This window comes from Ictalurus furcatus, chromosome 1 (genome assembly GCF_023375685.1).
Source record: "Ictalurus furcatus strain D&B chromosome 1, Billie_1.0, whole genome shotgun sequence".
Taxonomy (NCBI): Eukaryota; Metazoa; Chordata; class Actinopteri; order Siluriformes; family Ictaluridae; genus Ictalurus; species Ictalurus furcatus.
Window position 1 is genome coordinate 17,075,330 of NC_071255.1, and position 72,089 is coordinate 17,147,418.

The 72,089-nt window shown below is 37.9% G+C and overlaps 3 protein-coding genes across 7 annotated transcripts in view; 2 read left to right on the forward strand and 1 right to left on the reverse strand.

The window, feature by feature from the left end:
* Positions 1 to 24,658: 24,658 nt before the first annotated feature.
* Positions 24,659 to 29,865, reverse strand: uts2r3 (urotensin-2 receptor 3). Its single transcript, XM_053633765.1, has 2 exons — positions 28,895 to 29,865; positions 24,659 to 27,145 (listed from the first exon to the last, which is right to left on the reverse strand). The coding sequence occupies exon 2, from the start codon at positions 27,016 to 27,018 to the stop codon at positions 25,855 to 25,857; it is 1,164 nt and encodes a 387-aa protein (XP_053489740.1). The 5' UTR covers positions 27,019 to 27,145; positions 28,895 to 29,865; the 3' UTR covers positions 24,659 to 25,854.
* A 23,401-nt stretch (positions 29,866 to 53,266) lies between these two features.
* Positions 53,267 to 57,080, forward strand: kcnj14 (potassium inwardly rectifying channel subfamily J member 14). The gene is made up of 3 exons (XM_053629907.1): positions 53,267 to 54,304; positions 55,174 to 55,491; positions 55,704 to 57,080. Exons 1-3 carry the CDS (start codon positions 53,267 to 53,269, stop codon positions 56,007 to 56,009), a joined length of 1,662 nt encoding a protein of 553 aa, XP_053485882.1. The 3' UTR covers positions 56,010 to 57,080.
* Positions 57,081 to 59,858: 2,778 nt separating this feature from the next.
* The window catches only part of myh14 (myosin, heavy chain 14, non-muscle), a 39,975-nt gene continuing 27,744 nt past the window's right edge, over positions 59,859 to 72,089 (forward strand). For all 5 annotated transcript variants that reach the window (XM_053629900.1, XM_053629866.1, XM_053629875.1 and 2 more), the window contains exons 1-5: positions 59,859 to 60,505; positions 67,202 to 67,370; positions 68,745 to 68,951; positions 70,909 to 71,065; positions 71,559 to 71,586. In XM_053629900.1, the coding sequence (XP_053485875.1) occupies positions 67,212 to 67,370; positions 68,745 to 68,951; positions 70,909 to 71,065; positions 71,559 to 71,586 (551 nt within the window). In that variant the 5' untranslated portion in view covers positions 59,859 to 60,505; positions 67,202 to 67,211. The remainder of the gene's footprint in view (positions 60,506 to 67,201; positions 67,371 to 68,744; positions 68,952 to 70,908; positions 71,066 to 71,558; positions 71,587 to 72,089) is intronic.

Consider the following 72,089-nt stretch of genomic DNA (forward strand, 5'->3'; position numbering starts at 1 on the left):
TACTGTTTTCTTCAACATTAAATAGTGTTACTCAAACTATACTTTTAGGCCCTCAGTTCATTAAGAGTCCAACCCACCACCCCAACTTCAGGACCCTATTCAGGACTTGGCTGATTTTTTAAGTAACTGCTTAGGAACTGTAGTCTTGACTTGAGACTCAATTTGGACGTGAGGCTGAGTGACTTGACTACAACAGTCAGAGAACTCACTCATGACTCACTTGGGATGTTTCATATATATTCAAGAATAGTACAAATTTCCTGAAAATAAGATCTAGGATTTTAAAAATGTAACTATTGATGGGACATTCAGGAGTAACTTGTTAGTGAACCATTATAATAGTGTACAACTACAAAATGAAAAGATTAATCATGCATTTGTTGTGGTTGATGACTGGTAAATTTAATAAAGCATTAATAAAACACAACATCTGTCAACAGTCATCATTAATCTTTCATTAGACATTCACTTTGTATTACCTCGCAGCAGAGGTACTGACAGAGTTGATGTAAGGAGGAGTGACTAATAACATGTAAGCTAACAAGCAGCCCCAAACTGCTTAGTCATCAGAGTATTTTGTTTCTGGCATGGTTCAAAAGCAAAATAGTTTTAATGATGAAAAGCCATTCCTGCCAGAAGTGTTTACTCTGTCTTTAGCCAAGACATGAACAATGGCATTGATTTGTTTCAGCCATGGCCATTCCAATCAAGCCAAAAATTTACAACTGTACTTCTTGCATGTCATGAATACATCACACTGATTAAACATCTCAGCATCAAAGAGGAAAAGCATGAAATGGGATGGGATGGCATCTCAAACAAGTATATGTATACACTGTAAATATAATGATTATGAGTTACTATATCCTTCCTGGATCTGGCCATTTTCCTCTGACCTTTCTCATCAACAAGGCATTTCCACCCACAGAACTGTAGGTGTACAGGTGTTCCGAATAATTGGGTGGACGGTGAGTGTATATCACATTTTTGTTGAATTGTTGTGTGTGTGTGTGTGTGTGTGTGTGTGTGTGTGTGTGTTGGGGGAGGGGTTTTAACTGAAGCTTTTATTTAAAAAAATACAAAAAAAAAGGTTAGAGTTAGGTGTAGGCATAACATCATTAGTTGCTTTAATTAATTGTTACGTTAATGAAATTTGCACACAAGGGTAGTAAGTCAAGTGTGTGTGTGTGTGTGTGTGTGTGTGTGTGTGTGTGTGTGTGTGTGTGTGTGTCTTTTCCCTACACTTTTTTTGCTCTTGTTTCAGAATCTTGTGCATAGATTCTCAAGTGACTGGTACACATGATTATATTCTAATGTTAGAAGCCTAATCCATTTCCCTCCTGACCTCAGGTAGTGCTTTATTTTCTCTTGCTGATGAGGCCCCTGTCGGCTGTCGTCCCCTGCACCTGCTCCCATGCCGTGAGAAACACCTGACTCAAAATTCCTCTTCATGGCAGCCCATGGAGGCATCAGTTGCCTGACAGCAGGCATCAGAATGCATTATGTCTGAATTCACAATGATTGGGAGAAGGGGAGGAGGACCTTCTGTTTTCTGCCCAGTGCTGTCAGGATAAAGAGGGATTTCTGCAACTCTTCCAGTTTGAGATGTATTTAAGTATCAAAACTCAGCCATAACTCCTCTTTGTGCCCTAATGTTCTCCCTCTTCCTCATAATTTCCTAATAAAAAATGTAAGTTTAAACAACAATAATATATATATATATATATATATATATATATATATATATATATATATATATATATATATGATCAGAAGAATACGTCATAATACATGTAAATATGTAACTGAACTCTAACCTATGGCTTTCAGAGCAATTTGGTGAATAATTACGGGAACAATGTCACATTTTGAAAAAATAATTTACGTTTTTGTACTTTTTGTCAGGATTTAATCACTATTTGTGACTATTTGTGAATTTTCTGCAAGAGTTGCAATGAAATTGACTAACATCTAAAGACAAGAGACCGACACCTCAGCATGTCATCAGCAGTGCTTTTTTAGGGACGTAAATGACTGAATAGCACTTAATTTTCATTTTGGTAATATACAGGAATTTGTAAAGTTGTTCTGAGGCATTCTATAATTAGGATTATATTTGGCATTTGCAAAAAAAAAAAGTCAATATTTGCAAACCGAATGCATATATGCTCTCACACAGCACTTCTAAAATTTAATATACTGACTATTTGCCAAGCTCAATGAATAATAATTTTGGATATTTGACAAGAGATATGTTCGCTGCCTTGTAAGCTATGTTATGAACATAAAGAGTCATTTTTCAAAGAAAAGTTGCCATTCTTATAGGTTATGTATCCATTTATCAACACTAATGATAGTGTAGTAATTACTATTTGTATTAAAACTTTTTGTAGTTATACTGTTTTTACTATTAGAGTAGCATGCAACGGTCATCACAACTGAAGAACAATGGTCTATCAAGCATAAGATCAGATGAAAATAATTAATTTTCTCATTTAGGATTTTAATATTCTTTTAAGGTTAATGAACTACATCTTGTGCACTGTGTTTATCTAAAACCATTGTATCAGTGATGTGAATTGTGTGCGTGTGTGTAGCAAAACAAATCCACATGCTCTGCAGTCGTGTCTAAAATATTTAGAAACTTCAATCAGCTGTAATGCAAAAAATACTGATAAATCAATAAAGAACTGATGCATAGGTCAGTGTCAGAATCTTGCTAGAGCCATTGTCTTGGAACAAAATGAATTCCTCACTTGGAATATAAAAAAGGAACCGGTTATAATTTTGCTTATTACCGTGGGTGTTATAATCACTCATCAATACAAAATAATAATAAAAAAAAACAACAACTGTGAACTGTTCAATTACATATTAAAGCTGAGTCTCTTTAAATCAATACTTCTCAGCTAGACAGCTGCAAAATGAAATTCTGTCTCCATCAACACACACTCCCCAACATCCCTTAACACAATTTTCATTTCCTCCTTACAGGCCCTGTCTCACTTTCCATCCCTCACAGTCTGATTACATATAGACTTGTCTCTTCTGTCATATAAATGAATTTATTAAGACGTATAAGTGTAAATGCAAACAGTAAGTACTATGGTTCACACTACTGCACAAAAATGCCAATTTGAGTTTACCCATTATAGTAAATATACAGTACATTTCATTTAAAAACTGAACATTTCTCACACACAAGAAAACCCAACAATAGGATAGACATTCATTATTTTTCAAAGTGAGATGTTGTCTAGAAGTAGGCTGACTTTTAAACCCAGCTTTACTGTTCTGCATAGAAAAATATAACACCTGTGCATGGTTCCAATACCTGCATTTTATATATATATATATATATATAAAATTTTTAGGCAAGTCCTTTCATTATTGTTATGGTGGTCTATATAAGTCTATAGATAGATTCCATGGTTTCATTATAACATCCCATCTCATATTTATTCCCATTCAACTTTATATTTCAGCTACTGATCAAGATCAGTTCAATATCAGCTATTTGTCATGTGTGTGAAGAGTATAGAAAACTACATTACGTAATGCAATGGGTCAGGACTGTATTCAAAAAAAATTCTGCATGATCCAAAATGACTTGAAAGCATCAGATGTTTTTACTTAACTCTATCTTCTTTATATGAAATTGTAAGAACCGGTGATCTGTACCAAGTGGCTTTTACCCTAACATATTTGACAGCCAACCACTAGTTCATGTTTTAAACATTTTGCGTCTGCTCATTCCAGATAGTAATTTGAAACTAGCTACCTCATGTCATCTTGGGAATAAAAATTGCAGGATGTTTTATTCAACATTTATTATCTAATTCTAATGTACAATATTAATTGAAAAAAAACACATTACCTTTACAAACAAAGTAGTTTGCAGTAGTAGAATTATTTTTTACAGTTTTATAGTCATAGACTGAATTCACACCCCATTTTGCAGCAATGAAAAGCATTGTACATGCTGAATAATATATTAAGGTATATACTATTCTAATACATTACAATAATAATGTAAAAGATAGTGTTATTTTGGGAAAAAATTGATTGATAGACATATTTCCTTGCATATGGACCTATGCTCTTTAAATTGTTATGGTGTGTCTCTGGGATGGTTTGAAAATCATGTCTTAAGCATCATGGCTTAATGTATGTAATTCAAGTGCTTTGTCAAGGGAGAAATTGACTTGTAAATAAGCAGGTAATGGACAAGAGAACCTTGATAGGCTCTAGGTCTTATACAACTAGCTGACTCAATCTAGCTGCAACCCTGTAGTTATATAATCCTCATGACAACAATAGCTGAGTCCACTTGTCCGGATGTCCATTTGCCTTGTCCAGCCCAAGAGGAATAAGTGCATTACATTTTCAGAATGGCTCACAACCCCATAAAGTCCTAAGCTGGTATTTGTTTAGTTTATTCGTATTCTTTGGCTGCACAGACATCATGTCTGGCTGATCTCCCATCAAGATTTTAGTAGGCCACAAACCACTGAATATTTGGATGTAAACAGACCATAAACTGAAAGGAAACACATTGCTCCAGACACAAGCTGAGCAGCTGCTATTATAAAAAATGATTGCGTACACAATTCTTCAAAATTGCAGTAGCTAATCGAGCTTGTCCATGTTTTCAGCTCTGCTTTGTCTTCTGTGTTGCCTGTCTAAAATGAACCGACTGATGGCAAAAGAATTCATTTTTCTAAACATGTGAAACTTTGAATATTCAGCTCAGCACTCAGGCCTGGGGTCTAAACCATGTAGACTGAAATATTGGTCATCTCTTTAAATTTCATGGTTCCTGATTTAGCTTGTCTCTGATAGAGTCTTGTGTCTAATTGATATGTAGTGCAGAGGTTGAATACATCTGAATGTAAAGCCAAATATATAAACTGATACTGCTGCATTATGTATAAAAGCTGATGTTGCTGGGGAGTCTGTATGGGGTCAGTAGAGAGTTATGCTATGGTTAGCATGCCCAGTATGGCAGGCATGTCTGGTGTGTGGCACACCCCCCATTCGGACCTGGGACTTGGGGGCTGGGATTGGTTTGATCCAGTTCATACTGGTGCCATTCAGCTATTTACTCATCACTTTTAACACTTTCACCAAGAGCCACACACCTGCCTCTGCCTATCTATCGCATACACACAAGTGCACACTCTGTTTATCTGACTCCATTTTGGCGGTGTTCCCTGCCTGCTTGTCCCAGCCTGCACACCATGCACCTGTCCTTAGCCATAATAAAGTATCCCATCCCTTATTAGCCTGACAAGCATAGCCCAAGCACTGAACACACACAGAAAACACTGCCTCCCTATAGCCCACAAAACTAATTAGCCTCTTAATCACACCCAAACCCTATGACCAGTTTATAGCCATCTGTAGAGGAAAATAAACAGCACCAGAGCAGAGGTACTGCACTGTAAAGGTCTGAATTTACAAACTTACACTATTCATGCTTTGGTGCTTCAGCACTCCACACACTGCTTTCACACATGATGAGGTTTAGCTCCTGATGCCTGCCAGTGTTTGTTTATTCTCTATCCTGCTCCCATTAATGTGTGAATAGTGAGGTGGGTGTAAATAACAGAGCAATCTGAAGCAATGAAAGCTGACACACTGATTTTTTTTTTCCATCATGTGCTTTTAATGGCTGTGTGCACAATGCGGAGCACACAGGGCTGGACTACTGCTGATGTTGTGAGGAATCCTGTATTTACAGATGAAAATAGCTTATAAAGGTCTTTTTTATTTAGTGTAATATAAACCTATGGTTTATGTGTGAACTAAAATCCAATTGAAAATGTAGGTGTCAACCTTAAACTTCAAATTTCCACTCGTTATGAGTTTGAATCCGAGTGCTAACTTGTACCATACCATGCTGTACTGTAGTTAAGTGGTTCAGGAAATGTAAAGTTGGGATTTTTGTTTCTCTTCTACTGTTTCAGATTTATTTATAAAGCTATAATGGGGCAGCTTCCTTCCAGCATTTTTACTGTTTTCACAATCTCGCCAAAACAACATTCTTTGCCCTTGGGGGCTTAAAATATTCACTGTTAAAAAAGTGACAACAGTAACTAGAAAACTGTCATTTTCCTTCTGCATAGTAGCATGGCAATATATATATATATATATATATATATATATATATATATATATAAAATACTCATTGAATAGAACATATTATAATCTGCTTATAAACGTTTATTGATGCCGTCGAATCAGTTTTAACACCCTGCAGACTGGCACATTTAAATTCCATTTAATGATCTTCAAACATTAAAATAAAAGTAATTAACCAGCACCTGTCACCTTATGAAACTTAGCTTGTATTATAATCAGTGGAGAACTGTTTAAAAGTATCAGTGCTTGTCTAATCTAATATGTATCTCTGTATGCAGTGTGCAGTTATTTTGATTGAATCATTTGCTGAATTTATTGTTTTAAAGAAAGAAAAAATGTCATGGAGTTTGAGAAGCTGAAAGAAAGACATCTATACAAGTTCCTCCTCGTGCTGCCAAGACTAACAGTATGTGTTCATTCCTCATGCCACATCTCCAATACTGGAAAAGCACTGTTTTTATGTGTTTTGTTTTCATCCACAGGCCCTTTAAATGCTATGGCTGCAATTTAAATGCCATACTAAATCCTGCAAAGAGATTTTAATGATCTTTCAGCAGTGACACACACATAAACACACACACACACACACACACACACACACACACACAAATCTAATTGAGTGCTTTTACCTGTCTTTGAATAACCTCACAGTCTCTCTCTATTTCACAAGCAGTAATGACACCCACTTCGCTAAACTAAACCACCTCAACCTTCATTAAACTCTTCTGTTTACTCCTGCCTGAAGCGGGCACCTCATTTTGCTAACTTCACTTTCTAAGCCGCCCCGATATTGCTGACACGACACTTCAGTTTCCTGTACATGTCTCACGTTGACATTCAATTAGTCCCATGTAACTACAGCACCTCCCTCTACCTAATGGCTCAGAACCTTTCTTTTCCACAGGAATAATTTATTTTCTTCCATTTAATATGCTCCTCTCAAAATGGAGTGCAGGAAAATGGCCTTTGGATCATTACAGTTGGAATGAGAAGATGGAAATGATAGATTCATCAGAGACTGCTCTTTTTAGTCTTTATTCAAATGAAACCCTATTACCTTTGATTATTAAGAAAGGGGGCTGATAAAAGAAAAGTATGTTTGAAAATGCATTCAACAGTATTGTAATTTAATCCACCTAGTGAAGTGCACCTGATATCTAGCAAATTGCTCTAGATGGACTGCTGAGGGTGGCAGAAAACCAGCAAGGTTCTTCAACATCTTCAGAGTCTAAAATGTGTCTTGTCTTAGTTATGGTATCAAAGGCAAAATTATAACCATACAATTTTTTCAGTTTTCCATGAGGCTGGAGATGATTAAGTCGTTTTACTACCAGCAAGGTTATTTAAAAATATATATATATTTTGAAATATAGACTAGCATGTATTAATTAACAAAAATGCAATAATAATAATAATAATAATAATAAATAGTTGTTAGAAAATAATTCCTAAAATTAATCAACATTACATGCTGGTATTGAATTTTTAACCCCTACTAGGAATAGTGCCTTTTGATTAGGACAAGCTGGATACTAAATGGTAGTACTAGTGAAAGATATGTGTCTCCATCTAGTGTTCATGTTTATCGATGGTTGTACATGGAGCTTGGTGGTACAGAGTGGTGTGTCAATACCATGCACAGATTTAGGTGGTGTACAACTGATAATAATTTAAAAATAAATGGACAGTTTTATATTATAATGGTCTCCTTCACAAATCATCATGTTGTAAATCATTACCATTTTAGAATTCATATCAAAGAAGTAACATTTCTTCTGTGTGTGTTGCTTTGGATAAAAGCACCTGCCAAATGTAAATCTAAATCAAGGCTGAAACAAGTTATTGTAGAATGTGAAACCTTTTCCTACTAACATACACAAGCATCTCGATGTTACTGTAGGTTGAGAAATGGTTGTCATCGTCATATGATCTTCATTCCCATCTATTTTCAAATCTCCCATAATTTTGACCCATCACTCTCGGACATGATAAGAGGTTTCTATATCTTATAAAACCTCTTATTAAAAAGTTTGATCAGTGATATAATCGGGCAAAAATCCCAGAGCAATCTGACCACCAACACATGTAAAATCACCAGAGCATTCAACTCCCCCACTATTCCACCTGAAGTGATTACTAGCAAATGGACACTTTTCAATAAAATTTAACTTCACACATAAGCTCATGAGGAACTCCAGTGGAGAAGTTCCCCCACCAGGCTCCTAGGGGACTGTGGTGAAGACTCTTGGGTGCCTCACCCCCTTTTAAAAGGCACTAGTAAGCTTATGGAATTCTAGAGAGATGCTATTCACTATGCTACAATAGCTGCCTTTAGGGTAGATCTGGACTTTATCTGCATTTAGTAGTGCTTGGAGGAAGGTCAATATCCAAGGAATCAGATAATGCACATGGTTCGGTCAGTAAGGTGAGTAGCATTCATAGAACAGGAAGAAGCCATGTAGCTGTTTTGACAACTACTGAAAACAGAAGTGGGAGCCTAGGTCTTGCCCATCATCTTGGGCCCACAAGCAGCGCAGTCCCAACAGAAGTTGATCTAAGTTAGGGCAGTTGTATGTAGGCTTACATGAAGAGCTTCAGTTCAAGGAGAAGAGAACTTGTGCCACTTTGATGTAGTTGACCATCACAATATTGCCTTAGTGGAGCAGAACATCTTAGAACCAGCAAGATGAATGTCTGGCCCAGATGGATTGCCCTCACCTGTGTCTGGTCTTACACCGGGGACCCAGATGCCCCCAGTACACCTGTGGCACCTCACTGCCCCACTGCTCACAAGCTGTACTGAAAGCATCCATGGTGATTTTTTCCTTGTGTTCCACTCTCAACCACGCTTCCTGTACTAAGGACACCCTGTTACACTAATGAGCCAAATGCTTGGGTACCTTTCACTGTGATATGTTGAGTGTTTAGGTTCCATTTGCAGACTGCTAATTCACAGCTGGGATGTATGTGTTTATATCAAGCCTAGGCAGGTCACTGATGTGGCTGCCATAATTAGTCCAATCATTCTCAAAAGACAATGATATCACACATGGCAACCTGGCTGAATCTAATTGGCAAGTGAAATAATATTCTCAACACGTTGGGATGATGGGGTGACTAGCATTCTCACTAAATCTAGCTCCATACTGATGAACTATGGGGCTGCTGTAGTGTTCAGGAGCTCTTCTCTTAGATCACTGTGAATCCAAATGACGCTATATGAGAGCGAATGTGCTCTGGATTTCCTGCTCCATTTGTCCAAATATGGCATTATACTGATGCCAGTCACCATAAGAGAAGACAGGGCCACCTATATAAATCTTGAAAACCCCCATGGTACTAGGAGAGACCAAAGGTCACTCTGTCACATATAGCTTACAAAAAAACAAAGGTTTTCAGGATCAGTTCAACCTTCTCAGATGTAAAAGTCATTTTTATAAAAGGTAGAAACTGTTGTCGTTTTTTTTTTAACAAGAAAATAGAAACCCTTGTTTGGAACTGCAGGCTCTACTTTTTCTGTCACCCTCTGTTCAAAACGGAACAAATTTCTTGGGAGAGAACGACAACTTTATTGTAGTACTGCTACAGGGCCTTGAGCCCTGAAGAAGCTGGCAATTGTTTGTGTCCCTGACACTCTGTCATCAGGACTCACTACTCTGATATAGTCGCTGTCCAATCAGCAATGTTTTTACTGTAAAACGCCCCATCATCATCCACTACAGTTCAGCGGAATAGTTTGTGAGATTCTTTAGTGGTTGGGGGGCTGCTATTTAGGGCCTGCCATGTGGGTTACATGACAGGAACTCAAGCACTTGCCAGAAGTCTGAGTGGACATGCTTGTACACATGCACAAGTTGGTGAGGGGAGTGCAATATGATTTTCAAATAATAACATAATATGTGGTATATTACTGTGATAACCATATTCTGTAACAGTAGGAAAAATGCAGTTAAAAATATTTCATAAGGTATTTATTCTACAGTGTAGCCAGACAACTTGTGTCGCTAGTTTATCCTTAGTTTCAGCAGTGAGCCTACTCTGCCATTGCTGTTCCCTGTTATACTTCATGAGCACAATTCTTACATGCTTACCAGGGTACTACAGTAAGCTTCTTGTCAAGGCACACTTTGGTGAAACAGGAGCACTCAGAAACATCTACAAGCACAAAAACATTACTATTGTTCTTTCTTTTCTTTCTTTTTTTTTTTTTTAAATATTCATTCATTCACTTTAGTAAATGCTTTATCCTGCTCAGAGTCAATCCAGAGATCCAGCCTATCCCAGGAACACTGTCAGGACACACCCTGGTTGAGACATTTGCATTACATTACATTTATGGCATTTTGGAATGCACCCTTATCCAGAGCGACTTACATTTATCTCATTTATACAACTGAACAGTTGAGGATTGAGGGCCTTGCTCAAGGGCCTTTTTCCTACTGTTACAGAATATGTTTATCACAAACATATACCACATATTATGTTATTATTTGAAAATCATATTGCACACCCCCCACCAACTTGTGCATGTGTGCAAGCATGTACTCTCATGTAACCCACATGACAGGCCCTAAATAGCAGCCCCCCAACCACTAAAGAATTTCACACTAAAGAAACCTTGCTCAAGGGCCCAGTGGTAGACACTTGGCAGTGCTGGGATTTGAACTTACAACCTTCTGAGCAGTAATCTAACATCTTGACCACTGAACTACCGCACAGGTTTGCCTTTTATTTTCTTGAAACAACTTGTCTGTGATGTTGTATTAGGAGTGGTAATTTATAAATTATTTCCATCTACTAGCACTTAGCATTCTGGACTGTCTTTCAGACAGAATTCATTAACCTGTTAATTAGACAGAGAGCCATCTACCACGTGAAATTATTCTTATCAATATAGATTTTAGTTTTTAAATAAATAATATTCAGCAAGATTGGGTTAAAATATCTCAACACTTCTATGTGTGGGAGGGGTTCAGTGACTTTTCGTGTCACCACCTTCAAGCTGCTATAGTCCAGGCAGAGCCAAAGGCTTCTGTCTTTTCTTCTGTCAAGAACTATATAAGTAACCCATGGAATATCATTCTTTTGAATGATACTATTTTGCAGTACTCATATAGCAGTTCTCATACTTCTGTTCTGTTCTTGTACTAATAAAGTCTTGAGGGGAAAGCATGACAATCATGCACAGCCTCACCAGTTGGTATAACATAGAATTTTATCAGTCTTTCCATCAACCTTCATATGCCTGGGGAACATGTCTGTCTTTTTACTCCTTTTTTATTACACTATTGTTCTCAGTTCCTGATTTTGCAATGTTTATTTGCTACATGTTCATTGTGTTACCCTGATGACTGTTTTGAGATGAGTGTGTCTTTTGAAAACTGGGAACTCAAAATTTGTTGAAATATGAGATGCACATATTGAAATGTGTTCAGCAGTTACGAATGTCTGTAATTACCGTGCAGGTTTTTGTGATGATACCACAATAAATCTTGTCAGATCTTTTTCAACCTTTAATGTGATATAGCACCCAACAAAACAATGAGAAAAAAAAACTCATCATAAAAGCTTTTAGGGGGAAAAACTTACAATAGCCTGGCTGCACAAATGTGCACCCCCCTTTATAATGGAGAATGTGACTTTGCTCAGAATGAACCAATCACATTCAAACTCATGTTCATCAATGAAGTGATTCTGATTAACCCCAACTACAGATCAGCAGTTTCTGTAGGATTTTCATGACATCATCTTGGTTTCATCCGACTGCTGAAGCCATAGTCCACAAAGAGCTTAAAAAGCATGTACAGGATCTGCTGAATGGTATCATTCAGGAGAGGGGTATAAAAGAATTTCAAAGCAGTAGATGTACATTAGAACTCAGTGAAGGCCATCATTAACAAGTGGAGAAAATGGGGCACCACAGTGACACTAGCAAGAACATGGCATCTATCTTAAATACTGTAGACAAAAGGACAAGAAGAAAACTAATCAGAGAGTCTGCCAAGAGACTTATGGCAACATTAAAGGAGCTCAGGGCTGAAGTGGGACTGTTTTTCAGCCTGAGAATGTTATCTGAGCATCCCACACACTCACTTGGGATGCCCACAATGACAAATTCACTGTTTTGTCACTATATATTTTAACTAGATACTGCAAAGTAGGCACCAACTACAACACAAATTAAATAAATGTAGGCAAACCAAAACATTAACTACAGTAAATATAAAGGGCTGTAGCAAATTTCAGATGAACTGATAATCAACATTATATTTTGACTGAGACAATTCTAACTTAAATCTTTTATGCTTAAACAAGCACTCTTTATTTCCACCCTATTTGCTTTCAAGTGAACTGTTTTGAAATTTCACACTTTATTGATAAACATACACAGTAGGCCACTAGTAATGCAATTATGAATAAGGCTTCTCAGAGACTATCAACTATATTTCCACTTAGATGGCCACATAATCATTTTGAAGTTAACAAATCAGTCATTCATGAATATCTTAGCAATGCTTTGAAATGTTCTTGACACTAAAATGAATAAATACTAAACTGAAAGTAACTTTAACATAAAGGAAAGATGGGCTACCTAGAAATTATAGCTTGTCAAGCTATGAGCTTCTCATGATTTACAGCAGTCAAGTATCTACAGTGACTTTACCTATGTAGGTCATTTGCATTTATATTATTTGCACTGGGATGATCACACAACAATCATTGGTAGAGCAGTGTGTATTATGCAATGTAACACTGTGGTTGCCACTGATACCTGTCTCAGCAGCTGCATCGCTATCTTATGGGTTTGTTGCTGTTGCAAACAAGTCTGTACATTTGGTGAATTTACTTGCGTCTTCCTCTAATTCCTTTGTCTTCTTTAATCTGGCATTTTCCACCCAATTTTCTTTTTTGCTGTCTATATTGATGAAAGAAAAGAGGGCTCTCTGGTCAAATTGTACACCTGTACTTTTGTCATGTGACCAGCCTGGAACCAGTCGACCAATTAAGGATCTCAATGAGCCTCTCTCATTGTCTCCTGTATTGCCTCCTGTATGGGGAGTCAGGGGCATGATTGATGAGCTACCAGTAATGTGTGGCTCAGAGCGCAGCTGCCTGCAGCCTATGCTACAACAGGTAGATCTAAGTTATAACACTAACATTAAATTTAGTGTGTCACCAACCCACGGCCCACCATAAATTCTCCAGGTTCTCTCTATTATCCACTCTGACTTTGAAGTAGTTGCAGGAATTTCTGGCAAATACTGGACACTCCCTGCATGTGACAACAATCTCTTGTGTTGTTTACATCTGGGATATGGGGTAGGGTGGCTAGACAGAAGCCCTTCATCACAAAAATAATAAAAATGTAAAGAATCCTGCTACAATTTTGCTAAAGCATGTGGCAAATTTTATTGTGGTCTGATGAGAGCAAGGTAGAACCTTTTGGATATAATACTTAAAGATATGTTTGGCACAAAAAGAAGACAACTTGTCACCCAAAGAACACCATACCTACAGCAAAGCATGGTGGTGGCAGCATCATGCTATGGGGCCACTTCCCTTTTACTGGGACTGAGGCTCTCATCCAGATAGAGGGAATCATGGATAGCTCCAAATACTAATCAAAACCTGCAGTCCTCTGTTAGACAGCTTCATCGTCCAGCAAGATAATGACACAAAGCACAAATCCAAGTCAAAAAAAAAAGAATGGCTTCAGAAGAAGAAGATGATCAAAGTTTTGGAATGGCCTAGTCAGATCCCAGGTCTAAATCCTATTGCAAATCTATGGAATGGCTGTGGTTTTCACAAGAGATCCCCTTGGCAATGTAATAAATCTAGAGCACTTTTTTGCAAGGAAGAGTGGAATACACTTAACAAATCAGAATCCTCTCAAATCAAGTAAACAGTTTTTTTCCCTCACCCAGTATTTGGCTGTGTTTCTGATTGATCTTAATGGTTGTTTGCTTTACTGGTATTGGCAGTTACTTGGTCCTTATGCTCACACACAGTGAACAGATGCTACAATCAAGAATTTGTGTTAGATCTCTTATGCATGAACAATGCATAGCTTACTAAAGAACTGTACAACCAAATTATTTAACACCTCCTGAAGTGCATAAAAACACTGTAATTGCTATACTGTTTCCCCAGTGTAGTGTCACCACAAATGAAAGCTCACATTATGAATTTTAACCTCAAGGTCATTATTTATGCTAGAGCACAGAACCAAACTGGCAAGAATTCTATTGAGTGACTTTCAAGCTGTAATGTATTAGTCATCCAAGTTATGTCTGCTGTAGTTAACACTGAATTCTTATATAATTTAGTCAAGGACATTTCCTGGAAAATATTCTAGTACTCTAGCACTTGGTAATTTGATCTGATTGATTAAGGTGCTATTGCATCTATAGACAGGGCCTTTGCAATTTACAGGCACATTACACAGCAGGCTTGTAGTTTATTAGCTCAAATTAGCTGCAAACACAGAACAATGAATTATCGCAGAACATAATTAGCTGCCATTGTTTCAAGTAAACAAGGACTTCATGGAACCGAGTAATTCTTAACAACAAAGAGGACAAGGAAAAGAACTTCCTGTATTTAGCACCTATCTCTAATTCTGCTTACTGCTGCACTGATGCTACCCATAACATTATTGCACTGTACAACTGTACAATTGTGGTTGCTCTATTGATCACAGCTACTCTGCTACACATCTGTTATTCCATACTTGCTGTTTTGCACCTTTTGCACTATACATTACACTATTGATTCATCTTCCCTGGGATTAATACTCCAGTATTTGCACTGACACATTTCACGTTTACTCAGAAGACTGTATATAAAGCTATACTCACTCTATATCCAATATTACATTTTATATTATTTTGCTGAATATGCTTATATTTATTTTTATTACTCTGAATACTCTTGCTTGCTTAGACTCTACTTTTTAGATTGCTGCTGTAATCTTAGAATTTCCCACTGGGAATTTTAACATAAACTTTCTAAGGTATCTATCTATCAATTTAATAATATCGATAGGGAATGATAAAGTGATCTATCTATCTATCTTTCCATCTATCTATCTATCTAGCTAGCTAGCTATCTCAACACTTTTGGCTTTGAATGAAAGCCCAAGAGAGAAGTGATTTTCCACCATGCCTGTCTTCACCGTCAATCATGATGTTCTCAAAGCGGTTCCATCATTTTAGTATCTGGGCAGCATCTTAACTGTGGGCTGCAACACTGACCTTGAAATCCAACACCGGCTCAAACAAGCATCAGTCACTTTTGGGAGACTTTGACGCTGGGTCTTTCAGAACATAAATGATCTCTGGCACACTATTGTTGTCTGTGAGGCTGTCTGTGTCCCTACCACTGCTATAAAATCAAGCTTGGTCTGACCAGCTACCATCTGCCCAAACACAGGCTGAGCTGGTCAAGCTGGTAGACATCCTTGGCAGCTGGTAAGTGCTGGTAGAAAGGAAACAGCAATACAGCTGCTAATGCTATTGTAGACAGGTTATAAAAAGTAAAAAAGTTGGAAAAAAAAAACAAACTCATACGTGGAAGAACGGTCACCTTTACCATAACAGAACATGCAGCATCTTTTTTTAATGTCATGACTGACAAAGCTAAAATTTATGTAAGCTGAATACATGTGAGAATGTAAGATGCTGTCAGCCAGTAATTACTGCAAACAGCAGGCTTGGTTTGGTTTAAAAAGGAAATACTAATGCTCAAACCTAGTATTTAACTACACTGCATATCTAGCATAGTTGGCTACAGCTTATAAACATTCCTGTCCATATTTAGGATTGAAAGCTGTATTTACTATCCATCCATCCATCCATCTTCTACCACTTACTCCTTTTCAGGGTCACGGGGAACCTGGAGCCTATCCCAGGGAACATCGGGCACAAGGCAGGGTACACCCTGGACAGGGTGCCAATCCATCGCAGGGCACAATCACATACATACTCACACACCCATTGCTGTATTTACTAATGACAGTGAAATGTAAAACCAATGGAACTGTGCACTGTATGGATCAGTAAACAAATGTTGTGTCCCAAATGGTCATTTTTTAAAAATTCATTCACATCCCTTGAGGACTTAGGCAGAAGGTATCTTTCACGAAGTGTGGATTTGGAGGAGGACTGCAGGGTTTAAGGCATCATTTAGGATAGTGCCAGAGTCAGCTCTCATCTCATCTCAGCCTACTAAGCCTGTAACCATAGTGACAAGCTCAGAGAAATACTTAAAGGTATTCTTTGCCCTCTGTGACCTTTTCAAAAATAGAATAAATCCTTCATAGCCTATCTGGGTTCCATGCTATTCTCTTCATACTGATACCTTGATCCCAAAAATGATCAAAAAAAGAAACTTGTTCACTGAGTGTCTGGTACTATATTAAATAACTACAAGTGGGTGAGGGTGAGCGACCTCATGCATGGCTGTCCAGTCATTTAAGCACAGTCATATGCAACCTTACAATTAAGACAATTGTTTAAGTAATATTTCAAGCTCAAATCCACCCACTTTGAGCACATGTTTAGATGCTTTAGCAAAATGAAATGCAATGAAATTCCACTATGAGTCTTTTCTGTATAATCTGAGTGTATTACTACATTAATTATTGTCCCCTGGTGAGACTTCTTTACAGTATGAATTTGTTGATGACCAAGGCTGCGTCTGAAATCGTGTACTACTCTACTATATAGTAGGCGAAAAGCAGTATGCCAGAGGGGTAGTATGTCCGAATTCTCAGTAGGCGAGAAACAGTAGGCGAGAAATACCCAGATAGCGTACTGCTTACTGATTTTGCAGCATGTAACCGATGGACATTACGCAAGTCAAAAACCCCATAATGCAACGGGACTGGTGCGGACGAGCTCAGGAAGACATCGCGTCGGCTCTTTTTAAGTATTAAACCTTGGTTAAACAGGACTTGTTTAACAATACCTGAATAAACTGTTAACTTGTTGAAGGTTTAAACAAGTAAACAGTTCTCACATTTGAAACCTTTTTCATGATCTCCATCATGCCTTAGCTGGCCAAGCTAACAGCAACGAATTTACCTCAGCCTGTTAACACTGCCACGCTTAAATCACTAATTCAATTAACCTTCCTGGTGCACATTTTGCCGTTAGTGCGGTTGCTTTAATCTGGTGGTCCCTTTAAGATTTTTGTGCTTATGATGACATAGAAGGTCACATGACAATGCCAACATGGCAGATGTAGTATGTCCAGGATTGTATTTATACTACACATACATACTCTTTAGTACGTACTGTTTCAACAGCCGTGCAGTAGGTACTGTCACAGTAATTGTCATTTATTAATGGTTCCTTACATTTCTCCAATAATATCCATCTCTAATAAAAGCAGTTGCTGGAACAATACCATGTTTTTCTATTTATATTTTATATATTCTCTTCTGGGGGACATGGTGGCTTAGTGGTTAGCACATTTGCCTCACACCTTCAGGGTTGGGGGTTCAAGTCCTGCCTCTGTCCTGTGTGTGTGGAGAACTAAAATGTATTATATGTTCTTTAGCACTAGGGGGCACACCACAGATACCTTTTTTCTTTTCAGTCCTAGAACCACAAACCAGACAATATATGATATTCTAGACTTCTTAAGGAAACTCTGATTGTTGTGTGAACTGTTCAGAAGTGTTGCACTTTCACCCAGTGCTTTCATATCAAATTTGTCTTAGATGTTTACCTTGTCTCAGTAGAAATAATTCAATTTTAGATTCCCAAAGATTCATTTTTGGATACAGTGTCTCAGTGTCTCAAATGCTCAAACACGTTTATTAAAACTATACACACAGTTTTGAATATCCTCATATTGTGAGGAAACTGCCTGAAGTCTGGAACCCATGGACATTAACAGACGCTGTGTTTCTTCCATGGTGATGCTCTGCCAGGCCTTTACCACAGTTGTCTTCAGTTCCTGCATGTTCTTTGGGTGTTTGTCTTCAATTTGTGAAAAAAATTTTCAGACCAACTGCATTTACGTACTGTACTGTAAGTGTAGTCATCATCAGTACAGAATTCATTTCTATGCCATTTTCTAGTGGATGTATAAAACCCTGACACCAGCACATACACTGTGAGAGCTGTAGTATGTTCTCAATTATAGTTTTTCTCAATAGTTTAGATGCAGTTGTTGAAAGTCAATTCATTCATTCATACATCTCCAGTGACCACTTTATCCTTGTCAGTCACAATGGTTCTATGTAAAATAAGTGTTGTGTTTGTACAAAAGAAAAAGCCAGTATGAAGTGTACGCAAGTAACTTCCTCAGTAGGTTTCATAAAACCTATGCAAGTTGAAAGTTGAAAATTATACCTGCTGTCAATCTCAGCATCAGGATGTGCATTATTAGAATAAAACCACAAACACACATACAGTTTGTCTCACCACCTTTCTCCATAATAACGCTCTCAAAACAATTAACACAGTCCATCCATTTTCTGTACCGCTTATCGTACACAGGGTCGTGGGGGAGCCTGGTGCCTATCCCAGGGAATTCAGGGCACAAGGTGGGGACACCCTGGATGAGAAATGAAATACTGCTTTCTTCTTATAAAAATACTGAATAAAAAAAAATCAAAGCTATAGACCTGTCATCTTTTGACTAAATAATTCATTCAGCTATAATCATACAGGCACACTAAAGACAAAACATATTTATCTTCCTCCACATTTTTCTTTCTGTCTTAAGGTTTACAGATTTCCTTAAATGGCAGGTTTTCCCATTTCGATTGATTACAAATACTTATGATAGAAAATATATAGATTACAGGAAATTGCAAGCAGGAATACAAAATATTCATGCGTATGATATTTGAATGAATCCGTCAAGCTGTTCATTTCTGTGAGGGCAGTGGGTCTGATTCATTTGCCTGAATATCTCTAAGAGCTTCTTCTGTGTCCTGTAGGAGTTTAACTATCTAATATAGGTTGCTTTCATATACTTTCCATATCCAGAAAGAGAGGAACTCAACAGCATTCACAAAGGGAGAGTATGGTGGGAGAAACGCCATTAGGATACATGAATGGGTTTCAGTTCACTTGTGCACTAGTGATATTTGGTGGAATTGAGCATTATCCCAAACCTCCACAAAGTGCCTCAGCTCCAGTTGTTCCTGGCCTTGCTGTTTTGGAATGAGGATGCCATTTCTGAGCTTAGAAAAATGAGGATTTGCTGTAGGACATGGTCAATCAGGGTAGCCCTTATTTCATTTCAGATTCTTCTTCTTTATGTTGTTCCTCTCTGCTCTCCTCCTTTCTAATCTTCTCTCCCTACTGCCTGTCCTCTTCATCTTTCACTATCCCTATCTACCTCTTCTACTCTTCGTCTCTCCTCATCTTCTCCTTATCTTTTTCTTCTCCCAAATACTACACCTCCTCTTATTCATACACTTCTGTTCACCACTCTTTGTCCAAATTCCACTTGGGGGTAAATTATATTGGTTATATAGATGAAAAGGTTCATTCATTCATTCGTTCATCTTTAGTAGTTATTTTATTCTGTTCAGGGTCACAATGGGTCCTGAGTTTATTCCAAGAACACTAGGCTCGAAGTGGGTGATTTCACCACAGATTGAGCAGCCAGTCCATCACAAGGCACCATGCACACAAGCCGATCCACCAACCTCAGCATTTTGGACAGTGGGAGGAAACCAGAACAGCCAGAGGAAACCCATATGAGCTAGGGGAGAACATATGAAACTCAGAAAATGAAACACAGACAGTAACCTGAGCTCAGGTTTGAACCCAAGACCCTAAAGATGTGAGGAAGCAACACTACCCACTACGGCAGGTAAGAAGATTGCAAATTGAAATAAAATGTCATTTTTGTTGTGTTAGGAAAAATGGCACACGTGTTTTTGTGTATTATGAAAACGGTAGCATTTAGACTACTAGGCAGTATGAAGTTTTAAAGACATGGAAATTCCATTTTGTGTTTTGTGTTTGGAAAACAAGTTATATGTAATTGTTTATGTTTCAGATGCCTGTTAACTATTTTGAGAGCACTAAACTAAATTTGGAGAAATTTATGTCATATCAACTGAGGACAAAACCTGCAAAAACTACAATACTAAGGGCTCCACTGCTGCATTACAGTGCTATAATACTGAAGTCTTGCTAACACTGGAGTGATAGGTGCATGAACCTTGCAAAAAGATTTTTGGCTCTGCGATGGTACAACAGGGAGCAGAGGAGTGCACAGATAATTGAGAACATTTAGAGTTTTGTGTTTTAGGAAGTGTATACCACTGAGAAAGACAGTACAGTGTGAAAAACTGTGTGTGTGTGTGTGTGGTGTTTTCATTTTGAGGATAATGTTCATGGTTTTGAACGCAGTGTTTCATTTACACCTGATCTATGAGGATTTCCAAAATGTGCTTATAGGTACTATAAATGTGTTATGTGTTATTATGTGTGTCAGCAATTTGGAAACTCTATACCATGTTTAGTATTATCATCACTTGTACTATAGAATTGTCTGTGTTTAGTCAGTTATCACTGTTGGGTACTTTATCCACTGAATGTATGAAATAAATACACAACATGCTTTCAACAGTAAATTAACAGTAAACTGCTGAATATATCTATGAAGGTTTTTTTTTTTTTTTTTAAATTATCTGTCCTGTCTGTCTTTGGTTTTCATCTACATCACAACTGATGTTTTTTCTGGCTAACTAGCAGGGGAAAAATCTGAAAGCATGTCGAATCAAGGCTTGTCGTGTATTTGTACTAGCAGGTCCCTTTCAGTGTAAGGAATGGCTAGTAGACATGTACATAACAGTTATGGACATGCAGTCAGGTCCATAAGTTTCTGGACAGTGACACACTTTTCATCATTTTGCCTCTGATGTGATTGTAGATGTGAAGACTTTCAGCTTTAATTAAAAGGGTTTAACAAAAATATTGCATTAACCGTTTAGGAATTACACCCATTTATTTACAGAATCCATCTGTTTTCACAGGCTCAAAATTAATTGGACAAACTAACATAATCATAAACAATAGAATTGTTTTTAATACCGGGATACAAATCCATTGCAATCAATGACTGCCTGAAGTAACCAGGGACCCAGTTCCAATGGCAACCATACACACCCATGCCATAACACTTCCTCCACATGTTTGACAGATGATATGGTATGCTTTGGATCATGAGCCCTTCCTTTCCTTTTCCATAGTCTCCTCTTCCTATCACTCTAGTACAAGTTAATCTTGCATCAGAACTGGTCAGGCTTGTTTGTTTTTTTTGTTTGTTTGTTTTTTAGCAAAGTCTAATCTGGCCTTTCTGTTCTTGAGTGTTATCAGTGGTTTGCATCTTGAGATAAAACGTCTGCATTTACATTTTTGAAAGCGTCTCTTGATTGTAGACTTTGACAATGATATGCCTACCTCCTCCAGAATGTTCTTCACTTGGCTACATGTTGTGAAGTGGTTTTTCTTCACCAAGGAAAGAATTCTGCAATCATCCTCTTAGTTGTCTTCTTCTAGGCTTTGTGTTGCTGAGCTCGCCAGTGCATTCCTTCTTTTATGAATGCACAAAATTGTTGACTTGACCACCCCTAAAGTTTCTGCTATCTCTCTGATAGGACTGTTTTGTTTTTTCAGCCTAATAATGGCCTCCTTCACTTGCGTCAACACCTCTTTGGACCGCATATTGAGAGTTCACACGAACAGCTACTAAATGCAAATTCAATGCTTGGAAACAACTCCAGGCCATTTATCTCTTTAATTTGTCATGGAATAAGAAGGAAACAGGACACACCTAGCCATGAAACTGATTATCAGTCAGTTGTCTGATTACTTTTGAGCCTGTGAAAATGGAGGCACTCTAAAAACTGGCTGTATTTTCTGAACGGTTAATTCAATATTCTACAATTTTACAAAGTCTACAATTCAATCACATCTTGATTGCTTCATTTCAAATAAATTGTGTTGGTGTACAGAGGCAAAATTATGAAAATTGTGTCGCTGTCCAAATACTTATGGACTTGACTGTATAAGGAGGACTAAGGGAGACATGCCAGACACAAGCAGATAACAGACAAGCGCAAGGTGAAGAGTTAAATGAAAACAAGGGAGTCATGTATACATGGTGTTTTCACAGTTCTTCTGGTCAGAGCCAGGGTGAGAACAGAAGGGCTGATGTCCGTTTATGTAACCTCCGGCCTCTGAAAAGAGCAGTCAGTGCCTTCGTCTGATCATGGCCACTGACAATGAAGTGTGAAGGTACGGGGATATGGCAGCATAGGGCAGCTTTTTTTTTTTTACTGATGGAGCCTCAGGATCCACTTGGAAGTGCCACTTGGCTGTCTGGTTCCTGTCTGTTCACAGGTTGATATCAGGATTTGAATGCATTATTTTTTTTTCTTTTCCATCGACAAGATTTAGAGTAAAATAGAATAAATGTTCTGGATTGTCTGTGTGAACAAGGCTTACAGTAATAAAAGACCATTCTCAGCACTAATGTGTAAACACTTTGTGGGCTTTTATTTTGGCTTGGACAAAGCCAGAAACCTCAAATTAATATCCAACATGTAAGACAAAGAGGGAGAGGGAAAGATACAGAAAGATTGAAAGAGGGAAAACAGATGGGGAAATAGAATTTCAGTACGTGTGCATGTGTGTGCCTCGGAGAAGGGAGCCTCTTATACTGTCTCAGCGGGGGCTTGGGCCAAGCTTCGGCCTAGTCTCGTCTGCCCAGCGGGGGCCTTTCCTGAATGAGTCGCCCAGAGGAGGGGCACCTGCCTGAGCTACAAACACAGGGCAGAGACAGGAGTGTGGACCAGTGAGGGAGGGAGAAGGATGGGTGGTGAATGGAAAGACACTCAGGAAAAGGATTCAATCTCTGAAACGCATAGGTAGCACAAAAGTACAGCTTGGAAATGAAAATATATGTGCCCTTTACATCACCCTCTAGTCTGTGGTCTACAAGCCACTACCTCCGACAAAACAAGAAATTTTGTGCAAATACAGTAGTGGTGGTTATTGTTGGAGAGTCATACGGTACCATGTCTTGTGTCTACCAACATGAACTGACAGCTTATAGATTTATCAACCTCCCCAGGACGATATTTTTTTCCTCTGTTTTGACCCAGTGGGTAAATACATGTGCTTGAAGTTTATCACACACTCAATCTTTCAGACTAGCATTGGGGGACGGGGAGTGGGGGGTTGGGGGAGAGGGGTCAGGGACAGTCAGACATAACTTTGCCATTGTTAAACTCCTGAAGATGGTATTAAATAGAAACCTTTTGTCCTCCTTCCTGTTTAGATAAAGAGTTACTAGTCTACCAACATATTCGGTAGCACAGTTCATAAAAGCTGCTGATGAGCAGCAAAAGAAGCTGAGTTGTAATAAAGTGAGAGACCATGTTGTTCCACAGAAATGCGCTGAGCTCCATGTGTATTGGAGATCAGAGGCAGGTCTGGCATTGGAGGATCCATGCTGACTTCACAGAGAACGAAGTAGGAACCCTAGCTAGCACGTTTCTCCCAGGTAAATGGAAACACATGCTAAAGGAATGAAAGGACAGAGTGAAACAAAGGTACAGTTTTGGTTAAAAGTTTCTCAAGCACCATGTTCTGATTATGGGATGCCTATTTTTTCTTTTTGAACAGACTTAACTCCACTGTGATCGATGAATTATTATTTTTTTAAATAGGGACTAGAAAGGTTATTTTTTTCTTTGTATTTGTCTTCTAAGCCCCTTTATGAAATATATTGTATGCAATCACTAAAGGCAGACAGATGTTTTCTTCATGCAGCCTGACACCATGTTGCCATTCAAACATTTACAGACAAGACACAGCCTCTCTCACCCATATGTTACTCACATATTAACATCACATGCATTCCATAAATTAATTTAGTGCAGACATTTATTTACACACGGTGTCAAGTGAGAAACAGCAGTAAGCCTGTGCATTCTTGAATATGATTTTTTTTAATATATATATACATATATATATATATATATATATATATATATATATATATATATATATATATATATATATATATATAATAAATAAGCCCTGACTTAATTTGCTTCACATTAATTTGCCCTAATACTTATATTGAATCCAAATAGCAAAATAACTTAAATGTATTTAGCTAGAAGTCAGAGAAGGGGAATGTATATATGCTATGTCATTTTACAGAGATTTTAAGAAAATGCTATTTCAAAACAAATGCAGACTCGGTTACGATCATACTATTCAATTCCTGCTTGTTTGAATTAACAAAGAAAACACATTTCTATCATAACATCTCAATCAACTATCAATAAAACAACTGAGTTCATGCCCTCTCTTGTTTCTCCATTGTGTTGAATGTAATGAATGAATATTTATTCTATGCAGCATTCTATCACTGGCACTCTCAAATACTCAGGATAAGGGACATTTTATTGCCTGAACACTTTGGTGACAGAACCATGAACCACTTCACAGACTTCAGTATTAAAGGGGTATTTTTATTCATCAATATATATTATTGTCACAAATGCATGTACATGAATGTTTGTGACTATGCTTTGTGCAAAGCAATGCAGGGAAAAGACAGATGCAAAAATTAATGCAGTTTGCTGTAAAAGGCAAACAAAGTCTGAAGTTTTCAAGAGTCATAGAAGACTCTGAATGCAAAGAATACCAATACCTTCTAGGAAACATATTATATTATAGAATGCAGTAGGCTGTAGTTTTCCAAATATTTAAATTAGAGCCAAGCATTCAGTAAAGTAAATCAGTAGAACAAGATTTTTTTAAGGAAGCAGTGTCAGTGTTGTCAAATCTGTATTATTGCCAATTTACTAATGTAAAAAGTGTGTATAAGCCAGTAAAATAAAAGTTCTGAAAATTAGGAAATCGATTTATCCACTGAATGACAAACAGAATAAATGGGAATTGACATATTAATGTACAAAGGTAAAACATTGCAGTATGAGAACTAAACAGCTTTGTATGAGTTGATACACATTTACAAATCCTAAAAGAATGGACAAGAAATATATTTATCCTCTTCAAAGAGCAAATTCCTATGGGAATTATTCTTTAGCTTTGAGCCTAATTTAAATATATGGCCTTTCCCTTCATTATGGCTAATAAACCAATCTGGTTTAAAGTGCTTCACACCTGCAGTGAAAATTCCCTTTGGGCAAGTTACAAATCATGTCAAAACTTGTGTCGTCCCTTTAATGTTGTGCCTTTGGTGTCTCCTCAAACAGATGTTTTGCACACTTCTGTTCACCAAAGTGTTTGCTAATTGAGGGCCTGATGCTTCATTATAAGCTTTGCTTTTAAAAAGCACGAGAGCCTCATATAAGCAGATTATTACACATTGCCTTAATATATTTGACTGCAGCAATAATGATGCAACTGAAATGCATGAGTACCAGAATAGTATATAATCCAATTAATTTAAAAAGATGTCTGTAATATGTCCTGCAAAGGACTGGTGTTCCATCCAGGGTATATTCCCCTCTATTGTGTCAAGTGTTCCCGGGATAGGCCCTGGATCCAACACGACTGACCAGAATAAATTGATTATGGTTACTGAATATGAATCAATGAATGGTGTACTGTATGTCATACTGACAAATGGGAAGTGACAAAAGAGTTGTGAAAAGTGCACTTATATATTTTGGGTAGGTAAAAAGTGCTTTCACTGGTGAACAGAGATTCCCTTTTGGAAGAATGGAGCAGCTGTGCTTGTTGTCTGCCTGCTGGTCCGGTGCCGCTTTCCTGTCAGCAATGTGTAAAAAAATGGATTAACACATGAGTTCCCGTATGTTAGTCCTGTTAGGATCCGGTTAACAGTGACCTGTGTGCCTACTGGTACCACACGTAGAACTTCTGGGTGATAGAGTGGTAGCAACTGCCAAATCCAGAATGGAAGGAAACAGGCCCAGAATGTAAGCACAATTCCCAGGATGAGAAGGAGGACTTTGGGTCTAGGAGCACGGGGTGGGTTGGCGCTACATCCACCAGCCCAGGCCAATTGGGTCTGGGAAACCCAGTAGTGACGCCCCAAGGCTGCATACAGACCCCCGATGGCCAGACCTGGTCCTAGGATACTGGTGCAGAATAGTACACTGAGGTAAGCTTTGGAGCTCTGCTCATCCCATGCTGGAACACACAGTTTGCCCTCCTGGTTTTCACCATCCTCCAGGTGCAGAGTGATCATCATGGGTAGGCTGAGTGCCACAGCAAGGCCCCATGCCAGAACCACACGCCGCAGGCCTGAAGTAGGAGCTGAAGAGGCAGCAAGTGGGTCTGCCACAGCACGGTATCGGTCCAGACTCATTGCAGTCAGTGTGAAGATGCTGGCGTGCATGGTGAGCAGGTCCAGGCTGAGCAGGAGGCGGCAGCCGAGTTCACCAAAGGCCCAATCAGATGCCAGGCTGTCATAAACGATAAAGGGTGCTGTGGAAAGGTAAAGCAGATCTGCCAAAGCCAGACTCAGAACCTGTAGATGAAGTGAAGAAGAAGAAGAAAAAGAGGAAGACGAGGTGGGGGAGGAATTAGAAGAGTGAGATGGGGAAAAGGTTCTAAGGCAAGCAGGAGTCAAACAGCAGCTTGGTGCCATACTGCGTCTCCTTCTGGGGCCCCTGCGGCGCTGAATGAGAAGCCCCAGAGTGTAGAGGTTTCCCAGAATACCCAGAAGTGAAAGGAGCGATAGAAAGAAACAAAAAAGAGCTGTGGATGCTACACTTGGGGATGGATAAACTAGGGGAGAAGGGGAAGGTGTGGACAGGTTCGAGAGGAAAGAAAATGTATACAAAGGAGCTGTGGACGAGAAGATGGAGACCGAACCTGGGTCATCCATTTCGCTTGGAAAGAAGAATCTTCTCTGAGCACCTTGATTTAAGCACAATTTGTAAATGCTAACATGAAACAATAAAGAGCTTTGTGTTTGTTATAGATTCAGAATATTAGAAGGGGTAATGTTGGTACTGTATTAGAGAAATGAGAAGAGGATTGAGAGGAAAAAAAGGAAGGGGGGAGAGAAAAAAACAGAACAAGAGGAGTTCATGAGTGATTTTTACATACATCAACTGAATAAGAAAAATATGGAGATAATTTAAACTTTATAGGCCTAGTAAAATTCACGGTTTCATATGTCACAGATAGTGGCTAAGAAAAAAAATGAGAGGTTGTAGGAGTATGTCACTGCAGTCACAAGTTTACAGTTTGCGCTGTAATATATTTAATATGATTGATATGCCTTGTGTTCTGCGTAAATACACCATTTACTTATTATTTATTTATTTATTTATTACATGTTTCATACTTATTTTTATAGGCGTATTTATTTTCCTGCAAATGCGCCAGATCGGTCCTGGTTAGCATTACGCGCTCAGCCGGCGTTAAACCGCTTCATGCGTCCTGTTGGTGAGAATTAAAATAAGTTCATTGATAATTAATTATCTGAATTTCATAATTCCGTAAGAAACTAATCCACCCCGACTAAACGAAAAAGGTAAATGACCGCGCAAACAGAAACCTTCAGCAACCAATTTATTCCTTTTCTTAAAATCTCGCCTACTGTAGGCTTCTATTAATTCTGCTACGCCTGTTTTAACAAATCTAGCTGTTTCAGTGTCTCAAATGATTGTGTGTTTATATTAACACAGTTTAATTTTCGGTAAATCGTCGTTGATTTACTGATTAATTAATCAAATCCTCTGCATTTTCAGCTTTCATATTCCTCAGCGGTCGGGCATTTGAGGTGTATTCTTCACCGCTGAGTGTGTAACATTATCTGTGACGAGTGCGCTTTTAAACAGGAGGAATTTCTGGGCCACATAGTGACTCTCCATAAGCGTCTCCATAAGGGTTCAAGGAGGAAAGCAACCCATACGCATCACACCGCGTGCGCGCGCGTCCACACACACACACACACACACACACACATACTCAATCAGGTCCGTATTTTATAGTTCTAATCTCTAAGTGGGATGGAGTTATAGGCAGGAAAATTAATCCCTAGTGAGGTGTTCATTTAACGGTAGACACTTTTAAGCTAAGTATTCTTTAAGAGCAAGAAGGAAAAAGCTATATTAATAAGGGTTTTCTTTTATTTGTTTACATTTTACGAGATAAATGTAAAGGAACAATTTAACCCAGGTGATTACATTGTGGTATTATGCGAAAATGTCATTATTATATAGGTTATTAATTTTACTCCTAGCAATAAGTACTGTTCATTATGTTGGCTTATCAAAGTTTTATTTAGAGTTGCTCTTCTTAATTTCATTCTCTGATGAGAATGAAAGATTTGTAAGACTGGCATACGATAACGCACTGCAACATGTAACCGTTAATAGACAGAATTATAATAAAAATGTAAAATAATAATAATAATCATCATCATCATCATCATAATCATAATAAAATAAAATGAAACTCATTTGTAAAAAGTGACCATCCGTTGTCGTTTAACAATTTTAACAGTACTGAAAATGAATTGAAAATGACCTAAATCCATTAGTCAAATCCATCAACATTATTAATGATTCAGAACTATTAGTTATGAAAACAACCCAGTGACATGAGGGACTACAGTAGCATGTGCCGACCTGATCATATCAATTCAACAACATTTTAATGGTTTATTTTGTGTAGTATCAAGACACCAGTTAACAAAATTTCTAAAACTATTAAAGTAATTCATGAAGTATGTCAGAGTAAACTGTGTTTACCTCCGGCTGCAGAGTTCAGATGGTCATGTTCCACGCAGTGTGCACTGGCCTTTCCAAAACCGCAGCACGACAGAGAGGCTTCTCAAAAGTTCCTTGGTGGCTTTCCATGTTAAAAAAAACCTGCCCGTTGTAGATAAATATCCCTTTGTATACGTTTTAACTTAAGATATATTTGTTGTTCTTTAAGGACAGGACAGGCAGTACTTTGAGCTGCTGAGGAAAGCTGCTCATACACCTTGCTCACCTCCTCCTCTTCTGACTCTTCTGATAAGTGCGGCCAGAGAGGCGGGGCCAAGAGGGAAATGGGGCGGAGCCTAACGAAAGTAATTAATCAATTTACTACAAATGACTTCCTGTCATTTCATTTTGTTTATATTTTGTCTCAGGCGTACAGGTTTAATACTTTGAAGAACTAAGGAATGCTATATATTGCCTACAGTTATGTAAATCAGACTGTTTGGAGCAGTTCTGTTAACAATTTATTAATATTATTTCAATAATTTGCGAAAATAAATAAATGAATAAATGCATGAATCTCTCTCTCTCTCTGAATATATAAAATACACAAAACACATTGGTGTGACCATACTGCACTTTTGTAAATGTCTACAAGCAAAATGTATATGCGCTATTCATTTAGGCGAGTTGTTTCTATGCACCCAAAAATATTTATGACACATAGGCTATGAAACGGCATTCCTATTTAAGCATTAAATTATATGATTAACCCAGTATGAATAAGTAACACGTTTAAAATCCATTAGCCCACTAGAGACCAGATTCAGCCCCTATTATGGTTAATCATGCTTGAAAAATGCTGGATAACATTCTGATATTTACGACCATCCAAACCACAGCTCAAAACCATTCAAACCATATGAAATATTGTATTCCATCCCTAAGACTATAGGAATACATTACCATTAATGGAAAGAAAATGTTTGAAAAATGTCTTCATCCCCATAGTCATGCAGATGATCTGTATCATATTTATTTCCAACCAAATTTAACAACTTTGGGAACACATATTATTGAAGTGGAGATGTGAGCTTTAGATAAAGTGTAGCAGGAAATATAGATAGTAAAATAAAAGGCTGTGGGATCTCTGCTGTACAGGAAAAAGCACTTTTAAAACTTAAATGGTAAATTAATATCTTAACGAATTTTGAGATATTAAATGTAATTACAACAGTGACTGCTTTTAACTGAAACTAAGAAGATACTGTCAGCTTTGCAAATAAACACCAAAAACTACTTTGGATAGGGTACACACATGCCCAATAATTATTAAAGATGTACATTAATTGTGTGAAAATTATTTATACATATTCTTTGCATTCTATGTAAAATGTTTTTATATGTACTATGCCTTCATTGTATTCTTAAAACACAGTAATAGCAAATAAATGTATCATGAGCAGGTCAGTCCACACATGCTCTTTCCTGTAAAATGAGAATGACTCATAGGATGAAGGCAGTCCAGTGGAAAGGAACATGTGTCTAAGCCACCGACCAGAGTGGGAGAGAAAGAGAAAGAGTTATAGCTTTGTCTTCTTGTGAGCTACTGACACCAATTTCAGATTCAGTCCTCATGCCAACACACATACACACACAGGCCACAGAACTGCATGCATTTCATAGCCAACAAACACATATCTGCACATCGAGCATACTTTAGAGCCAACACACACATCACCAACACTCTTCTACTTCACACCAGCACTCAACACCAACATTGGCAACCCTCAAAGACATCTTATCCCATGGAGGAAAAAGAGTGTGTGTTAGTGTGGCTTCAGGAGCTTAGCTCTCAGTCTTTGGCTCACACAAAAAAATGGAAGAAGAGATATTATTCCTCCCTGGCAGAAAAATCTGTCTCAGATTTTTATCACGTCATATGCTAATGTCATGAGAACCAAGGTACAGTTTAAGATCAAAACTGAATACACGACGTAGCTTCTTTTTTTTTTTCTTTCTTTTTTTTTTTTTTTAATCTAAGTGTCTTGCAAGTCTTATATGTAAGGTTCATTATTTAAGGTTATGTTTTCAGTTATATGGTTGTATCATTTTGTAAATTACAGGCATTTGGCAGATGCTCTTATCCAGAGCAACTAAATAAATTTGAATATGATTTCAACAATGGCAGCTTGTCTAATGAACACATTGCATGTTCACTCAGGAACCCTGACATAGGTTTGTGTGTTCAAGGTGTCAGAGGCATGTGCTGTGTGTTTGCACACATAAGATGGACAGAGACAGGCACCAAGGCTGAGACAAGAGGGAGGGAACATAGTTCTCCCTGCAGGGTGTGTGGAATTTCAACAAATACCTGGCACCGGCCTGCCAAAATAGGCAAAGGAGAGAGACAGAGACAGAGAGAGAGAGAGAGAGAGAGAGAGAGAGAGAGAGAGACAGAGAGAGACTAAAATAAATGTGGACTTTTTTTATACACAAATGTGGATTATAGTTAGTAGATATTTCATATACTAAGAATACATGAGCATTAAATGTATATATATATATATATATATATATATATATATATATATATATATATATATATAAAATCCACTATAATATAAATTTAATATTATATATAAGATTATCCTGATATCTCTGTTATATGGAAAATAGCAGCAAACCATGAAATATGATCACTATACTGAGTGTGATATAAAGCCACAGCTGGTTAAATGGTCACATCAGGTATCATGGTGTGGTGGCTTGTATTCTTGTAGCTTAACATGGCCTAGCTCTATTGAGGGTGTCTCTGTGTAGATCAAAGGGGTTAGAATTCCTGAGCACACACACACTCCATGCTGTCCAAACCCCCAGCTGGGCCCGTGTGTCTTTCAGTGCTGTGTGTTTTAGAAAGGACCTGAATTATTACCTTATTGAAAGAATTACATGCCACAGCAAAAACATCAGTGGGCCCTTTAAATTTACAAGTGCCCTTGTGCTTTGCCTACATTATGTTAATTAATTTTTTTAAGTGTTTGATTGTCCTCTGACAGATTTCCCACCTGTTTGACTACATCCGAACTGCAGATTTAATTAAATGGGCGGACATTTTTGCATGTAACAAATGGTTTATTTCCCTTCTTGGCTGATTAATGGAGCATACAATGAATTATTGATCCACCATGTCTGGCACTGATGCCTATATTCACTTTCTGCCAGAACTAATTTGCTGAACCAAAGTCCTATTCCTCTATTCCTCTGGGTTCAAGGCAAATCAGTCCTTTTACACACTCACTCTCTCTCTCTCTTTCTCTCTGTCTCTCGCTCTCTCTCTCTCTCTCTCTCTCTCTCTCTCTCTCTCTCTCTCTCTCGCTGCTAGCATAAGCCTGGATAATGAATGTGATGTAAAATTCCAGATTGAACCCTATAAATGCTATTAAATCACCGCCACCATTCAAAGACATTAATAATTTACTAAATCAGTTAATAAAGTATTGTGCATGGAGTTTGCCTGTTCCCTCTGTGCTTCGGGAGTTTTCTCCGGGTACTCTGGTTTCCTCCCCAAGGCCGAAGATATGCGGTGTAAGCTGATTGGCATCTCTAAATTGTCCATAGTGTGAGAATGGGTGTGTGAGTGTGTGTCATTTGGCCCTGCAATAGGTTGGCATCTTTTTATAATATTATGTACTGTAGATGATGAGATATTCATAGTCTTCACAATTTAACGTTGAGGAACATTATTCTGAAATTGTTCCACAAATTGTAGATGCAGTTTTTTGCAGATTGGTGAACCTCTGCCCATCTTTACTTCTGAAAGACTCTGCCTCTCTAAGATACTCTTTTTTATAACCAATCATATTACTCACCTGTTGCCAATTAACCTCCAGCTGCTACTTTTTAGTAACACTTACTCTTCTAGCCTTTTGTTGCCCCGTCCTAACTTTTTCGAGACGTGTTGCAGCCACCAAATTGAAAATGACCTTTTTTTTTTCTTAAAATGGTGCATTTACTCAGTTTAAACATTTGATATGTTTTATTGTGAATATCATATGGGTTTAAGACATTTGCACATCATTGCATTCTGTTTTTATTTACATTTATTTACATTTTATACAGTGTCCCAACTTCTTTAGAATTGGGGTTGTAGGATAAGCGGTGGGCGCATGGTGGTTTAGTGATTAGCACGTTCGCCTCACACCTCCAGGGTCAGGGGTTCGATTCCCACCATGGTCCTGTGTGTGTGGAGTTTGCATGTTCTCCCCATGCTGCGGGGGTTTCCTCCGGGTACTCCAGTTTCCTCCTCCAGTCCAAAGACATGCATGGTAGGCTGATTGGCATGTCCAAAGTGTCTGTAGTGTATGAATGGGTGTGTGAATGTGTATGTGATTGTGCCCTGCGATGGATTGGAACCTTGTCCAGGGTGTAACCCGCCTTGTGCCCCATGCTCCCTGGAATAGGCTCCAGGTTTCCCCGTGACCCTGAAGAAAGGATAAGCAGTATAGAAGATGGATGGATGGATGGATAAGTGGTGCAGAAAATGGATGGATAAAGTAGTGTAATTTACAGGAATTTAGGAGTTTTGTTAGCTCTCATAATATGTTCCGCTTTCACTGAATTTCAGTGGTTTCAACTGAAATTTTTGGCTGCTTGAAAATATAATGAGATTTGTTTAAAGGTGTCTCTGTACCAGGGAGCTTGAGTTCCACAAAGATTAAAAGGTCTTCTAATTTTATGGTGTAATCAAAATGCTTGTGATATTGCCTTTGGTTGTTTGTCAGCAGAATCCATCTAACTTTATCAAATATACATGAATCCCTGTTAGAAATCACTTTTTTGCACTATGTTACTAAGATTTACTAGAAAAATGACTAACATTAGAGTCATTAGAGTGATTCTACAATAGTTGATCAAATTTCCAAGCAATATTGTATTGTACAGTGTGTAAACACTGGTATTTGGAAATATAAATACCAAATAAATTCTATAATTTATCTTATAGTCACGCTGGAGCCAAATGTGCATTCTGTACAGTATCAACACATTATTTGGGTTCACTCCAGTCAGATAGAAGGTATGGCTTTAAGATTTCCAAAGTTTAAAGGTTGATTCATTAGAAGTTATTTTCATGTTTATATGTTTGGATTTGACCTATATATTTATTTATTACAGGTTTTTTTTTTTTATTATTCTGTGAAATTGTTTAGAAAAGCGAGTCAAGCAAACACCGCTTTTTGAGTCATGAATGTGGTGATTCAGGCATGCAGTTTGCATGAACACTAAGCTTGTACTTATTACATTAGCCTTGTAGCCTCAGTGCAAAGTTAAAGGAGGAAACTTTAGACATCACATATATCTAGGGCTTTTGACTACATTCTGTAATTTTACCTCATTATTTACATTATTTAAAAATCTGAAGATTTTAAAATGATGTATCCCTTTATTTTGGTCTTGGGCACAGTCTGCACAATCTGCTCTGACTGTGACTTTGGTCCTTGACAACTGATCTAATTGGTTCAGTCTAGAAGAGGAGCTATTATTTAAACCACCACAGTATAGGTAAATATAATAAAGAAAATTTAAAACAAATATGTAAAATATTAATGAATATTGATCTTGTTACAGGCAGCATGCTGTCTGTAATCTTAAAAACTTCAGAGTTTCAAATAATGTAAGTATTGCCTGTCTTGCAGAGATATTTCTGAGTAGATGTTCTGAATTTGGATCTGTTTCCTGGGACCATAATTAGTATAAACAAGCATAAACAAGGAAAGGATGGCACTCATGTGCTGCAAACATCACCACAGAAAATTTTAATGCAACTCAGACAATATGGCCAGAATTTAAAAAGAACTACAATGCCTTCCAGAATTACTGGCACCCTTCATAAAAACGATATATATGTATATATTTAACATTAAAATAAATAACAGTATTTAACAATAAATGACCACATTTAACAATAAAGACACTTTTACAAATTGTATGTCAAAAATTATATTATTTTTATATATTTTTTCATATCAGTTCCTGAAAAGTTTTGCATTTAACAAGTGAAATATTGTCTTGTTTTCCTGGGGTATAAATAAGAGGTCTCTTTGCCATTCATTTACTACAGACGTTAGTATAGGTATAATAGTATAGGTATAATATAGCTAATAGTATAATATTTACAATAACCAAAATACATAGGCACTTAAAAATAGCAGTAAGCATTTTCACGGCAATAATAAAGGTCTAGACAGTGAAATGGATCCATGTTCACACTGTACCCGTGCACTGTGCGGAGGATGGTGATGGAATGAAAGGACTCAAAGATCATAGAATTGCACAGTTTAGTGAATTTTTGTGGTTGTCAAGTTTTAAAATCATTTGAAGTGTTGCAGGAAAGAACAGGAAAGAGGGCAAATGAGAAAATGCAGCACCTGAACTTTACATAACAAACAAAATTGAAACTGGAATTATGTGTCGTGGTCAGATAACCAAAATTGAACTCTTTGGCTATAAACATTCACATAAACCTAATTCTATGACAAATGGGCTTTGTACAATGAAAAGCAGCTGATCCCAATGTAAAATCTGGTTTGGGGCTGTTTTGTGGCTGGTTGTCCAGGAGCTCTTAGGAAGATTGATGTCATCAGGAATTCTGCTAAGTACCAGGATATTTCAGCTCAAAAACAGACTAATTGTAAAAGAAACATGAAATTTATGTCAAGGTTTTGCCATATTTCCAAAGAGTGTGCCCGCATCCACAAAAATAAGAATATAAAGGTGTGTAAAGTGTTCTGCAGTGAAGAGTGAGTCCAATATTCCACTACAAATATGCTCAAGTTTCAGTGCTGTTATTCTCTCCAGGGTAGGCATCACCAAATATTCTCAGTATGCTGATCATTTTAAACCCAATTTTATACAGAAAACATATATCAGTGTTTTTTCACTTATTGCATGTGCCATTCTTCATCCATTAATTTGTGTTCAGTTTCACAGCAGCATCATTATCATATGTGTCATGTCTAAAAGACTATAAAAAATGTTTGATGTGTGGAGAAATTCCTATTTTTGACAGTGGAAATAAGATTTTTAATAATGTGAGGTTCACTCTGTCTGAAACTGGTTTACACAACACAGATGGAAGCAATGTTTACTCTGGCACATTGCATAAATGGAAGCTTTGGTGTGGGACATTCTTCAACTGCCAAATCCAATTCTCAGTTCTACAGTTAACCTGTTCTTGGTTTCACAGTAAAGTCAGCAGGAACAACTTCAAAAACACTGTAAGTCTTGCCCAACAGTCAGTAGAAAGAATATCTTGTTGGGTAATTTCATGGTGATGTGATTAATAACAACAACAACACCAATAATAATAATAATAATAATAATAATAATAATAATAAGATGATGATGATGATGATGATGATTGTGTGAGAATCAATGAATTTTCATTTTATATTTATGAATGGTAAATGGTCTGCACTTATATAGAGCTTTTTTTAACCTTAGTGGTTCTACAAAGCTCTTTATACTGGTTCTCATTCACCCATTCACACACACACTCACACACCAGTGGTAGCAGAGCTGCCATGCAAGGTGCTAGCTTGTTGCTCTCCCTAGGAGTGGGCATCCTACACAGATCAGTGCACAGATAATCTGTAGAACATTAGTTCCAGCCCTAATCTCACACACCTTATCCAGCTGATCTTGGATTTCCTGTGGACATTATATATAGTTGTGCTGGGCAAGGTTTGGACAGTGCTGCTGAGCACTTAGAAAATGCAGGCATCTCTTGCACTTGATAAAATCTGTGTTCATGTGTCAATCATATGGAAAATATTGAACAGGAGTGGTGTTCATGGGAGCGTGCCAGAGAGGAAATCCCTGCCCTCAAAAAAAATTATCTTTTTTCTTAGGTTTGCTCAACACTACCTAGTGTGATGCTACTTTGCTGCCTCTGGGCCTTGACAAATGCAATAAGCACCAATGAATTTCATGTTGTATGAGCAGATTCTACAATCAAACATCAGGGTGTCTATCTGTATACGAAAACTTGATAAAAAGAGGGTGGGTCATGCAAAATAACAATAAATGTACAATCAGTGATGTGCTGAAATGGATAGTTTTCTTTTAACACAATATTTTTTTCAAACCCATTAACATCACCCTTAAAATATGTACATATCTTTCCTATTGGTTTCATTATAATTACTAATTTATTGTAGTAATTCCAGGATAATATGCTTTAAAATGCACAATCTCAATAATATGCTAAGCGTTTAAGGTGTTTAACAAATTTCCTGCAAAATATTTTTCCCAAATTAGTCTAATTATGGTCGGAACCTCCTGGCAGAAGCAACTAGGATTATCCAGATACAGGAATATCCAGATGCTGCTACTGTAAATATTGAGGTCTACTTGATATACAGGTTTTTGAAAAGTGCTTTTTCTTGCAGCATTCCAAACAGCTAGGGGTGAGGGGTATTGTCTAGTATAGTTGAGCTGGAAACTTAACAACCTCAAGAATCAGCTAAACTGATTTAAACATCCGTGGTGATAGATGACAAATGTTTATGGTTTTATTGACAGGTATGTGCAACCTAATATTTTGTCAAATCAAACAATTTAGTTGATTTAAGTTTTGAAAGTTTAGTCAAAATTCAATCTGGGAGAAAATGTTTTAAAATGCCGTAAAAAGGACAGCAATTTGTTTGCCTTTATTTGAAATATTTTTCGGGAGTGTCAGTATATTTCTTTGAGAGAATATACAGTGGATATAAAAAGTTAAAATGGCAGGTTTTTGTGATGTTAAAAAAAATTAAACTAAGATCAAGTATGTCAGAACTTCCACCCTCAGTGTGAAATTACAATGTACAAAAATTAAGTGAAACCCAATCAGAAACACTTTAGGGAAAAATGGGAAAAATAAAAAAAAACGTACAATAACCTAGCTGCATAAATGGACACACCCCTAAGCTAATACTTTGTTGAAGCAGCTTTTGATTTTATTACACCACGCAGCCTTTTTGAGTAAGAGTCTATCAGAGTGGCATATACTGACGTGACAATATTTTCCCACTCTTTCTTGCAAAAACATTCTAGATCCATCAAATTTGAGGGCATCTCCTGTGCACAGCCCGCTTCAGGTCACTCCACAAGTTTTTAGTTGGATTCAGGTCTAGACTCTGGCTAGGTCATTCAAAAATATTGATCTTCCTTTGGTTAAGCCAATCCTTAGTTGATCTAAATGTATGCTTTGGGGGATTATCGTGCTGAAAGGTGAAATTCCTTTTTATCTTCGGCTTACTAGCATACACCTGAAGGTTTTGCACTAAAATCGACTGGTATTTGTAGCTATTTATGATTCCCTCTACCTTGATAAATGCCCCAGTTCTGGCTGAAGAAAAACAGCCCTAAAGCATGATACTGCCACCACCATGCTTTACAGTGGGTATGGTGTTCTTTTGGTGATGTGCTTTTTTTTGCACCAAACATACCTTTTGGAATTATGGAATTATTATATCTTTTGGAATTGATCTCATCAGACCATAACACTTTTGTCACATGGTTTGGGGTGATTTAGTTGAGCTTGTATGTTTGTTTGTTTTTTTGTGAGAAAGGGCTTCCATCTAGCCTCCCTACCCCATAGCCCAGACATGTGACGAACATGAGAGATTGCTGTCACATGCAGAGAGAATTAGTACTTGTCAGATATTCCTTCAGCTCCTTACCTGGTACTTCCCTGTTAAGTTTTTGTCTTGTCCTTTTATAAATTTTGGAGGGATCTCCTGTTCTTGGTTCTGTCACTGTGGTGCTCTATTTTCTCCACTTGCTGATGATGGCCTTCATGGTGTTCCATGGTACAGCTAATGTTTTGGAAATTCTTTTATACTCCTCCACTGATTGATTCATTTCGACAAGTGAGATACCATACATGCTTTGTAAGCTCTTTTCAGACCATGGCTTCAGCAGTCAGAAGAAACCAAGAAGATGTGAAGAAAATCCTATTGAAACAGCTGGTCTTTATTTGGGGTTAATCAGAATAATTTCAATGATAACTGCTGTATGATGATTACTTTTGGACGTGAGATTGAATTTGATTGGTTTATTCTGAACACAGCCACACCCACAATTATAAAAAGGTGTGCACACTTATGCAGTCAGGTTATGGTAACATTTTTATTTTTCTTATTTCCCCTAAAATGTTTCTGATTGTTTTCACTTAATTTTTATATGTTATAATTTCACATTGAAGGTGGAAAAAGTTCTGACATGATTTTTTTTTTTTACATCACAAAAACCTGCCATCTTAACAGGGTTGTGTAGACTATTTATATCCACTGTATGATTATTAACTGGCTGTAAGTAGGGTTTTTTTCTCAATTTTTTTCCTTTTTTTTTTTAATAGTTTGTAGTAATGCATTAAACTTTAACCTTGAAAACAGTTTAAAAATAAAGACAGAGAAAACCTAAAAATAAATAAATAAATAAATTTTAAAAAATCACATTTTATCTGTGATTCAGCTAAACTGTCACTGCACAGACTTTAAAACCATTCTGTGCAGAAATTCTGTAAAGCAAAGACACCTTTGAAAATAATTAACTCAAATATTTGTACATTACAAATAGCAGTAAATAGTACTAATCTGCACAAAATCAATATTTGGTGTATTCATTCTTTGGTTTTAAAATACATGAATTCTGTTAGGAGCACTTTTATGCAGTTTTATAAGCAAACTGGTTGCTAAGTTTTTTCAAGCATCTTGGAGAATATGCTTCCGATCTGGAGATGTTGACTGTCACACTTGCTTCTGTTACTACAGGTAAAAGAAAATAGACACAATTATGATTTTATCTGAAAGTTGCTCTACTGCTATGTTACTTTCTTTAATGACACACATACATTTCTTTGTATCATTGTATCATGTCCTTTAAATGAAAATTCTTTACACTATGACTGAGCTTAGTATGGCACTCCACAGCTTGAAGGCTCCTGCCCTCTAGTGTTTATGTAATGCTACACCAATTATATTTGGATGTGTGTGCTGTTGTAGGGAAATGGATTGTTGCAGATGTCATGATAAACCATGTTTAATTACTAACATGAATGAAACTGACATACAGCACAGTAGTTGTCCTCCTCTTCCTCTCTCCATCCTGCTCTCTCTCTCTCCTGTAACTCTATTGCTGCAGAGAATTGTCCGCTGATCTATTTATTTCTTTGTTTGCATGTTTGTTTATCAAAAAGGGGAGGAGAGTTTGCTAATTAGCCAAAAGTAGCCTACACAGTGATGAAACATTTCCCATTCCTCACAATTTAATTTAATTCATTCTTTAAATTTTCCCTTGATGATTCATATTTTCTAAGGGAAATTGCTCTAAGCACTGCCACATAACCTATGTTTGAATGTTTATCAAAATTTTATAAACATCTTATCTCTCTATTGTTTGTTAGTTCATTTACTGACTGCTGTCTCCTGGTCAGGGACATGTTTGCAGTGGATCCAATCCAGAGCCTATCCTGGGAACACTTGGCACAGTGCTAGTGAGATGTTCGTTCTGAAGATTGTACTAGGACAAAACAATAATAATAACAACAAAAAGGCCTAATTGGACGGATTCACTGAAATCGGTGGCAGTGGTCCTATACAGATCTCATCAAGATCATCAAGGTGAGTGGAAAAAGAATAAAACCTTTGCACATATGCTTAAATGACTTGCTTAAAACATTCCTCCTACTGTGTATCATACAGGATAACTTGTCATGGCACAAACCAGATCTCAGTAAGTATTATGATGTATACCACACACCTTAGTAATAATATGGGTGGAGGGTTGGGAAAATCTGTTAGGTATCACTATGGCTGAAATATAGAAAACAGACAAAAATGACGAAACATTGGGTTTTGAACAATATTTTAATATTCTGACAGTAATATTATTTGGACTCTCTACTGTAAGAAAACATATACAGTGGGGGAAATAAGTACTGGACATGTCACCATTTATTCAGTAAATATATTTCCAATGAGGCTATTCACGTGAAATTTTCACCAGACATCAGTATTAACTCAAGAAATCTGGAAATATAAAGAATTCACAACATTAAAGTCCATAAATAAAGTTATGTGTAATAAAGTTGAATGGCACAGGAAAAAAATATTGAACATGCTAAGAAAAAGCAGTTCTCCAAGGCAAAGTAAGGAAAGGAACCAAGTGAAATCCGTAAGTAATTATACCCCCTATTTGTGCAAATTAATATCAGCTGGGTTAGTAAATTGATGGTCTATAAAAAGGCTTTTTGTTACCAAGGTGTCACACAAGAACCATCTCATGATGGGTAAAAGCAAAGAGCTCTCCCATGACCTTCACAACCTTTTTGTTGCAAAACATATTGATGGAATCGATACAGATACAGAAATATTTCAAAATTTCTGAATCCTCCAGTAAGCACCATTGGAGCCGTTATCCGCAAGTGGAAGCAACATCACTCCGTCATCAATCGGCCACGTACAGGAGCTCCTCGCATGATTTCTGTCCAGGGAGTCAGAAGAATAGTCAGAAGAGTAGCCCAAGAGCCAAGTACCACTCGGAAAGAGCTCCAGAAACACTTGGCGGCAGCAAGTGCCATCATCACAGAGAAAACAATAGGCAATGCACTCCACTGCACACGCTCACCCCGCAAGACTCCATTACTAAAGAAAAGGCATGTCGAAGCTCATTTAAAGTTTGCTACAACTCATTTGGACAAGCCTATGAAATACTGGGAGAGTGTAGTCTGGTCAGACGAGAGCAAAATTGAACTTTTTGGCTGTCATACTACACACCATGTTTGGAGAAAAATGGCACTGCACATCACCCTTAAAACACTCTACCAACCACTGTTGGAGGTGGAAGCATCATGGTGTGGAGCTGTTTTTCATCGCATGGTATTGTATAACGATGAATGGAGCCCTTTACTGGAAGATTCTTGAGAAGAATCTGCTGCCTTCCACCAGGGTGATGAGGATGAGACGTGGGTGGACCTTCCAGCAGGACAATGATCCAAAGCATACAGCAAATGGTTCTCTCAATTGGTTTCAGAGAAAAAAAATCAAGGTGTTAGAATGGCACAGTCAATCACCCAATTGAATTTGACTTGAATCCAACTGAACAAGATTTAAAGACAATATGTTTAGAAGAATGGGCCAAAATCCCACCTGAATACTGCGACCAGTTAATTTCTTCATACAGGAAGCATCTTGAAGCCGCCATTGCAAACAAAGGCTTCTCCACTAAGTATTAAATAAATTTCAGTTAGTGTGTTCAGTACTTTTTTCCTGTGTTATTACACTTTATTACACATAACTTTATTTATGGACTTTAATGTTTGGATTTCTTTACATGTATGGATTTCTTGAGTTTTATGTGAATAGCCTCATTGGAAATATATTTACTGAAAAAAATGTTGACACATTCAATACTTATTTCCCCTGCTGTATATATATTTACCAACCTGATGTGAAATTTTTTTTATTTAGCCTACTTTCTAACCAGTTCCCTGTGATGGACTGGCATCCATCCATTGGAATGAATCCTGTCCAATTAGGCCACTGTGCTCAAATATTGTTTTGTCCTAGTATAATCTTCAGAAATAATTTTCTCGCTAACAGACAAGAGCCTTAAATGTTCCCAGTATAGGCTCTGGATCCACTGTGACCTCTGATCAGGTTAAAGCAGTTATTGAAGGTGTATAAGTACTTTGTAACCTTGCCTATAAGCTACATTGGGTAAGGAACGTGTCTGTTTTGTAATATCTCACGTTTTTGTCATATGTCATGTCTTTGTTGTAATAACTCATGCTTTTCATAATATCTCTTGTCTATTTCATAATACCTTATGTCTTTGTTGAAATATCAAATTTTTTGATTGCTAAGTATGCTGCAGATTTTAGTAATTAATGGTATTTTCTGAACTTCAAAATATTCCAAATTAATATTCAAAACTGTGTGTGATGTGCACCAATCAGTCTATCGTCCTGTTTCTAGAGCGAAAGCGCATGTGTGTTTGTGTGTGTGTGTGTGTGTGTGTGTGTGAGTGAGTGAGAGAGAGAGAGAGAGAGAGAGAGAGAGAGAGAGAGCGCGCGGCAGTGTCGCTCTCTGTCAGTCTGTATAGTTTGTAAAGTGATTGACTCCTCAGAGTCCTGAAAGAAATGGAGCAGCCACACACATCTGATACATACTTCACTTCTCATTATTGGATACACACAGAGTTGGATGCTATTTTTATGGCAGCGTGACGGTGAGTGTCAGTTCATATATAATTCGTTCAATGGGATGTCATGATGAAGAAGTAAAACATTTAGATGTCGTCTATGAATTACAGTACTATTGCATTGCATGTTATTTGAACAATTAGCCTATAGCTACAAATGTAATTAATATCTTCTACCAAAAAAAAACAATGGCTATTGAATTATCTAATCTGCAGTTTTTTTCTTGTTTAGGATCTGAGGCTAATGTAAATGGTTTCATAATTAACATTTAAGGTAAATCATAATAATTGAAACAGTTTCAGTGCCTCAGGTTGACTGTTGACCAGGACTAGCACTTCAACATAGAAAATATTGAGGTTGTGAAAGAGCGATGATTGCTACAGTAGGCTGTGCTGTAATGGACATTTATGCAGCTGATGTCTGTATTGCAACCATTTATATGGATTCTCAGTCTTTTTAAGATTAACTGACGTTTCCTTAATGATTAGGTCCATGTGTGATATCAGTGATAAACTGTTACAAAGGTGGAACCCACTTCATGCGACACACGGGCAAATATTGTTGAGTTACAAATGTTTTGCCTGGCACTACAGTTACAGATTCATTTTTGTGTAGTATTAGTGCAGTGTTTACAAATAAAACTCATTGCCAATATTATTCCATTATACATATTTCATAAGTTGTACAAGTCCTCAGTTGGCCATACTGAGCTTATTAGAATTGTAATTACTCCTGAGGCAGTGAATGTAAGAGCATCTCCACTGGGGTTCTTACCACACGTCAAATAATGTAATTAATCTTTCACTGTTACTTAATTGCTGATTTAGTTAATGCTGTAAACTAATATGACTACTCATTTGGATGGTATATTAACTGCATTATTGTTATCACAATAATACTTGTTTCAGTGAATGTTAGTGTCCAATGAAATTAATATATAGTCTCAATGATTTTTTTCATCAGGTACATATCTATGCTTGTGTGGTTTATAACCCCAGAAACCCTCAAAGCTTTTACTTTTTTTTTTCTTTTTTTTTTACCCCATACACAGCTGACAGTGATCCCTAACCCTTCGGTTGATATTTTAAGTAAAAGTTGTTGTTGTTGTTGTTGTTGTTGTTGTTGTTTAATTAAAGGCTACGTTTTGTTTTTGAGGCTACAATCCAATTTTTACATGTATATCATGTATTTATCATGCAATTAAATTTTTTTTACGTGAGCCCTTCAAACACATCCTATAACATACCACCATTTTTAGTAGGATGGAGTGGAACTGAGACACTTATGCAAACTTATGGAGCAGTCATTATTAAACATGGAATGTATTTTTAATTCAGTATTTAGTATTTAATAAAGTATTTAGTAATGAGGCAAAGAAGCTAGAAATACAAATACACAATAGTGTCATGAACACCAATGTTAAAGGAGTGTGTTCATGTGACTCTTTAATAGCTGATGTATTAATAAGTGTATCTATGGATATTTTTAGAGATCAAGTACCCTTTTATCATCTCCACACTTTAGCAGACATGTGATTATTTATTTTCAGTCTTTCTCTTGGATCACTCATGCATAAGCATGCCTTCACACTTCAGTTTAGCATTATTTTTATAACTCACACTATATTGCAGCACAGACACACAAAGAAACAATGCAACCCTACTATAAATGACTGCAAGAATTCCTTATAAATAAGATTGTTAGGAAAACACTCATTTTGAATAGTTTGGACATTTATTCATTATTGTTTGGGTTCTACTTCACCCCTTCAAACAACGTGTACATGCCGAGATCTTCATCATAGTCACAAAGTGATCATAGGATTAGTATTTGATAAACAAATACAGCTGTCATACGGCCATCATTCTTTTGTTCTTCTTGAGTTGTACGCATGTCGGACCTCGTCCACTTTGAAGCTGTCTGTGTAACAGTTTGTGACTACAGTACATTGTCCTCCAAACGTGGTTATTGACTTTTTAATTTGTAATTTGATCTGTATCCAGTGCAATGTGCAGTTTCTAATGTAGTAACCATCCTAGAGTGACTGCTAGATGTCCCCATCTATGTTGAAGGTGTACGAGGTAGCCTTTGGAGCACATCACGGCACTGTAGATGGTATCTCAATAGGAGTTTATAAAACCTTCTGAACTGAGTAAGGCACCTTCATATGCTATCATTCCACAGCAACCAGGCATTGGATCTCACTCTTGTTCTGGAGTCCCTTAAGATACCTTCTAAAGACTGCCTTTTTGCTGCGGGTTACTTCAGCAGAAAGAATGGGACAAAAAATATGCCTGGGCAATAAGCTCCTCTTGCATGAACTGGTGGTGATGATGAGAAAGAGACCTTGTGTTTGAGCCCTAGGTTGCTGCTAAAAGGCATATCACACAATTTTGCTAACCACTTACTGTTAGTCAACTAACTGTTCATTGACATGACAGCATTCCATAATGAGGAACGTTCTAAGCATGCCCTGCTATGCCACATTGGTGCTCTATGGTACTATATGGAGCAGACAGCAATTCAGTCATTAGATCTACTGTTCATCTGTCATGGGGAAAGACACAGGGGGCTTCTGTGTCTAAACAAAGACTGGTCCACTAGGTGGTGGACTTCATCACCTTGGCCTACAGGCAGGCCAGACATTGGGCCCCTATTATGACATGCCACTCTATGAAGTGAGTCTCTTCCTCATGTACATTATGTAGCGGCATGTGACTCCAGTCTGTGTTGCTGGCACTTGGATGTTATCATGTACATGTATTTTCCATCCCAGTTGGGTGAGTGCAGCAGTTATCTCTGAACCCTTTTACAGTCAGTCCTAAGGTGGAATTGGTTCCTCATGACATTGTGACATTGGTAATCAAAATGATTGTCACCACTCCTGCAGTTAGGAGAGATGATACAGAATGCTAGTTACATATGTAGCTGTGATTCAACGAATACCAGATATCCACCAGTTATCCTTGTCATGTTAAATCAGCGCTATCCCATCAAGAATCCAGCGAGAAGTTTCAGCAGGAATGAGGACTGTATAACAACAGTAAATATATTAAATACTATGTCATACAGTAACAGGGATTTTGCTGAAAAAGATACCTTTGCACTTTGCACAGATGATACTCACTGCCCCTTATCCAGTGTTCAAAGAGCCACAGTTACATATATAACTATTGTTTTAACATGTGTGAATTACTGTATAACATGAGCAGTAATTGAGCTTAAAACTAAGTATGTTCCCATTTTTTTATTAGATAGTTGTGCCCTGGCAATTAATGTGTCACTGTGATTCAAAAGCTGAGATTAAGCTGGGATAGTTGTCGTACCAATGACTTGTTTAATGGTTAACAGAAAATAGTCAGCTAATAAATGTACTCTCACTGCCATACCCACGGTGAGACTTGAATTGAATGAGAAAGAGTCAGAGTGAGAGAATGAACGAGTGAGTGAAAGCCCATGTGAATGTATCGACATACAAGCACATGGGTGGTACTGGGAGAATAATGGTGGTATTGACTTGCATGGCAGTATCTGGGTTGCTCTTGTCCTACTGCTGGTGGCTTAACATACATGTCATCAACAGTGATTAAAAATGAGTTTCTAGGTTAGTATATGATGTGATTATGTGACTAGCTAACTAACTAACTAACTAACTAACTAACTAACTAACTAGTATGCTCTCTGAATAATCTGATTTCCTGTCAAGTTTCAGCAGCCATGTTATTTTGTTTGCTATTCAATATTTTATACTGCATCCCTGTGTACCAGTACATGATGGTGTACCAGTAAATGAATAATCCTGTCTAGCACACTACATAATTAGTGCTATAATGTGGAGCACTTTTGGTTATTTGTCCCTTTCTCCTTCTTCCACATTGTCTATAATATCGATATTACAATAAAGGTGAGATTTGCTTTGAGTGTCTATGAGTGTTCAACCGTTCCATATCATGATGCATCACACACTCTATTCTATCAACCAACCAATTAAAATACCACAACATCATTCATATGAGCACACGGTGTAATAGGATGTGGAGTTGAGAGCTTTGGAGGAATTCTGGTCCTCATCAGCTTTCATGTTTTCGAGCAGTAGAGGTGAAACTAAATTAGAGAGAGGTAGATGAAGAGCTTATCTGGAGCTTATTGAGTGACATTGAAATCATATTCAGAGCGTAATCTGCCTACATAATACCTAAACATGAACAAATAATCTAAGCAGAAGAGAAAGTCGAGAAACAAGAGGGACAGTCAGGGGGATGACAGATGTGAACTGAAGTTTTGTTCCCCAAATTATAACCTTTTTTTTAAATTAATAATTAATGAAGCCAGAAGGAGCAGAAAGCATTTTAGAAATGACCTCATACAAACTGACTCCAAGTAGTTTTCATTCTTACTTTACCTTTATGATTGTATTCATCTCAGGTTTCAGGAAGCCATAATGAAAGATTCAGTGAGTGAGTGATTGTGCTTTTGAAGTTTAGAAAAGTGTCAATGCACTTTTATTTGTATTTATTGTATTATTTGTATTTATTGTATTTATCCTGTGTATTTATTGTGTTGTTACACTCATCTCACACTGTCGTGTATTTGCACTTTATGTAGTCATATATAGTGTGCCACTGTATTGTTATTCATTGCACTATGGTCCTGGGGAAACGTCATTTCATTCCAATGTGTGCAAGATATATAGAGGAATAATTATTTTAAAAAAAACTTGACACTTGATTTGACTTGACTTCTTTATGAAATGCATTAGGTAGATTTACTGGGGGTGGGGGGGGGGTCATTTAAAAAAAAAAAGGTTTTTGAGAAGATTTTTAAATGAATATTTTAGTCTAAAATTGTTAAAAGATAAATATTGCAGAGACACAAAGAGATCTCAGTATTGTCTCAGTAATGACCTGCTTATTTTCCATTATTCTAGAAAGTGGGATGTTATTTTGGTAACAGATAGACTCTTTAACAACCTATTTACTTCATCTGGTTTACCTCAGAAGAGTGACAAACAGTTTAGAAATACAAGCTAACAAACTACACAGTAACAATATACTTGTTGTTGAATGAAAGTAAACACCAAGCAGAGAGACACTGTGAGCAAAATAAAATGTAAGATATTGGTGAATGATGTCAAAAAGCAGTGTGTGCTACATGCACATTGGAGAAGGAGGTTAGCTCTGTTGACATTGAGTAGTACTGTATAGCTATGTGTCGGCCCACATGATATGCACTTTGTCCAAAAATTTTGTTATTTTGTTAATTTTGTCAGTTTATAAAATATTTACATTTAATTTCATATGAGTGCCAATTTGCCCTTTTTAATTATGTAGCCCATTTATTGTGTATTTAACAATTTAATGTTTTATATGGATATACAAATATTTTATTATGTAATAGAAAAACAATGCAATGTTGTAATGTATGGGTTCATTTCAACAAAATGATCAAAACCTTTAACACATTAAAACTTTACACTTTTCTTATGTATTTATTTTTTACTTATTCTGTGTCATTCAAATGGGTAAAAACGATTAGTTCTAGTTTCTAGTTCATTTTAAGTATTAAGCAGTCTAGATTGTGCTCTACAGTTTTTTACAGTGTTTTCCCCTTTCCTAACATACTCCAGATGGCAAATCATAATACATATTTAAAAAAATCCATTTACATACACTATATGGCCAAAGGTTTGTGGACACTTGAGAATCACACACATATGTAGGCCTTTCTCAGGCTGTTTCCACAATATTGTATAGATTGTATATAAGCATACAATTGCAAATGATGTTTTTGTATGCTGTAGCATTACTATTTACCTTCACTGGAACTAAGAAGCCAAAACATGATCCAGACATGATCCAGCATGAAAATGCCCCTGTACATGAAAAACATGGTTTGCCAAAATTGGTGTGGAAGAACTCGAGTGCGCAGAGCCCTGACCTCAACGCAACTGAACACATTTTGGGATAAAATCAAACACAACCAAGATCACGCACACATGAGTGTTATGGTCAGGTGTCCTCAAACATTTGGCCATATCGTGTATAAATATATTCTATGTAGTTTAATGAAAGCCTTCTAAATTAAGTAAAATCTCACTTTCTATCACTCTGCTGCCAAGTTTCAAATTTGACCTTTTCTGTTGAGATTTGCCAATTAGTAGTAATACATTCTCAAGAATGCAACACTGTTTTTGCATATGCAGCATGTTTAGCTTAGTTTTTTTATTATTATTATTATTGTTGTTGTCTTCAATGAGTGTATAACAAAGAACGGCTAATGGATCCATAAATAAGTTTTATATAATGTCTCCTTGCCAGACATTACTCCAAAGTGTCTCCATATCTCAGTGACCCTGGGACACTTAAAAGTTTCCCACATGCTGAAGAGTTAGATGACAGATCTGCATAAGCACCCTGGCACCTTTGTCCAAATGTCTGTCCCTGCCAACAAACACAAGAGACAGAGATAAAGAATTATTTGTATTACACTAAAACGATTATTTGTATTATTAACATTATAATATATACAGTGGTGCTTGAAAGATTATGACCAAGTATAATATTTTTGTCTCATTTGTTTAATTAGGTTCTCTTTATCTACTTTTAGGACTTGTGTGAAAATCTGATAATGTTTTAGATCATATTTATGCAGAAATATGGAAAATTTTAAAAGGTTCACAAACTTTTAAGCAGCACAATTCTATTTGTGGTCACAATGTGAGATTGTCTGTGTTTCCTGAATGGTATTGCATCAATGGGTTGTCCTGTGTGTGTGTGTGTGTGTGTGTGTGTGTGTGTGTGTGTCAGATCATTGGGTTTGGCAGAAAGGAATAGACAGGGCATCTACAAACAGACAAATAAAGCCCTAGGTTATTTGTACAGGATGTTTGTAAAGGTCAAACAGTAGGTTCACAGGCTCTAAACACTGTTCATTAAATGAGACTCCCTACCTCTGAATCTTCTCATGTTCATTAATAGAGCCAATTTTATACCTGTGTATTTCCCAATGCACTTTAATTAGATACTGTAGAGTCTCACTAGTTCTAGTATATGTTTGGATGAAATTTAAGAAAAGGGGTTTTGTAGCATAACAATTAGTACAGGTATTCGGTTTTTAATTTATATATATATATATATATATATATATATATATATATATATATATATATATATATATATATATATATAATTTTCCTTATTAAAAGTAAATTGCTCTGTGAAAATACAGTCTTGTCTATCGTGTTTCTACTGAGAATGTGCTTATAGTTAGGAAGGGTATTTACTGGTAACCACAACAAATTGTTCTGTCATGATCTCCTTTATTACTTAGATATTACATGTCTGTTTTGATTTTCTTTGTTGTATTCTGTTGTTTGTACTGAAGTGTAATAGATTTGATTTATCTAGTTTTATGAAGCCATTTACTCAGTAGGGTTAAAGCCATAATCTTCTGAGTGTGTGCTGAATTTCAACAGGGCCAATTTTTCCAACTAATTTAGAAAGCGGCTATTTATAGGCTTGTGAAAAGCACGTTACTGCTAAATGTGTTCACTGATGATGTTACCTAGCGCAGGATCAGTATATTCTCAGGATGCATTATCCAATTGACCACTACTGTTAATATCCATTCTTCAGTTCCAGATTAATGGATGGGAACACCTACTAAAGAGAATCACATGGTCAGTTTGCATTAACCTTCAACACTGAGGATTCACAATAACCGCATATCAGCATGGGTAATTATTCACATTTCTTTTTCTTCATTAGCTTATTCAGCTAATGGTACCCACGAGATTTCATCAGATCCTCAGATTCACATAAAAAAAAAGCTTGGTTTTCATATCTTTCACTTCTGTTTTAATGTTAACTGCGTGTTTTATTCCTAGGACAGTGTGAAAAGAAACAAGACTACCACCCCTTAAACCATATGGACAGAAACAGCTGACACAAATTAAAGTTGGTAAATCCAAGACAGAATCATTTGATTAGCTCCTGGATGTAGGTCATCATAAGTGTCAACATGAGAGCAGTTGGAAATTGAAAATGAACCATCTATCACCTTCCAGCTTAGGAATGATCCATTTTCCCAGTTTCATTTTCTTCTGATCATTGATTTGCATCCCTTTTTTCCAAATGGCCTTCTTGAGTACAAATACAGTAGCACACAATTTTACTTAGATCTTCTGCTATGCCTTGTTGTTCTGCTACTGTCCATTCAAAAATCCCCTACGTTTATTGTAAACCAAGCCACACCTAAAAATATGGATATGAAAATAATATTTGATATACTGAATGATTCAGGTTTTATGCTGCTCCTCTATTAATCCTATGTTTGTCAAACCATATTTATGTATTCCTCGCTCATCCAATAATATACAATATCCTAAGAAGTTCATTTTTAGTGCAGCAAATAGCAATTGTTGTTGTTGGGGTATTTTGTTGTTGTTGTTTTTTTTTGTTTGTTTTTTTTTGGTAAATCTTTAGAGGTATCGATTGCTTCCTGCATGTTCCATTTTCTCTCAGCTTGCTCTTTTTAGTATCTCTGGCCTCATTTAAGCCCCTGTCAGACATTAGAGAGTAAATGTTCTCCTAAACAGCCTACCTGCATTTGATGAACAGATGCTAAATATGAAGGATTGCAATTTTAAAGGCTTAAAAAGCAGACTTTCATTCTGTTTTAACCACTAGAAGTGCTCATAAGGTCATAATTCCACTTTTTCTGATATATCCTTATTGCATTTATGTTATTCTGTACAAATTTGTTTTTTCCTTGCTGTTATTTCTCATTTTATTACAAATCATAAAATCAGTCTTTGATTTCTATCGTTTGGTTTTAGTTGCTAGATTATTTGAGTGTCCTCTTTTCCTCTTAATGGAAGGATGTTCTTTTATAACCTGTATTTTCTTTTATTACTTTTTTTCTGCCACTCAGAACATTGGAATCTATCAGAGATGGAACTAAACAAAAGATGTGTGCTGCAAACAACTTTTTGACTTTTGGAGAAGGGAGTCAATTCTACTGTAACTAAATCGAAGAGGACAGCAAATCATGTCCATGATTTGATTTGGTGGGGGTTTTTGTGTTTGTGTGTGTGTGTGTGTGTGTGTGTGTGTGTGTGTGTTTTCTCCCCATATTGTGATGATGTGTATTTTATTTGTTTGCTGTGATCTGTATGGACCACAACTGTCCGCTGAAATATCCCAGTGAGTAACTGTTATACTCCATACTATATATAATATACTGTATAAGTGCTATTTCACAAACTGAAATACTGACCATGTTCATATACAAGGTTTTAAACTGAATTCATGTTTATGTTGTGTTTTTAAACACCTCTCTACCCTGCAAAGGAAGGTGAAGAATTCACAGCGGGTTTGTATAGGCATGCTGTTGTTTTTGGTTTCCTCCATGTTGCCTTTTTTTTTTTTACCATAAACTGTAACTTTCCTTTGTTTGCCATAAGACTCAAAACGTATTTCAGTGCTTCTCTTGGTTTGTTTTCCCTTTGTGCTATTCATTGTCCTTTTTTAAATGGCTCTTTTGAATGTTTTAGTCTTGTCTAAACAAAGCTTTATGTGTTTGTACCTTCAGATTTCTAATGATTTAGCTACTTACATGTCATCCTCACCCACTGACAGTCCAGTCCCATATCTCTGCTTTTAAATACAGTGAATTTGCTGTTAGAATTTGTGTTTATAGTACAGATTTATTCTGACCTACAGTGAGCTAATATACTTAATACAATACACTTGGATAAAATCTTATCCATGTGAGACTGGTGTTGTGTTCAAAATGGTTTGTTGATGCTGCTCCTTAGGTCATGTTTTTTTCTTGGTTACAGTACAAGAAAAATTTACTTGGATCTGTTTTGTATATCATGGTGAACCACCACAAAAACATCATTTGATCATCCAGGGTTTTTTGGGTTTTTTTAGATCCTTTTTAAAACTGTTTTTGTCAACATTTTTACAATATGAGGATGAACTCAGAAATGGCTTCTCAGATGCATCTCTTTTAATGTACACTTAATGCCCACATTTATATGTTTACATGCACATATATGGTAACTGATAAAACAATTCTTCCTTGTACATTTTCAATATACCATCCCTTCACTCAGCTTGCATAGACAAATACGCACACACGCGCACACACACACACAGTAAGTAATGGGAGCTGCACGTGTCAAGCGGCGTTTCAGCGCAGTAGTGGACACTCCTCTTAATGAGGAGGAAGTCATGAAACTGGCTCAGAGTGATGATGTCAATGAGGCCTGTACAGGAGAACTCTCTTCTCCAACTTGCAATGGCAAGCTGCTTAGCCAAAACCACGAAGTACCAGGGAGGCTCTCTGAGAGAAACATTGAAGATGATGATGATCATGATGACAGTGATGAAGGAAGGTGGAGAGGAAGAGAAGGAGGCTGTGGCTTCATGCTTGACGGTGTGACTAGGAGAGAAGGGGGTTGGGAGCGAGTTGAAAGGACTTTCTCTGTCTCCCCTTCCCTGTTGACCCCTCTTACTGCCCAACTACACACCCAGCCTCGCAGACGATTTGTTCGCAAAGATGGCCGCTCCAACATCACTTTCGTCAACATGAACAACAGGGGCCAGCGGTACCTTACAGACCTCTTCACCACCTGCGTAGATATCCGCTGGCGCTGGATGCTAGTGGTCTTCACCCTCTCGTTCTTGCTCTCCTGGCTTCTTTTTGGATTGGTCTTCTGGCTCATTGCAGCTGCCCATGGGGACTTAAATCCCCCACCACCGTCCTCCTCAGATACCTCATCCTCTTCTTTGTCTTTACCAGAGCAACAGGGGGAGTATTCTGCAGTGCTGCTGGAGCCTGAGGAGCCACAGGATCCTGACCAATGTTTTCAGGAGGTGAACAACTTCATGGCAGCCTTCCTGTTTTCTCTGGAAACACAGACTTCTATAGGGTATGGTTTCCGAAATGTGACTGAGGCCTGCCCCCTGGCGGTGCTTGCTGTCGTTTTGCAGTGCATTGTGGGCTGCATCATCGACGCTTTCATCATCGGGGTGGTCATGGCCAAGATTGCCAAGCCCAAGAAGCGCAATGAGACACTTGTGTTCTCAGATGTGGCCGTAGTAGCTGTGAGGGATGGGAAGCTCTGCATGATGTGGCGAGTGGGAAACCTGCGCAAAAGCCACCTGGTGGAGGCCCACGTCCGAGCACAGCTGCTGAAGGTGAGACAGAGAGATGCATTGAACGTGATAGAGAATGAAGAGGACAATTTTGATTTATAGCAACCTGTTCTGGGTAGTATTTTGTTCACATTTCGAAGTATAACTGAATTGAGGTAGAGAGAAAGAGATCTGGACATCTGGACATGTGTTTGGTTTGGTAAATAAGAGCTTGTTTTATTCTGACAGGGATTTATATATCATCTGTGAGGGATTAACTTAAACTCTTCCATGTGTGTGTGTGTGTGTGTGTGTGTGTGTGTGTGTGTGTGTCTAGGATTGCATTTCCAATTAGATGCAGTTGTGTCAGTATGTTTGTGTTTACTGTGATTGAAATCTTACATCTGTTTTACTATGTGTGAGTGTGTATACACTCAACTGCAGAACTTTTGGCACCCTTCATGATCAGAAATGATTATAAAAATTAAATAAAGTAAGTGAAATAAGCTTTGTATATGTAGCATAAACATATGAAACTGTATAGTTTCACACATTTTTAATAAAATAAAAGGTTAAAAGGTGGAGAAATGCAAACTTTGACACACAGAATGTGGTTCAAAATGATCAGTAATACTACAGTGAATATTTGGTGAAGCTTCCCCTTATGAGAATGATTTTGTTAGAGGAAAGATTCTCCAACTGGTTCAGTATAACATTGTGTGTAATTTTTTTGTTTGTGTTTTGGATGTTGTTTTTTTGTTGTTGTTTTTTGTCAATAGTGGCTATGTATTGTAGGGAAATGTTAATGATATATGGGCTCTATGTACTGTTTGTTTCTTGCTCTGTATTGCTGAAAATGGATATTTATGAATGATATCAGATGATAGATCACATACATAGTGAAATGCTGATTGCCTTCATTTTTCCTGTAGCCAAGGGTGACCCCAGAGGGAGAGTTTCTACCTTTGGACCACAAGGACATTAATGTGGGCTTTGACAAAGGAACTGACCGGATTTTTCTGGTGTCTCCGGTGACCATTGTGCATGAGATCGACGAGGAGAGCCCTTTCTTCGAGATGGACCGGAGAATGCTGGAGTCAGATGAAAAGCTGGAGGTGGTGGTCATTCTAGAGGGCATGGTCGAAGCCACTTCCATGACCACACAGTGCCGCTCTTCTTACATTGCGTCTGAGATTCTCTGGGGTCACCACTTTGAGCCTGTGCTATTCGCAAAGAAATCTGGCTACCAGGTGAGACAAATGAATGGTTCCAACTACATGATAAGGAATTAGGGATAGAATTAATGACATAGGGTGCTGTTTGTTCCTAAGGAAAATATACTTCCTGTAAATTAAATTAATCAATATACAATATGGTACTATTATGTTCACAAAGTGGATCACTAAAACAGTAGTTTTTTGGCAGTGCTCCACATCATTGTTGACATTTCATCCTTCTCTAGGTGGACTACTCATACTTTAACAGGACATATGAGGTCCCTAACATGCCATCCTGCAGCGCTAAAGACCTAGCTGAGAAGAAGTACATCATGGGCTCCCATTCCTCTTTCTGCTACGAGAATGAAGTGGCTCTGCAGCTCTCCTCCTCTGCCCTTCCCTCCCCCAACAGCATCTCACCATCTCCCTCTTCCCCTCCTTCACCCTTTCTTCTCACTCCTAGAGGAGGCGCCTGCACTGAGCACCCAGATACACACACTCACACTCAGCACAGGGGTCAAAGTGTAGAATTAGGGTCACAGAGAGTGTGAATAGAGAACACAGTGATATTTCGAGGCAGTAGGGTTTCATGAGGACAGGGAGAAAGTTGAGACAATGGACAAAAAGTCTGACAGGAGAGAGAAAGGAGAAGGGAACTGATTAATGATAGAGGATCAAAATCAGGAGAAAGGGGATAAGCAGAGGGTGAAGAAAAGGTGGAGGCTGTGACAGCAAGCAATAAAAAAGAAATATCAAACGCTTGAACATAAATATGAACTCACTGCTGAAGCCTAATAGAAAAAAAACCTGCCGTCCACATTATGAGAGTTAGACAGAGTAGAGAGTGTTCGAGTGAGGGATGAATTAAACAAACACATTTCTCACTTACAGATAATAAGTATAATTGAGTCCAGAGGTGTCCAGAAAATGTGTGTTTGCATAAATGAGGGAGATTCAGTTGATTAATGGCAATTAGTTCAAAACAGAAAACTAAGGACAGAGAGAAATTGACAGAATTAAAGCAGTTTGGGGGAAAGAGAGGCATACGGAGAGGGATTCAGAGGGCTATTTTAGGATGAGGAGGGTTGCAACACTGGCCCACTTGGCTGATTGGACATGGCAATCTTTCAAAGTCAGTGTCACTGATCGCTGAGTTCCAGTACTGATACAGATACACAACAGTGATCCCTTATGGCTGTAACAAGTAACTGCACCTAAGAATGAAAGCCTGCTGTTTAGATTACAGGTCAAGTCAAGTTCAAAACTGTGTTTCCAGGATAATAGTGTGACACCGAATGCACAAGTGTGTGGAAAAAAAGACAATCATATAAAAACGCATAAAAACACATCAGCACAATACAGTAAGTGCAATACAGGACAGTGTTGGACACACGGAACATGGACATTAACAGAACGAACTGTGCAAAGGAGACGAGATCGGAAACTCCCATAGGTGTGTGCAAGAGCATATGGAGTTTGTTGTTTTTTTTTTAATGCACAACCTCTCATGGACCTGGTGTGTAACTTATTTACTTCATTTACTGAGTCAGTCACTTTTAGGAAGCTGAAGTTCTACATGAAGATTTATTAACGCCAAAGGCAAAACAGACTCACAGATGACACGTAGGAGTGTTATAGCCAGTGCCCTATGTTAAATTGTGTTTTGTTCAGTTTGATAAAATGGGAAACTAATTAGAATATAAATAGCATATGTGAAACTTAATATGTAACCACACTGGATCTTTGATACTCACCTTTGAGAAACTAAATATACTTATATATTTTATATGTAATCATTTATTTATTGTACATGATTTGGAATAGGGGCGCACGGTTAGCATGTTCGCCTCACACCTCCAGGGTTGGGGGTTCGATTCCCACTCTGGCCCCGTGTGTGCGGAGTTTGCATGTTCTCCCTGTGCTGCAGGGGTTTCCTCCGGGTACTCCGGTTTCCTCCCCCAGTCCAAAATGCATGGTACATGCATGGTAGGCGGATTGGCATGTCCAAAGTGTCCGTAGTGTATGAATGGGTGTGTGAGTGTGTATGTGATTGTGTCCTGCGATGGATTGGCACCCTGTGCAGGGTGTACCCCGCCTTGTGCCCGATGCTCCCTGGGATAGGCTCCAGGTTTCCCCATGACCCTGAAAAGGATAAGTGGTATAGAGGATGGATGGATGATTTGGAATATATCTTTCAAAAGAAATGAGTTTTTAGATGTTACCTTTTGTAATGAGAAAGCACTACACTTAATAAGAAATTAAGCTAGCACTACTGTGTATCAAGACACCACTTAACATCACTTAACACTTGATCTTTATTCAGGGTATTCAACAAATACAAAATATTCAGTGTTTTGCTAAACACACACCACAGCTTTTATTTTGCACATTTGGCTGACAGTACTGATGCTTTTTGCACTTCAGGGAAGGACAGATGTGTCTGACAGTTTAGAAAATGTCCAGAAGGATTCAGAGGAAGAGTTTATCTGTGCAAATGACCATTTTCTGATGTTTATTTCAACTGCTTTCATGCTTTGCTACCTTTGGGACTGAGTGCTCCAGGGCAACAGGAACTATTATCTATAGCCACAGTTTTATTTACACTTTGATAATGTGTGTAGCTTCATGTTGCTATAAAGTTTCTTTCTCTATCACTGACTGTCTTTTCCCCCTTTTTTTAGTTTCTGTAAAAAAAAAACACTTGCATCCAAATGCCCAGAAAGTTGCTGAACAGGTCAGGGAGGGGATGGGGATGGGGATGGGGTGGTGGAAGGGGAAGGGATTTGTTACAAATTTAACCATTTCAATATATTTTGCACTTTGCAGAGTGCATGCAATGCAATATATATATGTGTATATGTGACACCGTGTCTCAGTGTAATACAGATTTGTTCCTGTATTGCCCTCTGCATTCAAATATTCTAATTTGCACTGTGTAGAAAACATGACTGTATTTTAATATTAATGTGATGCAAACTTTGGTGAAATCTCTAGATAAATAGCAATTAACATGTTTGTTGACATGGTATATTTGTATTTTGTTTATTATTATTAGAGTGTGTGTGTGTGTGTGTGTGTGTGTGTGTGTGTGTGTGTGTATGTGTGTGTGCGATCTTTTTGTACTCTAAGTTCTTCTCATAAATCATCAGATCGATCAGATCAGATGGTTCCCATGTGCACACCTAATTAGGGCAATTCCACTCTGTTTTCTATTCTCCACTACCTGAACACAACCTGGCACTTACTCTAACACACTGGTCACCAACATCTTCCTTGAAATCTATTTTTCTTTCATCTGAAGGTGATATGGTAGGAGTTAAAGTCTTCAGAAAGGCAGATCTCCAGGAACAGGGTTGGTGACCACTGCTCTAATGTGTTTGTCTTAATGTACTACCGACATGTTGTTATATAAACTTTATAGCATATAATTCTACAGAAAATCTATAATAAAACATTCGTTTTATTGCTATTCATTGGCAACCATGTTTGTTTGTTTTTTACTTGTGCTTATATATATATTTTCATTATATTTTGTGAATGGAATCTGGCGGAAAAAAACAGAAATAAGAAAATCCTGAAACATTAGGCATGAGTGTTTACTTTATCTTTGGGACAGATCTCCCTTATCTAATCTGGCTTATTATTATCTCTGTAAAGAGTTTAACATTATAATATTATTATATTATTATTATTATAATATAATGGAACATGTTCAGAGTAACATGTCTGTAAACTAATTCTCCAAAAAAACATCCTTTGCTTTAACTGCAGCTTCACACAGGAGACATTAAATGGCAAGGTTCAGCATATAATAAGTTGACATACCTTTTTAAACTTTTAACTAAACTTCAGACTGAAAATTCCAGAAATGCTTTGGAGGATTGATTGAGTGAAATATGTAAGATTTACTACTTGTTCAAAAAACTAAAAAATGTTTATGATGATGATGAAGATTGTTATACTACTACCACTACTACTACTACTACTAGGCCTACTATTACTACTAGTAATAATAATAATAATAATAATAATAATAATAATAATAATAAACATATGATGATGATGATGCTTATTATTATTATTATTATTATTATTTGTATTATCGTTATTATTGATGTTGTTGTTGTTATTGTTATTATTATTATTATTATTATTATTATTATTATATTATGCATATCCTACTGTGAATAGTAATACTATCTAGGTGTTATTCTTATCTAAAACATCTAACCTTTTAATCCTGTTTAACAGAAAGGTGTAAATCTGAAATTCCTCCGCATTAGTGCGGAATTTGGAGCTCTTCATACAGCGTCTTATGAACACACACACACACATACACACGCACATACACACGCACACACACGCGCGCGCGCGCGCGCACACGCTCATACACGCACGCACACGCACGCGCACACACACACACACACACACAAGCACGCGTGCGTGTCGTCTGCTGCTTTCATCCAAGACGGTTCTCGCGCGCACAGACACCTGCTCCCCATCTCTCATTGGCCTCCTCACCCATGAGCCAGCCCACGCGCTCTAGCATCCCTGCCTGTAATTGGCTGGCGCACCTGTCCGTCTCCCATCGCGCTCTCACATTGAATAACGGCTCCGCGCTGTCTCGCGTACTCTTTAGTACGGTAGTATGCGGTAGGGTTTTTGAAAGTGTACCAGTCCAAAGGCGTGGCTGGACTGTCCTATTCAGTGGGCGGGCTTTAAGAGCCATCCTGAGCCGTAATTTGTTATTGTTTTGACTAAAGGCGGGATATTCTTCGCCGGCTATGAACACTATTGGACGAATAGAGGATGTGTTTGGGCTGCTTTGAAGTCTCCGGTTTGCCCTCACTTCTGTCTCCTTTTTATTCTCAGTGTGAATGAGTGTGCGGCTTTCACCTGGAGCGCTGTAATGGGAAAAGCCGCATTTGCAGTATTATTTCATACAAGCTGAAGAGAAAAAAGGAGGGGAGAAAAAAATAAATAAAAACAAAAAACGCCTTCCTTGGCCTTCGGCGTCATATTCGTCGGTTGGACTCGCAGCTCGGAGGTGAGCCGTATGCGCTTTATCCTTATTCTGGGTGGGCTATCTTATTTCAGCGCTTTAGCCCCTTGCTAACGCAGCGAGGCTTGTCCAAATGCGGCAGTATACAGTATAAAGCCGTACACACAGGATACCGTTAGCACACCGAGGCGCCCTGTATTTCTGTACAAGTCCTCATATTTACACCGTATTAGCCTATATAATAAACTCCACCACCCTGTATTTGTTTCATATAGATAATTAGTTGTATAAATTAAAGGCATTATATATATGGGCGTTTAAACCAGCCTTTGTGGAGTCTAGTGTCTGAATTAGCCCATTATTAATAAACCTTGTTTATTGTCACGACTCTGTTTAGTAGGCTACCAAAAATGATATTTCTGTATTTCTAGAATATACGAATACTGAATACTGTGTGTGTGTGTGTGTGTCCACCTAACCTGTGTCTGCGCGAGGTGTGGTTCCTCTGTGGACATGCAGGCTATTGTGGCTTGGGTGGATACTGTAAAGGAGAGTAAAGGGTTTGACATCAACGTGTGTTTAAAGGTGAATAGTGTGTGAAGAGTGAGAGACCCCTTATGTCCGGGTAATGAGCGGTAACATGCTGTTATAAGCTGTTGTTACAATGCGATATTCCTGCCGCGGCACCGACTTCAGCCTCCTCCATAAGGGGTAACACCACCTACCTCAACTCCATCCCTCCCTTCTTTCTTTCAGATTCTGCACTGACCTCTGCTTAAACTTCGTGTGTGTGTATGTGTGTGTGTGTGTGTGTGTGTGTGTTTGGTCTGCGTTGGTGGGCTCAGACAGTGTTGCCACGGAGACGAATCGGGGCGCGTGGCCTGAGATACACTGGCATTCGCCATCGTGTTTTATTTATGTTGTATATATCGACAACATGTATTTCGTTGTGTGTGTGTGTGTGTGTGTGTGTGTGTGTGTGTGTATGTATATATATATATATATATATATATATATATATATATATATATATATATATATATATACACACACACACACATATATATATATATATATATATATATATATATATATAAAGGTAATCGAAAACCAATAAGTAAAAAAAGAAAAATAGATACATGCACACCGTCTATTCTTGATGAATAAGCCAGTGTTCATTCATTGTGAAATCCTCTGAGGTATTATAATGACCACCACGTGACAAGAAGATGGAATGGGCTCGCAGGCGCGCGCCTGTATCTGGCTCTGATGGAAGTGATGGGAATGATTATGAGGTGCTCGGCATTGTCTACATTGCACACCCTGCTCATGTGTATTCACGGATTGTCAAAGCCAGTGGCTATGCCCTAAATTTCACGCTGCAGCACCAATTAGTGTTAGTACACAGGAAAAAAGTACTAAATTGTACTATTCCTTGTCACTGGGATGGCAATCTCAAGCACACACCTTTTCAGTGGTGGGTCCTGCATATATGCTATCTGGCCAGAATTTTTTGTGGAGACCTGAACACTACATTAATATGTGGTTCTTCCCCAAACTATTGCCCCAAAGTTTGAGGCACACACTTTTATAGAATGTCTTTGTATGATGTAGCATTACAATTTCCCCTCACAGGAACTAAAAGGTCTAGCCCAAACCTCATTCAGCATGACAGTGCCCCTGTGCACAAAGCAAGATCCATGAAGACATGGTTTGCCAAGGTTGGAGTAGAAGAACTTGAGAGAGCCCTGACCTCAACCCCATTGAACGGCTTTGGGATGAACTGGATCGCTGACTGAACCCCAAGCCTCCTCACCCAACATCATTGCCTGACCTCACTAATAATCATGTGGTTGAATGCGAAAATCCCCACAGCCAAGCTCCAAAATAGGATTGGAAAGCCTTCCCAGAAGAGTATAGGTTATTATAACAGGAAAGGGTGACTAAATCTGGAATGGGATGTTTGTGTCCACAAACATGTGGACATATAGTGAATATGAGGTGTTTAACAAATGAAAAACGTTATAAAGTCCTCCTTCACAAGTCCATATGCTTTAAATTCCATTGAAATGCTAATTACCTCTTTAACGGTTAGCAAAAATGATTAACAGTTTGAAAAAAGGTTTCTATTTGACAGCCAATTGATCCATTGATTTGCTTGCCTTTCTACATGTGCAATCATGTGGGGCAGCCTCCTCTGTGCCCACTATAGCTCCATAGTGTTATTATTGCACCTACTGGTCAAAAATGTGAATTGCAACATGTGCTAATAGAGGCCCACTGGGGTAGGAATCACGCTGCAGCATGCATGGCGGAGGAGCAACAGACAGGACAGTTAATCACAGGGTTGGAATTTTTATGCCAAACTTGGCTAGTTTAAAAATACTCCATGTCCACCAAAATCTTGTTGAATATAGGTACATCTAAAACAAATCAAAATGACTGTATGTTGGTTGGCTATATGTTGTCAAATCCCAACTGCCTATTGCGAGGTTACTCTGAAAATTCACTAGATAGCATAAGTCGTGTGATAGCCTCTTGACTTAATTTTGTTTGAGGAATGATACATGTTAAAGGTATAAAATATAAAGATACCAGGCCAGCAACAAGTAGAGGGACAGTTTAGTACCCTTTTTCCAGTATTTAGCATGCCTAATAACAGGCTACTAAAAGCCCACCCCAGGCTTCAAATTCAATGATGTATTATTTTGACATAAGCTACTGTTTACACATTTAGTAAGCAAATTTGTGTGAAATCATGCAACTAAGGATCTCTGCTCTTAGCTCATTCCCTTTTCAGTCCATACAGGATTTTGATTTAGTTTTTTTGTGATTGTTGTGGCCAAAAATTCTTGATTTTGCTGCTGCTTATTTAAAAATTTGTGATGCAGCTTGCAAAGTTTTTTTTGTGCCTTCTTTTGCAGAAAACTACATGAATTTGGTGAAATTGAAATTGCACAAAGTAGCTTTACATGGTCTGTCGCAGTGATGTTTGTTGGTAAATAAGACTTTTTAGCTGTACTCATGCACAAGAGGGCCTTCATGATGGCCTAGTTTGCAGTATGAGGACCTATCTAAAGCCCTATCTCTGCTATTCTTTACTGTCTAATCTGCCTTGTCACTTTACATCACCATCAGTCATATTCCATCAAGTGTTTCCTTTACACTCTTATACTCTCACCCAGACATATGCATGCACATACACAGTGAACATTTCACACACACACATTTAACACACCCAATGACAGTCCTCTCTTTTCTCACTTAAGCAATCCCTCAGCAATTGGAGAACACTGTATCACTGTATAAATACTGCCATTTAACTTTCCATCCATCTGTCAGTCAATCTCTTATGTAGAGTCCTTCACTGAACAGCTCTATATTATGTCTCCCCCTTACTTTTTTTTTCATTGCTGTCCGTGTGTGATTCGAAGCTGACCTGATGAGTAATAATTAGATGCTGCTTGCTCTTATGACCACTTCAGTACAGTAATCTACTCAGTTGCTGATCAAACACCTGAATTAGAACAGATAATATCAAATCATCCTTTATGCCTGACTAACAATATGAAAGGAATGTTTACTTTTAGGTGTGTATTTACTCTGTCTTTATTTTGGCTTTTCGTAACTGAAGAAGAAAACGTGTGTAAGGAGAATGTTCAAATTATTGCTTCTTTCTTCTCAACCATACCAACACAAGTGTCCTGGAATGGACTGTATTTCTGACACACGTATTCGTAATGCAACTCAGGCTCATACCGTATGACTCTGGCACTCGAATGATTCTGGGTCTTGCACCAGAGCTGATTTAAATTGGAAATGGGAGGTATGATTCTCTTGACTGACTCATTTATATCTAGCATATTACAAACCCAGTGACTTGTTACCGGATGTTTATTAATAGTTTAAAAGATATAGTTATGTTGTATTTGTGGTGCTTGTAAGAGGCAATTTGCAAGTCGTAATAAGTTTGGCGTGCGATCTGGGGAAAAAACATGGACACCTCCTTGAAAGCGTGTCTTTTGTTTGCTCTGTCAAAGTACATAAAACTCATACAAAGCTACTTTAACCACACTTTAACAGTTACAGGCCTGAGTGGCTACTGGTACTGAACTGCAGCAACATTTTGGACTGAAATTGCAGCACAGCAGTAACAGTGGACAATAGCAGGTAGCATTAGCAACAAGCTAACTGGTTAACATTAATGATAACTCTAATTGTTGATGATTATCTTTTCAAAATAGTGATTAGTATGGTCAGATTAGTATGGTATATTAATTGATCTAAACCAGTACTTATATAAACTAATTTGGTAAGTAGAGAAGGGTGACTTTGCACTGTTCACGGTGTGGTGTGTGCAGCTATGTTAATTCAATGTCCTTCTGTAAACAGGGAAAAGTCTAGTTAAGGGTTTATAAATGTTTTTTTTTGCTGTTGTTTTGTTTTGTTGTTGTTGTTGTTTTTTTTTTGGGGGGGGGATGTTTTCAGTGGCTTTTACCAGTTGTAGGCAGGGAATTACAAGTTCTGATATCACCTCAAATTCAGCATTAGCTAGAGGCAAGGTGAATCTGATGACCCAGCTAGCTAGGGGCTGGATTCTAGCTGGCAGGCAGTGCCAATGATCTCCTGCTAATACATGGTAAATGGTAAATGTTAAATGTCTGCACTTATATAGTGCTTTTTTAACCTTACACACACTCTGGACATATTTGTAGTATTGAAAGTGTTCACAGTAAACTGATGTTTACCTACAACAATGTCATTCACATTTCTTTTAAGTCAGAAGCAGTAGAGAAGTGACATCAAGATTGTCCTTTCATCTTCAAACTGTCCTGGTAGTAAGTTAGTTGAAACTAATTTCTTACATACTGCAAACCTTTATTATTATTCTTTTTTAATTAATTTGCTGTTTACTTACTTCCAAACCATTTAGCTTCTTTAGCTAGCCACCTTATTTGACTCTCCAAAAATATTTTTTAGGGTGATTTATCTACAAAGTGTTCACATTAACTGACATTTTACTGAGTTAGCTAGCACAACTGACAAGTTGTGCTAGCTACAATTGCTGTTGTACCTTGGATGACCCTTAGTGAGGTACTTGACTAAAAACCTTTTTTGTTGTTAAGTAGTAGTGTATCCTCTTGAAAATTCAAGAAGCATGCTGGGGAAAAAAGGTTTGTTGAACATTGAAGGGCACATGTATAGAATTTCATATAAATGTAAAGGAAATAAAAGTGTCATTTTTGAGAGCTTTACATCTTACAGTAAATGAGTAATTTAAATTAAAAGTTGCCAGTAACCTACCTAAGTTTATACACCTGTCAACAGCAGCATAACTGCAGTACAGTAAATTGCTGATATTTTGTGAATATATGTTTGGGGTATTTCGTATTCCATACGAAATTCCGCTTATCCTTCCGCTTATCCTACACAGGGATGTTTCTTAACTCTGGGAACTCAGGGCACAAGGCAAGGGAAACACCCTGGAGCTGGTGCCAACCTTTCGCATGGTACAATCACACACACATTCATACACTACGGACAATTTGGAAATGCCAATCACTGCATGTTTTTGGACTGGGGGAGGAAACCGGAGTACCCAGAGAAAAGCCGGAAGCACGGTGAGAACAGGGATTCGAATCACCAACCCCAGAGGTGGAAGGCAAATGTGCTAACCCGGTATTTAGTATTGTGTATCAAAATAAACTACCAGTCAAAAGTTTGGAGACACTGAAATGTTTATCATAATCTTAAAAATCTTTTGCTCTGAAGGTGTATGATTAAATGTTTGAAATCGGTGTTGTAGACAAAAATATAATTGTGCCAACATATTAATTTTTTTCATTAGAAAACTAACATTTTATTTACAAAAAAATCTTTTTCTAAACGGATGACTTGGAGAGAAATATTCTGAAAAGCAGCCAATAAGTGTCCAGTATAGGTGTTTAATACTGTTTAAAAAGCATCTCAGGGAGATTCCTCAAGAAATTGGTTGAGAAAATGCCAAGAATACATTTCTGGAAATTCTAGGCAAAAAAAGCGTCTACTTTGAAGATGCTAAAATACTGAATTATTTAACTTTATTTTGGATTTTTAACACAACATAATTCCCATAGTGATTGTGCCCTGTGATGGACTGGCACCCTGTCCAGGGTCTACCCCGCCTTGTGCCCGATGCTCCCTGGGATAGGCTCCAGGTTCCCCGTGACCCTGAAAAGGAGTAAGCGGTAGAAGAGGGATGGATGGATGGATAAATCCCATAGTTCCACTTGTGTTACTCCAGAGTTTTGTGACTTTATTATTATTCCAAAATGGGGGGGGGGGGGGGATTGGGGAATTGGGATAAAAATAAAGAATGAGTGTGTTTAAACTTTTGACCGATAGTGTATATTCTGATGTACCTTTGCCCATCCATCCAAGTATAATCAGCAGCTTCTTTTTGTATTTGTAAAGTCAGGCCATATCTGAATTCATGCCAACCACAGCAGATGGCCAGCATTTACATCTCAAATTATTCTGTAATTGTAAGTAATCATGCAAACAATTGAACTCATAAATTAGGAATTTATTGTGGAAGCTGTATGGGATGATGGACAGCTTTAGAAGGATTGAGAAAAGAGTGTTAAAAGACAGTTTGTTTTCTCTTTAAATTAATAAAACATTTATGAGAAGGTTGCACATATGTTTTCTAACTATACTCTCCCACAAAACCAACACCCACCCTCTCTCTTTCTTTAACAGGGACATAGCCATGGCTAAGTCAGCAGCAGGCAGCGCTAATGATGTCACACGCTTCCTCTCCATGGAGGCAGGGCCAAGCTCACCCACCACTGTATTCTCTGCCTCCAGCCAAGCTGATTGGGCGGCCAAGAGGCTTGTCTGGGTTCCCTCTGAGAAACACGGCTTTGAGGTGAGAGGAGACGTGGGGTAACTAAGCAGAGACGTTCCTAACAGGCCCAAGATGTAAAAAGCATCCTGTGCCAGCATGCTTTTTTTTAGGACTGGCATGTTATGCTTCATAAATGGTTTTGTTTTCAAGCTAAAATCTAAAATCTCACCCTAAATGTTCAGTTAGATCATCATGTTATCATAATATCATGTTCTGATAGAAGTGTGTGTGTTTTGAGTAAAAACTAAATCCACTGTTCCATTCCTGAACATTCTCTTTTGTAATGTTGTACTTTCATAACCTCCTCTGGGCTCTTCAGTGACAGAGTTCCTCAGCAGCATGCCACAGCTCTGATACAGCTATCTATGAATAGAGCAATATTCTCAGAGAGCCTGCAGCACTGAATGCTAAACAGCAGCATGATAGAAGCCTTGCTTTAATATGTTGTCTGTAAAGAATGTGACTGTGTGACTGGTTGGCACAGAGAAAGAAGAGAGAGAGAGAGAAAGAGAGATAGTGAGAGAGAGTATCTAGAGTATAGCTGTACTAAATTAAACACTGATTTAGTGCTGCATAATATATACAGTAGATGTTCATCATCGTTATCACAATTTTGATGTTCGCAGTGCACAGAATCCTTCAATATGCAAATGAGAAATCTGACCACAATTTATTATTATTTTCATCTCTGCGTTTCCAAGGCATGTTTTAATAAATCGCTGGCTTAATCTAAAGAAAACAATTCATTTTGTTCAGATCAGTGCAAGTCTTCATTAATCCTTTGACATGGTTTACAGTTTTGTAAGGTGTGTTACAGACACAATGTGAAGCAATCTAATCACAATATGCTATTTCTGTCCATAACATGTAGCCTTGCACTGAACACTCTCCCCTCTTTCTTTCTTTCTTTCTTTCTTTCTTTCCTTCTTCCTTCCTTTTGTCTGGCTCACACAGACTCGCACTCTCTCTCCCAATCTCAGTATATCTCTGTCATTCTTTCTCACTCCCAAACATACTCCTCCATAGGCTGCCTGTCTCTGTCAACATGAATATATGCACTGTTCTCTTGTGTGTGTGTATGTGAGAGAGAGAGAGAGCAGGCTGTGCACCGTGTTCACACTAAAAGACAGCACATGACCGGACGACAACCAAAAAAATAAATTGTCATCATTGCATGACGAGGCCCACACACATCCGGTGATGAATTAGTATTCCCTTCAAGCAGTCATCAGTCATCAAATTACTGAGCATTGATGTAGAGAGAGAGAGAGAGAGAGAGTGTGTGTGTGTGTGTGTGTGTGTTGTGTGATGAGGAAGCAGATTTCAGCAAAAGGATGACAAATTTGTCTACAGCATTGTGATGTGCGCTTTTTTTTTTCCTTCCTTTTTTTCCAGTCTGCGAGCGTGCGTGAGGAGCGAGGCGATGAGGTGGAGGTGGAGCTTACAGACAGCAGCCGGAAATTGACATTACTGCGGGAGGAGCTTCAGCGAATGAACCCTCCTCGCTTCAGTAAAGTGGAGGACATGGCTGACCTCACCTGCCTTAACGAGGCCTCTGTCCTGCACAACCTGAGAGAACGTTATTACTCAGGACTGATCTATGTAAGTGTGTGTGTTTGTGTGAAATGTAACACAGGGATACTTTTTCAAGATCAAATGTGAACTTTATTCAGAGAGATTTCCTAAAACATACATTGAACTATAGAATTATTGACACCCTTCATAAAAATTAGCAAAAAGAATTTCCATCCATTTTCCATTCCGCTTATCCTACACAGGGTCGCGGGGTCGCCTAGAACGTATTCCAGGGAACTCGGGGCACAAGCTGGACGGGGTGCCAACCCATCACAGAGCACAATCAGACACACATTCGTACACTATGGACAATTTGGAAATGCCAGTCAGCCTACAGTGCATGTCTTTGGACTGGGGGAGGAAACCAGAGTACCCAGAGGAAACTCCCAAAGCATGGTGCTTTACATGTTCTACCTGTGTCTCTGTGGGTCTCTGTGGGTATCCTCCTGGATCTCCAGTTTCCTCCCACCACACAAAAACATGCTGGTAGGTGGAATGACTATTCAGAACTGCCCCTAGGTGTTATTGTGTGCATGTGTGTGTGTGTGTGTCTGTGTGTCTGTGTGTGTGTGTGTGTGTGTTTCTATGGGCGTGTGTTTCTATGGGTGTGTGTTGTATGTGTGTGTATGAGTGTGTGTGTATGAGTGTGTGTATGTATGAGTGTGTGTGTGTGTGTATGAGTGTGTGTGTGTGTGTGTGTTTTTGTGTGTGTGTGTGCATGGTGCCCAGGGTGTATTCCTGCCTCATGCCCACTGTTCCTAGGATCCCGATCCACTGTGACCCTGACCAGAATAGAACACGCACAGAAGATGAATGAACATACACAATAAGTGATATTTTAAGCTTAAACATTTGGGGACAATTTGACTTCACCAGCTAGCTCTCTCCTATCATATGGCAGCTACTAAGTTGGAACACAGCAAAATCCCGTGTTGAATTAACACCTGCAGTTTTTATATGTCCAAATGAGCACCGAGAGAGTTAATGCAATACTGGGGATTTTGCCTTGAAGTGTGAGGGCTAACACTATGAGTCACATGATGCCATTTATCCACATCTATTCAAACTCCTGCTTATGCTGTGTTACAGAGAAAAGAGCTCTCTGCCCTCTTCCACATACATGAGCTCGCAGATGCCCATGAATGGCTTGTGCTACTGTGATTGACAGGGAACAGAGTAATGCGGTCCATCCCAGTTTTGCTCCCTTGTTTTCTAGCCCTGGTTGTGGCATCGTCGGGATTCATACTCGCAATCTTACATTTTTTTACCATTCATTATGTGGCTTGTGCATGTCAACAACCATCTGTCTTTTTGTGATGAAAAGCTCTTTTGTTTTCCCTGTAGTGATGGATATTAAATGTGTGTGCACGCTCATATTTGGTCAAAGGCAACAAATTGCTGTCTGGATGCTGAGAGCAATTTTTAAAGAAAAAAAAAAAGGTTTGCTTTGAGTGTTTTTTATGTTTGTTTTTGTTGTTTTTATTTATTCATTTGTTTGTTTGTTTGTTTGTTTGTTTGTTTGGAAGAAAAGTAAATTTTTTAGTTGTTTCAGTGTCACATTTACCCATTCTGTAAAAGGATGCCAGACATTATGGAGGTGACATTTAGTTGTGTTTGTGTTACCTGCTCAACCTGACCTTAACCTAAAATTGTCATAGCTCATGCAACATATCCAACAGGGGTGTCCTGTGTGCCTGCATAGGGGTAGTGTTATTGGACACTACATATGGCTAGATACTGTTACATACATAACACATTTGCCAGGATGTTTGTTCATGACACCTTAGAATTTTGTGTCACAGATTAGGTTTCACATACAGTAATACACACACACACACACACACACACATGCAAATTTAGTTAGGATGGATACCCACAAGGAATTTGGTATAAGCTATAAGAAATGTTATCTCTGAACCTTCTTTGTAATCTCTCTCTCGCTCTGTGTGTGTATGTGTGTGTGTGTGTATATGTGTGTCTGTAGACATACTCAGGCCTCTTTTGTGTGGTCATAAACCCGTACAAGAATCTGCCCATCTACACAGAGTCCATCGTAGAGATGTATCGTGGGAAAAAACGTCACGAGATGCCACCACACATCTACGCCATATCAGAGGCAGCGTACAGGAGCATGTTGCAAGGTACCACATGCAGCTCCACCCTGGTTTACTTGTGTCACACTAGCAATATAACTGATCACAGCAATGTTGCAGTGTGTGGACAACCGCTTTGAAAAAGATAAACCCATACTGAGTTTATTTTTGAAAACATTGACACTAATATCACCCATGTTGTTTCTACACGGGTCTACCACACAGACACAGTCTAATTTTGTTTTACTAACACTAATGTCCTCTTTACTGTTTTGTAGATGCAGGCTTGGTTATTGTCACAAACACTCTTTAAACTGCATTAAAAGCTTTTGGCCTTCCTTAATGAGCAAAGTTGGTTCAGTAATGGGAGCTTTTTCCAAAGTACTGCTTTTACATGTACATCCAAACAGCTTCTATTTCAAGAAACCATTTATTAGAACAGTGCTGTGTGTGTGTGTGTGTGTGTGTGTGTTTGTTATCACAGATGTGTCCTCACAGTAAAATGCTCACTCTCATTGTTTTCCTCCCTCTCGTTTAACAGACAGAGAAGATCAGTCCATTCTTTGCACGTGAGTATTATAACCTACACTTGTAGAGCAGATGTATTAAAGGTTGTTATTATTACAGCACGATTACAGTCAGTATAAACTCCTCACATCACAAACATTTGTCTGCCTCTTCAAAATAGCAGAGATTCTATGAGATGTGTTGATGAGGCGTGCTTGGAGTTCTTTTGGCAGGCGTGTTTAGTTTTTTTGTATTTTTACAGAGAGTTCGTCCCGCTGCAGCTGCCTTTATAGAAGCTTTGGCTAATATTATAAAGCGATCCAGTTCCTCCTGCTGGTTGTGTGCTGCTAATTTTGCTCCACTGTTTGTGTTTTTTGGTGTTGCACATGTCAGTGAGAGTGTCTAACTAAAGACAGTTTCCACGAAGGCCATTTATCTCTTGCCAGTGTTTATTTTGTAGCCTTTAGCTCTGCTGTGTTTTTATTGCAGCCTTTATTAGGCATAGTCTGCATGTGTTTATTTGAATGTTTCTGTTGTCATTTTACGTGTGTCTGTGTGTGTGTCT

Bases quoted from the DNA above. Each gene is read 5' to 3' on its own strand.
- uts2r3 (XM_053633765.1), bottom strand. From the start codon at position 27,018: ATGGATGACCCAGGTTCGGTCTCCATCTTCTCGTCCACAGCTCCTTTG.
- kcnj14 (XM_053629907.1), top strand. From the start codon at position 53,267: ATGGGAGCTGCACGTGTCAAGCGGCGTTTCAGCGCAGTAGTGGACACT. The intron at 54,305-55,173 runs GTGAGACAGAGA...TTTTTCCTGTAG, and splicing joins TCCGAGCACAGCTGCTGAAG to CCAAGGGTGACCCCAGAGGG. The intron at 55,492-55,703 runs GTGAGACAAATG...ATCCTTCTCTAG, and splicing joins CAAAGAAATCTGGCTACCAG to GTGGACTACTCATACTTTAA.